At 40.6% G+C, this 56099-nt stretch overlaps 3 protein-coding genes across 5 annotated transcripts; all 3 read right to left on the minus strand.

The window, feature by feature from the left end:
- Nucleotides 1–3857: 3857 nt before the first annotated feature.
- On the minus strand, nt 3858–12163 carry LOC119734479 (telomere length and silencing protein 1 homolog). The gene is made up of 10 exons (XM_038208006.1): nt 12010–12163; nt 10987–11046; nt 9648–9699; nt 8875–8945; nt 7825–7908; nt 6964–7050; nt 6521–6649; nt 5578–5711; nt 5037–5138; nt 3858–4198 (listed from the first exon to the last, which is right to left on the minus strand). The coding sequence occupies exons 1-10, from the start codon at nt 12093–12095 to the stop codon at nt 4098–4100; spliced, it is 906 nt and encodes a 301-aa protein (XP_038063934.1). The 5' UTR covers nt 12096–12163; the 3' UTR covers nt 3858–4097.
- Nucleotides 12164–14415: 2252 nt separating this feature from the next.
- On the minus strand, nt 14416–51740 carry LOC119734389 (patatin-like phospholipase domain-containing protein 7). Of its 3 annotated transcripts, XM_038207887.1 has the most exons (30): nt 51626–51740; nt 48858–48945; nt 48002–48090; nt 47571–47662; nt 47184–47333; nt 46231–46390; nt 45737–45817; nt 44456–44584; nt 43997–44077; nt 42514–42661; nt 41495–41566; nt 40728–40793; nt 38518–38669; nt 35497–35724; nt 35145–35222; nt 29064–29269; nt 28501–28632; nt 27633–27806; nt 26553–26698; nt 25850–25966; nt 24768–24946; nt 23229–23596; nt 22318–22538; nt 21270–21392; nt 20444–20560; nt 18998–19146; nt 18232–18344; nt 17461–17617; nt 16251–16335; nt 14416–15748 (listed from the first exon to the last, which is right to left on the minus strand). In XM_038207887.1, exons 1-30 carry the CDS (start codon nt 51704–51706, stop codon nt 15474–15476), a joined length of 4257 nt encoding a protein of 1418 aa, XP_038063815.1. In that variant the 5' UTR covers nt 51707–51740; the 3' UTR covers nt 14416–15473. The 3 variants fall into 3 exon arrangements, with proteins under 3 accessions (XP_038063815.1, XP_038063813.1, XP_038063814.1); XM_038207885.1 differs by lacking the exon at nt 51626–51740 and having other exon boundaries at nt 48858–49481; XM_038207886.1 differs by lacking the exons at nt 40728–40793; nt 51626–51740 and having other exon boundaries at nt 48858–49479.
- Nucleotides 51741–52759: 1019 nt separating this feature from the next.
- LOC119734390 (tRNA-splicing endonuclease subunit Sen15-like) lies at nt 52760–55478 on the minus strand. Its single transcript, XM_038207888.1, has 4 exons — nt 55322–55478; nt 54320–54401; nt 53957–54092; nt 52760–53566 (listed from the first exon to the last, which is right to left on the minus strand). Exons 1-4 carry the CDS (start codon nt 55433–55435, stop codon nt 53227–53229), a joined length of 672 nt encoding a protein of 223 aa, XP_038063816.1. The 5' UTR covers nt 55436–55478; the 3' UTR covers nt 52760–53226.
- Between the last annotated feature and the right edge of the window lie 621 nt (nt 55479–56099).

Consider the following 56099-nt stretch of genomic DNA (forward strand, 5'->3'; position numbering starts at 1 on the left):
AGTGCCAGCCGTGTCCTCTTTAGCTGTACCTCTCTGACTGACTGACTGACTGACTCCCCCTTGTGCTTAGATGTCCCACCCGAGTGATTTTTCCAACTTTCACTCGGGAGGTAACACACTGAGTGTACAGTGTTCAAACGTCGGTGAAGGGCAAAACCTAATTTGCTTAGATGTAGTTGTAGACTAGTGAAGAGATCCAGACAGTGCTACGCAGTTGGTAATTTAAATGAGAAACATCCCATCAAACTTATTTAAGCTTATTTACCAGCCGAGATTATTGCTGTGCAAGCACAGTGTGGTAATGGACCGATCCAGTAAGCACCGCCCCATGGTATTCTGACCAATCACAGTCGTGATTTATGTCCGACATGCGTGCACAAAAGTCCGACATGCGTGCACGCGCGTATGATGCGCGCGGCAGGAAAATGCAGTGTGGCATTGGAGAGGAGCACGTGTTAATTTGCTCACGCGCGCAGTGGGTGGGGCTTACTGGATCGGTCCATTCATAATGCCTACGAGGGAGTTTTATAAGCCCTGCATGATTATTTTGTTTACAGTTCAATAAAACATCGACAGAGGGTGCTCTGGAATATTAAATCAAGGGCAGAAGCAGACCAGCGCATTTCAGTTGGGTAATTGATTCATCCAGGGACATATTAGTCGAGTCTGCAAGTCCCTGCAGGTTTATAACAAGTTATCCAGTCCCAATTCAACTCATAAGCTATTCAAATGAGCTTTGACAAAGGCGTTCTTTAGTACATCCACTGTGACTTGTGACTGGACTTGTGACTGGACTTGTGACTGGACTTGTGATTTACTTGTGATGGACTTGTGACTTGACTTGTGACTGGACTTGTGATTTACTTGTGATTTACTTGTGACTAGACTTGCGACAGATTTGACTATATTCCTGGATTCATCATAATAGTTTACTCGGGAGTATACAGTGTTAATAAAAAAATGCGTTGGTGAAGGGCAAAACCCAATATTGAATTTACATCACCCTGACGTAAATTCCATCTTATGAATAATTCTTTGTAATACTGGTATCATCATTATCATGTTGCCCGCAGGCGGGATCCCCTGCGGCGTCTCCAATCTTCCCTATCCTTTATGCAGGCAGCCAACTCTGTTGTGGTCTCCGTCCCGGCATCTCTCCTCAGGACACCGACATAGCTCGTCCTCTGTCTTCCCCTCAGCTTCACCCCATGAGTCGGTTCCCACAGCACCAGACGGCTTGCAGGTAGCTCAGGTTGTCTGCAGCAGTGCCCTAGCATGCCCATCCGTTTATATGCGATCTTTTGTGACATCCGAGGTATCATGGTTTAAACTTCAAAACTTAAAGATATTTATTGTACACTGTCTTTATGTTTGGATCACATTAATAAAAGAAATGGAAAAGGAAAAATTAACGTTTGTGAAATATATTCGATGCCTGTACTTTTTAAAAAATCCAAAAATCAAAAGCATGTTCAAAGGCTATTAAACTCTTTCCATTTGGTAAGCAGACAGTACTGGACAGCTAGGGAATGGAATTATCAGGTCAACATGGTTTAATTAAAGGGCACCACACCACACTTTGATAACAACCTTTGCCAATAAGCCAGTTCGGTATTTCAACTGCGAAAGCCCACAATGACGTGGGTCCCGAGTCATTCGGGATAATCGAAGCGTATGAACGCGCAGGGAGACGGGCACACGATGCTTGCATGTTAAAGCCGGAGTCCATCATTTGCAGCTATCCAAAAAAGTAACTGGCGTAATTATTGTTGAAAAACATACTGGTTGAAAGATAGTAAGGGTACTAAACTCCCTGTGAAATGATTCTTTCTGGCAAGCTCTCATTTTGAAGAAATCAACGAAAGAAGGCATTTCCAACGGTGCGTCTTAAGAAGCACCGTAGGAAAAATTAAATTAGTAGTTCATTTTGTTATTCGGCGCGGCGCGTGCAAGCATTGGCACGACGCACAGGCGCGCAGTTGCTATAATTCGACATCGCGTAAAGCTGCAATTCAGGCGCAATTCAAAACATGATTTAGCAACTTTGATTTGAAATTGAGATCCTAGAATGCTGTTTTTCTCGGAATATACAGCTGAAGCTGAGCTGAAACTTCAGCAGGTTAGTTGTTCAGTATCCTTCATTAGATTTTGAGCACTTTTGTTGCTTCAAACGAACAAAATGCACAAACTACAAATGATGGACTATGTCCTTAATTACAAGCAGAATAGGCATTCGCGTAACATCGCGTATCATCACGTCATCGATTTTATCCCGAATGACCTTTGACATGGACTACTTCATCGAGATACCAAACCGGCTTATTAAAGCCCCTGTTCACCTAAAAAAAATATTTCATACTGTAACTAATATGGATTGGAAGACTGGCCAAGTTAATTTTTTACTTGATCTGCTTGTGGCTGCCTGGGGAAATGCTTCGGTGAGGAAATTGGGCAAAAGCTTCCGCTCCATTTATTGCCAATGTGAGCACATATTGCTTCATTGTCACTACCGTTTAGCTAGTCACACTTAATTTGTGGCAATCATTGGATGTGGATTAATTGGATGTGAGATAACTTCCGCCATATCTCAAGTGTCCGCAGGATGAAAGCAGGTCTATCAGACAGGGGTAATCTGTAAAACTGCCGGTAAATCAGACAGTCATGCATTGACAGCACTTTGTCTAATAAAGCACATGTACATTGCAATTTGTAATGTTTGAAATATCAGGTTTGTTGAGTTGAGAAACGTTCTCCTGAATACAGCCAACACTACTTCAAAATCTGAGCTGTCTATTCTTGGCAGAACTATTCATACTTATTGAGAGAATCATGATTTCAAACTGATCATGATCTAAAACTGATCATGATTTGAAACTGTTGTCATTTACGGCACCCAAATTATCTGATCGACACATCTTTTAAGTATTCTAAAACAGTGCCTCCTGTGGTTTATTTTTTGTTCAATTCTGTCAAACTTTTGTACAAAACTGAATTACGTAGACATGGGGTGAGTTGGTTTTGCAGAGACTACTGGCGTGAGTTACTAAAACTTTACTTCGATTCCATTCCTCCAAAATCATTACTCCTTTTCATATACTACTTTTGCAAAATTGCATTTAAAAGAAACTGGCGTTTAATAGGTCTCTCTCAAAGACGACCATCTCTGTAGGAGAACTGCAACTGCGTATTTCACGCAATCAAGCACGCATTGCGCAGTGTTGAAAATGTTCCAAACATGTGCGCCTGTTGCTTGAAATGTGTTCAAAATACAATACAACGGATGCGCGTTATGCAAGTTGCCGATGCACGTGGCTGGTCTGTAGGAAATGACGTCTTTGAGAGAGACCTATTGAATGATAATAGGACCATATCCACCACACACAGTTTGGTTCCAGATCTGATATACTTTTGGGTACACACATCTACATCTACTTCACCCCAGCATGGGATCTCATGGCATAAAACAAGGTCCAGATAGCTTGGCTACGGTGCTCACACAAACACAGTCACCTTAACTTGCTCCAGATGTTGGGATGAAGATCTTGATGTCTTCTTAGTCACACATTTACACAAATGCACTTCCATTGCGCAACAATCTTGCTCAGATGTCTTTCTGTCCACTGATGACAACAGAGTGCAGAATGGACCATTCCAGAATCGACCACAGGCCAAATGTGGGGCAGAAGCCAACCTTTTGTTTGCAGACATTTCTCGAAGTGCTTGCGAGAGATCTTGACCAAGCTGCCGCGGTCATCCAATCAAAAGTCCCGATGTAATCGGTCAATGCGCACTGTTCGATTGACAGGCGGGAAGGCTACATAAATGGATGTCTGCAGCAAGATATTAGTTTGTTCTGTCAGTGTGGACTATGCAGTACGCGATCCGTCAAACAAGTCGCTCGAGATGAAACTGCCTGAAGTTGGGGCTATACAGTTGTTTCTATACAGTGATTAAAATAAAATTATGTGCCCCAATTGCCAACTGCCATATGTGAAGTCCAGGCTTGGCAGTACACAACAGTCATGTTCAAATATATAGTCGTGTTCAAACGGCAACGGACAGACAGACAGATCAACCGACCAACACACTGATCACCTTCAGTATCTCCTGAGCTGCTTCTTGAAGCGTTCGTAGTGGTAATCATCTGTGGCTTTCTCCAGGTTGTTCCTCTTCAGCTTTCTGGGTGGTGACTGGGTTGCTGCTTGACGGAAAAGCAGAAGAAATTCTTAATTAACAAAATGAAAAATGATAATAGATATTAAACGCCTGTAATTATGTCTGCGTTGCGCAGGCATGTAGGCTCGGCCCGTGTAACTGCTGGCAGGAAGCTTGCAGTTATCAAAAGGTTCGTTTCAGTGATTTCATTTGTTTTTTGCATAGTAACTTACAATCCTTTATCTTTTCACTTATTAGCACGATATAACAAAACAATTGTTGACTGCTGTGATGTGGGATATGCCGTTATTAACCCCTCCGGGTACACGGCACCTGCGGCGCCCCGCGGGTGTTAAAAATGCCGTATCCCGCATCACGGCTGTAAACTATTGTTAAATTAATTTGCTATGAGAAAACAGGGCTTAGCACTTGTATTACAAGCAATTTACATCACGTGACACAGACTGCCACATTGCCTTCGCAAGGTAGGTTTGTTGGTGCTCAGCAAGTCTGTCTGTTGAGCTGATCTTCCAAATGACCCAGATATGGGCTCCGTGCGCCAACAAAAGAGGGCGCATTTTTACCTCTTTTGAGAGCTTTGTGGACAGGACACATAGCGTGTGCGTACTGTACTGGTTTGTGCGCAAAGTACGCACGACTTCCTGAATGTGCAAAAGTTATAGCCACCGCGTCTTTGCGTGAGTGCAAGGCATTGTCGGTGCGCGAATACTTTCGAATTCAACTTGCGATGGTCTCCGAGACTAATCCCTGCCCCCAATAACTTTGGATCATTCGAACTTGGGGTACTTGTGCACAGAGCCCATAGAGATAGAGAATTGCAGTTATCAAATTGCAATTCCCAACAGGCATTCTCAACTTACTTTGCACTGGTCCATCGGCATCTCCAACGACCACTGGTCGGGGCTTAGGTTCCTCCACCTTGACAACTCTCTGCTTGGGCGGGTTCAACTCCTCGTGCATGTCTGGAAACGAAGGTGATTTATATCAAGTAATGCAAAGATGAATATAGGTATCATTTAAAGGTCACCTTTATATTAATCTTGGAAAAGTTGCGAGGAAATGAGAGACATTCAAAGGTGCCGGTTTGGGTGGAGAAGAGAAAAGTTAATTTTGTTTGGGATGAAAAGGCCATGCTGGTTAAAAAAAAATACACTTGCTTAGTACTTTGAACCAGAAGATAAGTTAAGTGATGTAACTCACGATTATCCTGTTTTTAGGGTGGGTGACATAATGACGACTTTAGTATTTCTTGTTATGCAAAAAAATCTGTACACATTCAAGATGCAAATGCAATTTGAATTTTTCAACACAAACAAGCTGTCACCAAAGTCCAACTTTGTGACAGCATAATTGGCATGATAAATTAACAGGATTTCTATCCTGTTTGCAATTATTGCTTACATCTAGCATGCTGGACGTAGTTGACGGCCATGTTGGTGGGCACGAAGGAGGTGACGTCTTTCTTCTTGCTTCTCCTCTCCTCAATGTGCTGCTGCTTGGCATCTTCTGTCGCTTCGATATTGGCAATCTTGGAGCTACGAATGAACAGGAATATAAATTGACAAAAATACACGAAAGAATGTTGCATCCCGATGCCATTTTTCATCATTATCTCAATGAAGGTCAGTCATTGCAAAAAATGTTGAAAAAACTTGAATCTCAGCCTGAGAAACATTTCCAATTTTGTTAGAAAATATTTCGAAAATGCAGTCGACTCTCCATAGATTTTGTACACAACCAAAGAAGTGGCGTCTGGATACTAGATTCTTTCCAAAATATAGTGTCCCATCTGTAGATATTGATATTAAAGACACACAAGGCTCTTTTTTATATATTGTGATTCCTGCTATAATGCAATCTACACATATTAAAATAATACCATAAAGGTATACTTCTGATCTTTCCAACAAAATTAAGTTTTTTTTCCATCCTAGCCAATTTTTAAATATGAAGGTTGTATTAAAAAACATAAAAATGTGTTATATTTTATTTTGGCATCGGGTTGTTTTTAATGTGTTTTTTTTTGGGGGGGGGGGGGGGGGATTGGGGGTTGGGGAGCATCTGGTTGCTTAAGTGCACACAGATCAAGCCTGCAAATAGACTGGTTTTATCGATTGTAAAAGGGGGCCGGAACCAGTCTACCAGGTGAGAATTGAACTATTGTCAGGTTGGAAACAATTTGAAATAAGTCTCAATTAATATGAAACTTGTAAAGTAATCATACCATAAGTTTTGTATTGCTAGAAAAATAGCAATTTAAAATGAAAATCTATTTTCTAGGTGAAGCTCGTAAATAGCACAGACGGTCCAAATTTGAAATGGTTTCAAACCGACTATAACTTACTCGATTCCCAAATCCACCTCCGGTATTCCCGACAGCATTTGATTGGACAGCATTTCCTCGGATTTCTTCTTGGATTCAACTTTCAGATGGTCCGGCAACTCATACAGCTTATCCTCTGCAGTCTTCAATCTAATGGTGAAAAAAAAATTTCATTGTCAAGGAAACATTAACACAAGGAAACACAGTAATATTTTCTGGTACTACTTTTCAAAAGAATTTTTTTTTTTATATATTTTTCATTAAAATAACACTACCGGCCCTAAAATATTTGTTGATTAATTTTTGTAAAAGTAGATGATATAAGTTTGGAAATCAAAGTAAAAAAATGATTTACATCCCAAAAAACAACAAAAACATCATCATAAAAACAATTGTAAAAGATCTGTTTTAGCAAATTAACCCGCAAAGAATTTCAGAGTAACAGAAGAGTCAGTATTACTTACTTTTCCCCTTTCTTTTTTCCTTCATCAGATTCATCATCGCCGCCTCGCCCTTTCTTCTTGGCAAGCTCAATTTCGATGTACTTCATCCTGCAATTAATGAAGGATGCATTGGGAAGGAATAAATTTGATTGACGAATGGAGCAGGACTTCGCAAAAAGCCTAATTCAATTTAGCCCACCAGGAAATAGAGTGAAGGGGTTCGAGAGCAAAATATTTGTCTTGTGAAGACAATTAAGCTACAAATCACCGAGAAGAAATAATGGTGAATTGAAATCGTGTTCAGAATTCATTTACAGACCATCACTGTACTGTGACAGCTAAAAGTACATATTATGACAGATCAAAATTGATCGTGCTATATATTTATTTATTTATCTTTTTGTATGAGTATGTTTTGTGTCAAATTTTCTTCATCACACTGCATTATTTGAAGCCGAGGGCCAAGTTCGCGCAAGGACTATAGTTGACCAATGGTAAACTAACGTTTGCCCGAACTCAACGTTTGCTGCGTAGTCAACGGTGGTTGACTACGCTAGTCGACTATTTGGAACCAGCCTACTGGGGTTGGTTGCTTCGCTGGTAACCAATAGCCGTGCGCATTCATAACACTAGCAGAGAGCCAGGATCCAGAAGTTTTGCGATGACATTTTGACCAGCGTTTGACTAGAGACGTTCGCACGTTGCTATCAGTGCGCAGGCGTAAGGTACGTCACAAATCAACCACTAGTCGACCAATGGTCCTTGCCCGAACTTGGCCCAATGTGTTGAGCTTGACAAAGTTTCATACATTACGCAGCATTTTAGTACATTTTTGGGTACCGGTAGGTGTGACAATGTTTTAAAATTGAGTAGGTGGCTCACATTTCGGCATCTTCATCCCGCCTGTTGGTCTCCGCTGCGAACGTGTTCTCCATGTTCAGAACATCTCGTGAATCTTCATCTGATCTGAAACGTAGATATTGGAAATTGGTAAAAATGATCAATGTCTAGTTCTATATTATACACAGATAATACAGTTTGCATAATGTCACAGAATCTAAAGTGATTTTTTTCAAGATATATTTAACGGTTAACAAAAGCAACAAGAATTAAAACCCTCCCTCTCTGGCGGACAAATTCAGCTACGCCATCGCAGCAGTCAAAATCAATCACGTGACTGATTAAGAATTCCCTTCTTAACCCTAACTCCCATGAGTGATTTACTAGGAACCTTCCTCACTCCTGCAAATTCCAACACCACTATGGGAAACTCTACACCCAATCTGTTGGACTGTGCCTGACCCCATGTAAAACATAATCTGTTTATCAGTTCAGTGCTCACTCCAACAGATTCCAACAAACTCTATTGTTGGGGTTTGCTGGACAGGGTTCGTTAGGATTAATGTGATATAGCCATCCTTTGACTAGATGTGATTGATAGGACAGCTGTACCTACCAGTTACCTCTTTTTTCTGTTGACGGATTTTGACTAGTCACAGTGTTTACACAAATGTCATCTGACTTTTTTCGCTAGTCTGCATACAAATGCATGGCAGGGGAAGTGCAAGACATTTTTGACTGTCTGTTACTGATCAAACAATAGGACGGTTACAAATAATAAAACAAATTTTGAATTACACTGACATTGATCTATATCTTGTATTTCTGGTATGCCTTTACAATTCTAAAATATTTATAACAAGTCCAATAAACTGCATGAGTTATGGGCATAATAGTACAGTCAGTGTCTAGCTCTTCGTCAGTAGTGAGCATTGAACAGCCTGTATTATGACCAGTTCATACTGCATTCAAAAGCAAAAGCGAAGTGAACTTCATGACGTCAACAATTAAAGTTTCATGGTGACGCTCACCGTTACCCTAACGAATTGGCTTGACACTGAAATTCAAGTGGAGTTTGAACTGTGTTATTACCTGTCACGATTTCTGTCTTTAATCTCTTTTAGAGAGATCATTCCCCCGGTCCGAAGCTTGAAGGGATCATTCTGTAGATGAAGGCAAACACAAAAGTGATTCAATGAAAGAGTAAGGCATTTCGGAGTTTCGTTTGAGCAATTAATTGTGGGACAGATTTTGGATGAACAAACTCACGTGATGCTGACAGCTAGACCTCTACTGGACTAGGATTGCATGACATGTTTTGTATCCAAAACAGTATGATCGTTTACCAAACATACAGGCTTCAAATTGGGTCCCTGTGGACCCTTGAGTGGCTGATAAGTTTGATCCTTGAGCCACATCTTCGGCCGCATACATGACAGGAAAGTCCTGAGGTAACTGGACGTCTTTGGAGCTGGGTTCTTTCTCGCTCTTTTCTTAGGGCCGTTTGCGCTTTTCCTCCTGCTCTCGTGCTGGTTCAAAGTGTTCTATCCTTCTTCCAGGAAGGTCGTTTCAGTGCAAGTGTCTCCCAGGTGTTGACATCAATGTTACATTTCTTGAGGCTCCCCTTCATGGTGTCGTTAAAGCGTTTCCTCTGTCCTCCTCTTGAACGGAGCCCCTCTCGAAGCTGACCAAAGAGCACTTGTTTTTGGGAGGCAAAAGATCAACATCCTGAGTATGTGGCCCCTCCATCTCAGTTGGTTACATGCGCGAGCGAAACCCCGATTGGTTTATTACACTCCCTGCATAAGTGCAGAGCACACTAACATTGTATTTCATGTTACAAATAGCATCCAAGCAGTACTCACGTCAATCTCCTCTTCTTTGCTGAATTTTTTCCCAATTGCAAGGCTGGCCGAACTGAAAGCAAAAAAATTGAACATGACGAAACGACGTTGGTCTGTTTGTTTTTCTGAATTAATTTCACTCTAGCTGGTAATCGTGTTGTTTAGGACACCACTTACGTTTTACAAGTTCTGTTCATAAATCAAAACCCTGCCCTCTTTCCACAAAATTAGCCAAGCTGATATTCAACATGGTATCTTAGCAAACTATTTAGATGATTCCAAAGACAAAAAGTGATTTTTCCTGCTTGTATCATAGCCAAATGTTTAGGTATTAAGTCCCAAAACATAAAAGTGTCTTTTTGTTCTCTTATAGGGAACGGGGTCCTTAACTACACGATTACCCTCTAGTCTATAGCTTAACTGAAATACTAGAATATACCTCCAGTGCTACAAAATGCTGTACACAAACTGTACGGCTAGTTGTTACTGACCTAGTGCTCCATGTTTTTAAACTTCACACACTGACGCAGCCCGAAACAATAACTGGAGTGCTTCTCACAAAAAAAAAAGTCACATACAGTCAGTGCGACAGTCCCGAATCATCGACAGTTCTGGATCACTTGATTAAATACAAATTAATTCAACTGTAAGGCCAAAAAAAAAATAAGTCGGTCTCTGGTCAGCGCGCGCGTCGATTTTAATCATGCGCGTCGAACTTTTTTTTTTCAAAAATGTTCCGCGGTAGCTCCAACAGCGCCCTCTATTTCCGCACCTCCTCATTTTTTTTTTACCAAAGAGCACCAAGGAATGGGAAATTGCACCAAGGCAAATGATCGAAAGCACCAAGGCAAATTATGGAGGACACCAATGTACATGAGGACACCAAAAAAGCAAAATAGTACCCACCTTGTCTGTACAATCCAAGCTTGAAGAAAAAAAAAAAAAGAAAAAAAAAAAAAAAAAAAGCCGCGTGGCCGCGTCAATTCCGGAACTTTGGTCTGACCAGAGACCGAATATTTTTTTTTTTTGGCCTAACCCAACTTTTTTTTTCAAGATTTCGCAACTGTAAAAAGTGATTCACAACTGTCAGGTTCATCCTGTACAAGTTACCATGAATCATTTCCCTTTTAAGTCGAGTCTATGTGAAGATATTTGGTTTTAACTTGAAGAAGAGGAATTTTACTAAGAAATGATGTCACTCGGACACAGAAACTCCAAACATGGACGGGTGTACAACGGTTTGTATAAAAAGTGATCCGGAACTGTCGCACTGACTGTAGGACCATTTGCATTTATTCCAAATGGAATATTATCAAAAACAAGTTAGACATTATTATTACGAATTGCCAAATTGTTTCACCTGACACCATGTTGGCGTTGTCTGAATTTTTGTGCTTCTCTTGTCTCCTCCAATATGGCTCTGAAAGTGAAAGAAAAGAATAAGAAGCTTTTCAGTTAGCGACAGTTAGCCGAATGCGTCTCACAATCATGACAATGTCTAGCATGTCTAGTCATACTATTTTTCGTAGTTATATCAATATTAATTAATATCTTGTGGCTTTTTGTGCACAATCAGTAACATTAACAAGTCACATTTTCACATAGCTAGGCCTAATTTTCTTAAAATAAATCCATTACCCTTGATTTAATTGAGCCATTATAAGTTACCTTCCGAACAATTAAAAGAGGTTTATTTATAAAAAAAAAAGTGGGAAGACTTCTACACATGGACATCACTGAAATTTTTCCCTGCAGTGACCAACAAGTACTATCAGCAATATTCACCCGCGATAAAATATCCTAAAACATTAGTTTTAAAAGTCAAATTTAGCAGGGAAAATACAATGTATAATTGAAAATTTGAAGCATTATGATTTACTGAATACTGAGAAAACACTTGGAATTTTTCAGACCAGTCTCATACTCATACTCATCATGCTCATAGGGTTTGTGCACAGGGTGTCAAGTGATGTCCAGGTACGGAGAATTTGTCTTTCTACAAAATCAAACCTGCTGATATTAAAGAGGCGTCATTGCCAAATGTTCAATTGTGTCAATAAATATCAGAATGTCACTTTTGAGTGTCATTTAGTCAGCTGTTTTGGTGAGTCTTTTTTAACCTTATATAGGAAAGGGGTCCTAAAAGTAAGGATTACCCGGAGAAAGTCCTTCAAAAAAGGGTTTCTTTGTTTGAGGGTATCAAAATCAAAGAGGAAAAACATATTCAATTCCACAATATCGTAACTAGTCAATGCGTTTCAGTGTGTGATTGTCGTGTTTTTAATAGGCTTAATATTCAAACAAGATGTCCTGCTAAACCGTTTGTTTTGAAAGTCTACCATTTTAGTACCAAACCAGATAAATCCTCTACAAGAAAACAGACCTGACTTCTTCGGTTTCTTCTGCCTCTTCGTCTTCTGAGGAGGATTCCTTTCGTCGACGAAATTGCTTTTTCTTGAACGTCGCCATTTTCCCCAAAATGTTCACTGTCGTCTGCAATTTCGTTGGTACCCCGCGACATTTGAGCGTATTGACTATTGAAAGTACATGTATTAGCCGTCGGTTACCGGCGGAAACCCCCCCCCCCCTAAAGTTTAGGGATAGGCCTACTTTTTTAATACAGAAATAACAGAAGTGCCGAAAAGTGTACCAACAAATTCAGACAATTCTCAAAACAACTTAAAATCAGGTCCTAAAATTAGTTATTCAGCCGGCTTGTTTTTTTTCCCAGCATTCTCTCACAGGATTAAAAATAGGAGTGGACAGGGTACGCTGGAGGGGGGGGGGGGGGTAACTGTTTTTAGGATCAAAGTTTTTTAGAAATATATAATACATCCTTCTTTTCCTGATCCGATCTCCCGTAGATAACCAATTAATCCTCACATTTGTAGGGCCGTTTTTTTCAACGACCGAGCTTATTTTCTTTTTTGAAACTGCCAAAATATGTTGCTTTTTCACAATGATTCTGAAAACAATAAAACGAGTCGATGTAGACATTAGTGTCAATTAAACTCAGCAATCACTCTTTATTTAATTGCAAGGTCATTCAAGATAACAGCTACCAACGTAAAATTACAAGTGGATTATATAAACACCACTTCCGAAAATTTATATATTTTTTTCTTTCGTTCTGCAAATCAAACTCATTCAAACATGAAAGTGTCACACACACACACTCCAATTAAATGGGACCCATAAGCTGCACAAAACAAGAACAATCAAAAACGTCCCTAAAAATTTAATTTTGACAAATCCGAGGCAAATTTGGCGATAAATGAACTGTAATATTTCAGTTCTTTCCAAATAAGAAAAATAAATAATCTAACATTCAATAAAATCTAAAAATAAAGAAAAGCTTGTGATTTCATTAATGTTCACATTTAATTAATATGATATTTAATGAACTGGCTTTTCTTGTATTAACCACTGGCGACTTTATTGTATATCATATATTTTTGTTTCCATGACAACACATCTGTAATAGTAACATGCTCATCTGGGCAAGTTTTGATTAATAAAGGATTTTAAAAAGTCAATTTAAAAATCCCTACCCTATTCTTTTTTCATGGTGATTGCAGAATTTGTTCAAAAGTTCATCATTCAGACCAAATTTCAGATTCAAGTTAAAGGTGGTAAGCAACATTTGCAAACATCAAAAACCAAACTACCAAATTATTATGAAATACCTTAGTTGACTGTAAGTGAACAACAGTCTCAAGCATCCTGTAAAATCATGGCTCCTGGTGTGCTGTCATTTTCAAAAAATGTGGTATTTTTGTATCATTCAACGATGGTCAGCTGAACACCGTTGGAAACAAACTGACTTTTTTTTCAAATACTGCCCCCACTTTACCAAATTTAGTTTGTCCCCATTTTGTTTGCAATCAGTTACACATCCGTGAACAGGTTCAAGCCAGCCCGACCTGTCAATTCCCCGACGTCTATAAATTGCTCCGTTTCGTCTGAAGTAGGGTCAGAGAACGAGAGAACAAGACCACAAGAACAGCATATATTTCTTTGTTCTTCCAACATCCATGAACACAAAACTTTAAACAGGTCAGTGTTACAATATTTGCTGTAAAATAATAAACCCCCAAATTCATCCATAAAATTGTATATTATCTTTAAATATAACAGTTTAGAGAACCATTTTGGTACATTTTTTAGGACACTTCTTCACCAGAAATTAACCCTGTTTAAGGAACGATTACTCCTGAGCAATATTTAACTTTCCAATCCTAACGTATGCCAGTCTAAACTTAACTTTTGCACCCTTTTTGTTTGAGCAGTGGACAGTTTTGAGATAATTTATATGTTTACATACAGTATATATCTCTGATTTACACACACAAGATGTAAATAATAAGACACAACACCGCACAAGTCATTACACTGTTTTTGGGGACAAAAACTTTTCACGGCAAACATAACATTTAGTTGCATTGTTCGGCATAGCAGAAATTAACAACACACTGTTAAGAATTTGACTAATGCCCAAATTCCATACGAAATAATACAGGAGTTACAAGGGAAGAAATTATATGAAAATATATCTGCGTCAGGCAACTTAAGTCCATCAAACGACCAAATCAAAGGACAGGTTTTTTTTCTATAGGAATACTCACCAAAATAACAATATTAGTGTCAAACTGAAAAGAAAACCAACCTTCAGATGGATTAGTTTTGCCAGTCTAATTTCCAAGCAAACAGCAGTAACCAATAAAATCCACCATCCCCCAAAAATAATCTTGTAGTTTTACTAAAACAAATCTTAAGAATGCCCCTTCACCCCAACCAAACCTCAAATCCTGTTATCATTTAGGCCAAGTAAAAAAAAAAAACAGTTTCTTGTCTCCACCTGCTTCTTTTTTCCTGCCAGCTTCCTCTTTTTTGTTGTTGCAATTCATACATTTGAAATGTATATTATGCAAACATATTGACGTTTTATTTGTTTCCCAACAAAATTGTAGCTATGTAGAAAGGGTTAAAGCTACTTTGGACGCAATTTTGTATTTGCAAAAAGAGTTGAGAAAATGGAAGAATCTATCCCCATCTTGGAAAATCCACCATCTTGGGGTAAAAGGGAGGCAAAAAAACCCCGTCCGCTTCATTTTTTCAAAATCCCGGACGAGAAACCGTTCTATTTTGTTACTCGGTCTTATCAACAACTAAAAATTCCTGTACATGTCTGGCTTATGTAGAGAACCGTTCTGGGCCCAATTACACAAACCTGCTTTTCAACACAAAATACTGCTTCGTAAATTTGTCTGCTCAGCGCTAATCAAGCAGGGAACCAACCACAAGCAATGCTAACTGACATAGCAATTTGGTTGGTAACCACTTTTGAGTAAGCAAATGTTTTTTGTGCTTAGAATGCTTAGTTGCGGGATCTCCGCATGCGCATAAGCCAAATTCCTCAAGTCAAGTCCGTCACAAATCCAGTCACATAAAAATCGCAAGTCCAGTCACAAGTAACAGTGGATGAACAATAACAAAGGAATGCCTTTGTCAAAGCTCATTTGAATAGCTTGGGAGTTGAATTGGGACTGGAGGACTTGTGATGGACTTGTGATGAACTCGACTACATCCCTGACTGTAACCCTGTTTTTGGACTGACGTTTCAGAGTTGTGCTGAACCTTATCATTGCAACGATCAGAATTGGAACAATTAGGAGCGACTACTAAAGATCTACTGTTGTAATCGTTCAAAAGGGCTTCAAAATCCAGTCAATGAAAAATGAAACATGACTGTCTCCCGTCCGAAATCAAATATTATTTAGGTCCATTCTGGTCATTTTAAATACATGTTGGATTGGCGAGGCTCTGACCGCAGTCTGTCAAGCAATTTCAATTCTCATCTTCGTATTCATCTTCTTCTACTTCATCGTCGACAGCTGCCGTTTCGTTGAAGCCCACCTTGCGTTGCCGCACCCCGTCGCTCAGGATGCTCTGGACCTGCGGCATTGGAGGCGAGACGTCCGACTCTGATTCCTCCACCTCGATCTCCTCGCTGGACAGGCTCTGGCGGTGGGGGTCGGACACGCCGCCGGCCGGGGGAAGGTCGCTTCCCACGCGGCTCTCCAGACGCCAGAGCGTGGCCGAGTCCGTGTGGTCGACTTCATCTGACGGAGCATGACAAATAAAATCATCAGAAAGAGCAAAAGATGACCAATTTGGGTTTTAAAAAACCAGAATCGCCACCCACAAGGCCAAGGACCAATCAAGGTGATGGCTACAAGCAAGAAATAAAGAAGCAAATTGAAGAGAGAGAATCTGTTGATATTTTACTTGACCTATGATACGTAAATAAGCAGGGGAGAGCAAGATCTTGGCAAGGAGTTTCACAGGGAAGCAGTACTCGGGGAGAAACCTAATGAGTATTTCACCGTATCAGCCCTTGAGCAGAAACAGTCGATGAATGAGAGGACGCAGCATATTTAGTAGAGCAGGACGAGTTCAAAACGACTAAATTTTGGAATACTTAATGGTCCTTTGACTATTAATTTTGGAATACTTAATGGTCCTTTGACTATTCTGATGGACCATTCCAGATGTGGCTACAAACCCCACCCTTCTGTCTCCTGTATGCCACACGGCCTTAATTTACTTCAAATCAAAACCTACCTTGGTTAAACGGCACCCACTGTGGTGTGTTCAGCCTGGACACTATTGCAGCCAAGTCAGTGAAGCGTGGTATCTGACCAACGGTCTGTGGTAAGAAATCAAACGAACGATGTTGCAAATTCAACAACAAACTACCGAGAGACGAATTCTTAAGATAATATGAACTTTAGTGGCTACCATATCTACCTCGGGGGGGAATCTAAAACGAAACATGCGGTGAATAAAGGCTGAACCACATGCACGAGGTACCCCGTAAAACATAATACATAAGACTGTGAGGTACACCTTGAGCTACTGAATATTTAATTTTGCAGTCTCCCCTAAACTGGGCCCAATTTCATAGCGCAGCTAAGCACACGATTTTCGAATAACAGAGCCTGTCTATTTCATAGACTGTAAGCATTCAGCACAGCAAAAGGTACGCTTACCTCAGAGCAAAAAGTTGCTTAAAGCCCGGTTCATACTTCACACGAAAGCGAAAGCGAAGTGAAATTCGTGACGTCAACAATACGTTCGGAGCGCGTCCACCATTGTTGACGACATGAATTTCGCTTTGCACTTGCTTTCGCGTGAAGTATGAAACGGGCTTAAATCAGTGATGTAATAGACATCTCCATGCACGGGCAACCGTTAGCACATTCACGTCATGAAATAGTGCTTAAGGTTATCACAATTTTCTAATTGGTAAGCACCACTTTTGTGCTTACTGTTAAGCAGCGCCATGCAATTGAGCCCTGATGTGTTCTTCAACAGATCTTAGATATTCTGCACATTGGCAGGTCCCCCGTACCTGACCTGAAGCCCATTAGCACGGAGCTAGGCACAGACAAAATACAAGCTACCAACCAATCATGCATTTTTAACTGGTTCTCTCCTGTTTTTCTGCTAAGCTCACAAATTTGTTAAGCAAGACTTTCTGCTAAGCATCTGCAATCGGCACCTGCAGCAGCTGGGCCCAATTTCACGGGGCTGCTAAGCACAAAAATTTGCTCAGCACAAAAAGTCTGGCTTATAAAAGCATGTTACCATACCAGCCAAAACTCCACGTGATGTATATTGCTCGTGATTAGTATTCTGCTGTTGTTTGCTTAGCATGAAAATCACATGGAGTTTTGGCTGGTAACCTGCTTTTATAAGCCAGACTCTTTTTGTGCTAAGCAAATTTTTGTGCTTAGCAGCATCGTGAAATTGGCCCCTATCTTCTACCCACCTGTGGTTGGTCCGTCCTCCTCCTCTGGTTGTCTCGCTTCTCCTTGAAGAGCTCGTCCAGGTATTTACTCTTCTTCCAGCCTTCAAAGACCGTCTGGCCGTGGTGGTAGCCGATGTCGCACAGGTCTTGGTACTTGTGGAAGTGCATGGTCTTGTATCTGGGTTGGAAAAAAGAATTAGAGAAAGAAAAGTTAGACAGTCAAGTAAGAATTAACATCCATTCTTGGTCATGCTTTATCATGCCGTAGGAACTGAAGTAGTTGACGGTATGTTGGAAGTGCTGGCTGGGAAAAGACTAACAAAGTTCACTGAAGGAGAACTCACAACTTGGAGCATTTGAAATATTCAACAAAGAGTCTTGCCTGTTTTAAATTTGGTGTATGCACTGTTCTCACTGGGAATGGCCTACGGGACAATGCATGCTTCGCAATTGCAATGGTTTCCTATATTTAAAACAGCAAGTTCACGCTGGAAACATGCTGGGCACCATTCTTGTTCCAAATTGAAATGCATTTGAAAAAAGGGGTTTTCAGACAATATCTGTATGCCAAACAAAATCCTTTTTGTATAAAATAATTGTTCACATTAGCTGGGTTTTTTTCAACAAGCCCCAATAACAATTTGTGTGATGTTTGCTTTTGGCAAAATTGGTTCCACCTTCAGCCATAATGTGCACGCAACTGTCAAAAGTTGCAAACCATGCAAAATATGCGGACTGCCCGTTTGATTTTTCGATACATTCCGACTGTTTTATGGGCCCGAGAGTCCCTACCTGTTGATGGGTGGTCTGATGTACTGGCAGTAGCTACTATTCTTGACCTCCTCTAGTTGCTTCATGCAGGACACGTAGGCCAGGCGGCTCTGGATCTCACTCATGTCCAACACCTGCAAGACCCACAAACACAGTACAACAAACACAGTGACTCAAGCAGGATTCGAACCTGTGATCTCCGGAAAACCGTACTGGTGCTCTCCCAACTGAGCTATCCAATCCCTTTTCTTGACAGTCTCCAAGTAAGTCAGTGGTCAGAGGCTCATAGTGAGTAGGGTGCTCTTGAGGCTTAGAAGGAGGATTAGAACTAAGCCGTATGCCGACACATTTGTCCCTTCAGCTGTTCAGATTTTTAATGAGCAGTTGGAACGATGATTACTATTATACAATTGCAGACCAACACAGGATTTTAATTGTACCCACATAGAATGTTTACATGCTTTTTAAGGTTCTGTGCAGTATTTTATCTTTACTGAATTTTAATAACATATTTTTATATCTTTCTTCTTAGTGAAGTACATGTATTGTGTTTTTTGTGTAATATTTATTTGTAATTTTTAACGTTTTTTTCATTAACTTGTTTAATGTAAAAGGCCAATGGAATTTCCCGTCACGGATAATAAAGACAAATTGAATTGAATTGAATTGTAGGTTCCAATTTAGCAGGTATCTTTGTCAAATGTTTCAATGAATGAAAGTAATATTAGTGGACTATTCCTGTCGGTTAATGCAATAGGTGGCCAAATCCGTAACAGCGGTCACTTACCCTAACATGGCTGGCCCAGGGGTTCCAGCGTTTCCATAGCAGCCACCACCCTGAGAGGTCGTCGCCGTAGTTGGTCAGCTGTGTGTTGTCCTCGCTGCCGACGTCCACTGCGATGACCGTCTGAGCTCCCATGGATCGCATGACGTCGGCTGCACCAAACAGTGTCATACAATAGAAAAGAAAACAGGACAAGAAAATGATATTTTGCAATGACTCTGCAGTGCTAACGGGCTGTGTGCGCAAACAAGAGAGGGCGCTTTTGACCAATTTCGAGAGCGCTGTGGACGGGACACACCACCTGCGCGTGCACACAAGTGTGTATTTGCCTGCAATCGGGGACCCCTATATATTGTCCCTCTTTTGTTTGTACTTTAACTTTTTAGGAAGACCTCCCATATGTTTTGTACACGATCGGAAATTGGGGACCTTCGGGATTTGGGACCCTATTGTTAATGTTTTCTATTGTTCAAAGTCCCCCATTGAATGCAGAAACAACCTCGTTCACCACAGAGGCACGGTGTAAGCACGACTAATTTTATTCTGAAGGTGCAGAAAGCCATAGAATCTCAGATTAAGCATGAGGCGTCGTTGGCAATTCGTTTGAATATCTCTCCCAGTGGTCTCCCCCCCCAAACTCTCCTTGTCTTGCTGTTGAGGGAGTCCTTGTGCACAGAGACCACACTAACTCAATTTTTTTTACTGTTAAATGCAAATGATCTTTACACACTAAAAAATTTCATATAACTACAATGCAATATATCAGCTTTTGAAAGGGTCCCTCTGTTTCGAGAGTAAACTAAAAGTCTCCACGTATTCGGGGCATGCCTCATAGGTACTCTCTTCTACTATTAGGTTCTCCCTATGGGTTCTGTGCGCCAACAAAAGAGGGCGTGTTTTTTTTTACCACTTTTGAGAGCCCCTTGGACGGGACACCGCATGTGCATACTGTTCTGGTTCGCACGCGAAGTACTCACAACTTATTTATCCTAAATGTGCACAAAGCTAAGCCGTAGCATCTCTGTGCATGAGCGTCAGGCATTGTCGGCGCGCGAATACGCTCGAATTTAACTTGCGATGGTCTCCCAGACTAATCCCCGTACCCAAGAACTTTGGATCATTCGAAATACGCAGTGGATGGGCCGGGAACCAGTCTAGGTCTCCCCCAACTCTCCTTTTCTGGCCGTTGAATGGGTACTTGTACACGGAGCCCATAGACATTGCAAACAAACTACCAGTTTCGTGGCGAGTCCATCACAAGTCCATCACAAATCCGGTCACAAGTCAACTCATAAATCCTGTCACAAGTAACTGGGGTTGAACAATAAGAAAGAGTTCCTTCGTCACAGCTCACTTGAATAGCTTGTGACTTGAGCAAGGATTGACTGACTTGCGATGGACTTGAAATGGACTCCACTGCAACACTGCACGCTACTATTTCGTACACACCTGGTACATTGTTGACGTATCCTCCGTCTAACAACAGATGTCCGTCTTTAGGGTCGCAGAGCGGAGGGAGGTAACCGGAGAGGGTCATACTGGCCCTGGTATACCTCCAAACAGAACCTGTCATGTTCACAGAAATAACAGATCATTTACATCATTGAAATATTCTGTGGATAACGAAGCCACAGCTTCAAACAGCGCACCTAAAAATAACAAGAACCCAGGAGGGGGTTGACCCTGACCAACAATGGCGACAGATTACTAGTGCAATTCTCGTCCGTAATTTGGTGGTATCTTAAATATGAACGCAGGAGGGATTCGAACACTACCCCTCTCTAGTGTTTCAATGCTACTTATGGACTATTCTCTTGGTAGAGTTGGTTATGTGGATTGTGTTACCAACATGGAGCAAGTTCGGTGCGAGGAATTTGATACGCTATAGTTTGGCTTACATAACTCGAACGCAGGATGGTTGGGCTACTCTAGTCGAATAATTTGGGACCAAGCCACAGGGCACGGTTGCATCACTGGTTACCAATAGCCCTGCGCATCATTAAGCATAGCAGGGAGCCAGTGCCAAGTATTGTGTTGACATATTCACCAGCGTTTGACTAGACGCATTCGCCACCGCCAACAGCATGCAGACATAAGATACACCATGACTCAACAACTGGTGGACTTGTGGCCCTTGCCTGATCTTGCTCTTAGTCAAAGTAGACGACCCCAAAATCCCCCAGCCGGGTGGGTTTTGAACCCTCCCCCACTTAAATGGCTTACTGTCACTACGTACAATAAAATCTTCAAACCCTGACCAACTTGAGAGTCTTACCACTCGTATGGACTCTCATCTTAGAGTCAGTGATGTCGGTTGAGATGTTGAAGTAGGGGATCCACAAGTCCTCAATCAGCTTGTCCTGGAAGGCATCCCGTATGCTCTTGTTGAAAGCCCGGCCTGAGTGGTCAGAAGAGAGTAGGTCAATTTTAAGTATAAATGGCGCATCCCCAAATAAATAATAAAAAAAATATTTATGGAGATATATGATTAAGGTTGATGTATTCTTTGACTTGGTTGCTTTGCTTTCATATATATTGTCGTGTCCGTGCAACAAGGTCGTATCTCCTAAAATGGGCCATACGCGAAACGCGAGTTTCAGAATGTCAAAAGGTCGTATCTCACTTAAAATAACCTGGATGTACACACAAAGTCAATGGATGTCAAGATACGACCTTGTTGCATGGAGCGTATTTGCGCAAAGATACAACTTTGTTGCAGAATGGAGTTACGACCTTGTTGCACTGATGCGACGATATTACGTGATCGTTTTGTAACAAACTCAAGTCTGTGTGAGAATTGCTTCCCAGTTCCAACAATCTTACCAGAAAATTTCTTTTAGAGGTTTTTCTTCCTTTAACCTTTTACAAGATTTTTTTTATGACTATTGAGATCTTAGACAAAATGTATGTTGGAGTCCCGGGTTTGAATACTGACAGGAACCGGGGATCAATTGAAGTCCAAACTTTCTTCTAGTTTTGGACTCATATCTACTTCAAGCCTACTTTTCTGTAAATGCCTACGATCTGGACCTAAACTCAACTTCAACATTAACAGGTTCATAATTAGTTTGTCAAAGACTGAAGTCATTAAAATAGTTCTTCTGTACAATTATTCCTCTAAGAGCGATGGCGTAAATGAACAATTTCCAGGAGAAATTTTTTTGTAGAAATACATGTGAAATATAATTAGTATCTTAGAACTTGAAAAAAAAAACCACATTAAAATGATAATCCAAAAAACAGTAGTCCGGATGAAATTTTGGGAGACGTTTATTTGTGTATCGCTCCCAATCTTGTTTGTTTTAACCATCAAGCAATCTTACCCGTAAACATAGCAGTGAATGGGTACGTCAGATCGGTGATCTTGGGCCACAGCGTGCCCATGTCCTTGCACCACTTGAACGCTCGGCTGGCGACACCCTCCACTTTGCCTTCCTCACAATAGAGGGCGCCAGTGAAGGCTCCGATGCTGGTCCCGCCCACCACGTCGATGGGGATGCCGGCTTCTTCCATGGCTTGCATGATGCCTACTTGAGACATACCTCTGCAGAGAGGAAAAAAAAGGGAAAAGAGCTAAAAAAATCTTGTGCACAGCCACCATACTTGAGGAAAGTTAAAAACAGTGATTTTGTTAATACTTTACAGCTTATAGCCCTTTTAATGAAGATCAAAACAACTCATTCTTCCCTCGGATCAATGGGCCCAAATGATTTTCAAAAGACCAGCAGCTATATTTTTAACAGCTATTTCAAGCAAAATAATCATCTCACAGGTACTAAATTTACTTCCGGGTAGAGAAGCAATGAGTGAGCAAGTGAATTGCCCAGGGCACACAAACCACTACCTCCCCCTCCCCCTCTCCCTCCCCAAACCCTTGGCTGGATTCGAACCCACAACCTGCAGAACTACCCACAGATCCTGAATATGATGCTCCAGACGAGCCACAGCACTCCACTTTAAGGAGAATATCAATTCCAATTAAAATAAAGTTTCCATCCCCTACTAGAAAGAAACCCACTCCTGTCATACGTTACCCCATCACCTTTTTGGGAAAACCACATCCAATCTTACCTTTCCTCATCCCTGTAGCGAAAACCACTCCCACCATACCTTGTCTCATCCAATTTTGGCAGAAGCCCCTCCCATTTTACATTGCCCAGCCCACTTTGAGTAAACCAATTCCCCCATACACTTGCCCCGCCTTTTTTAATGACCAAACCCAATCCAAGTTTACCTTGCTCCACCCCCTCCAAGGACGAGCCCAAACGAGGTTCCCGTCAGGAACCTCGCTAGCCGGGAGAAGTCTGAGGTGCGGATGGGAGCCTTCTCAAACAACCTCTCGTAGGTCTCTCGGATTTTAGCCGGCGAGCGCTTGCTGAACATCCTCTTTGGGCAGCGGATGTGGTGGTGGGAGACACACCAGCCCCGGGCGTTCAGCCACTCGGCGGTGCGCTCGGGAGGCGCGTAGACGCCGTCCTTCTCCTTGTGGAGGAGGATGAGCTCTTTCTGGGCACGGACCGCGGAGCTCTCAATCTGCTTCTCGATGTTGCCGACCTGGGTTGGGTCATGGTCGGCAATGCCAACTATCAAGATGCAGTCAGCCTGTGGAGTTGCAAAAAGGTGACGTTTTGATATCATTCTACCAAAGTGTGAGGTCTCAATTCAACTTTGATGAAGTTGTTTATCAAGTCATAATCATGTCATCACAAGTAAACCACATGTCAATCAAGTTAAAGTCATCCAGTCTCAGGTCAAATTATCATTTGACCTGTGATAGGCTCAATTACAACTCCAAAATTTAAATGGAGTTTTCTTCATCTTACTTCAGTAGCGATTGAGGAAGCAATTTGAAATTTGAAAAAAATAAGACTAGTCTTGCATATGACATATTAAGGAGGGTGGAACATGACATGGTCTGGTGCCATGGCCACATATGGTGATGTATACAAGAAATACACAGAAATCAAACTAGGTACCAGATGCTTCAAATGACATTCTCACTTAAGTAGTAGCAAAGCATGGTTCTGAGTTAAGTAAAGCTTGCGCGATGCCCCTGGCGATCTGCCAGTTTGTATACATGTACATGTACAAGCAGTTATTAAGGACAATTTTCAGTGACGGCCTTGATTGTCCACCCGGCAGGTACCAGTTCTCACTTAAATGGGGAGTTTGGGTTAAATGGAGAGTTTGGGTGAGACACAGGACTAACATATGTTAGCGTCATTAGTGATACTGAGCTGAGCTCTCCAGAGACCTCGTTAATATCCATATTGGAAAGGATTTGTTTGACATCGGCCTTCTCTCCACAGACCACCTTTCAAGTAAAACTTGTGCAATCCCCCTGGCAATCTGCCAGTTTGTATACATGTACAGGTACAGGCAGTTATTAAGGACAGTTTTCAGTGACGGCCTTGATTGTCCACCCGGCAGGTACCAGTTCTCAGTTGAATGGGGAGTTTGAATTGAATGGAGAGTTTGGGTGAGACACCGGACTAACATATGTTAGCGTCATTAGTGATACTGAGCTGAGCTCTCCAGAGACCTCGTAAATATCCATATTGGAAAGGATTTGTTTGACATCGGCCTGCTCTCCACAGACCACCTTTCAAGTTTGGCTGCGATTGGTGACTGAACTTAACAGTGAAATGCAACACACACACGGACACACAGAAGGAATACGCGATCGCAATATCCCCTGTCTAACTTGAAAGCCAGGGGATAAAAATGTTTTTCAACACCAGCCGAGTACAGTAATTTCAGACTTTAAGCCTACCTGTCTGATGCATCGTTGCGTCCACGTGGTCATGCGTTTGTCAGCTTGATACAGGACGATACGATGTAAATCCTCCTGTTGGCCCAGCCAGTCTGTCAGCCGGTACTCATGCATGCTATCCAGGGCTGAGCCCCCGAGGGTTTGGAGGATGTGCTCCTTGGTCAGTCGAAGGACGGAACCTGGCCAGAATGGAAAATACACTTCTTGTACTTGTTGTTATCGTGGGTTTCAACAATCGTTCGTCTTCAAAACTTATCAGACGTTTACAGTTTTACACTGTGCAAAGTGATTTACTCTCAAAGAACACAGACCATTATCATGTTGCGGACATCTTGATTTTCTTCCCATGCAAATCAACGTAACCAAAGCGAGGCTGGAAGGAAAAAAAGTCTGGTTCTTTTTTTTTGTACAAAAAACCATTATCATTCAGTACTGTTATTGGATTCATGGAACAAGACTGAAACAGTGGAAGCATGCTAAAGGTTTATACCTTTAGCATGCTTCCACTGTTTCAGTCTTGTTCCAAGAATCCAATAACAGTACTGGAGATTTATTTTATTTATTATTAAATGGTTGTATGAAGAATTAGAAAAGTTGAGTCTCGGAACCATACTTTTGACTTGAGATATATTTACTTCACAAGATATCTGCAAAATTCTCCAGATTTTTGTTTTCCAAAATCCTCGGTGCAAAGTTTCGGAGCACATAAAGCTCAATTTTTACATTTTAGAGCTGTCAATTTATTTATGGAACATACTGAAAGGCTCTTCAATTCTGCACAAGGGATTCGTAAGCAACGATCTACACATTTTATTTATTAATTCAAGATTTTAAAAACATGGCTGACTGAACAAGATTTATTAGTGTATTTATTAGCACAGGAACTATATTCTTACATACCAATTTCTGAAGTTTTCTTATAGTAAGTTAAGATCCAAAAAAAATTAATTTTGTCAGAATATCAATTTCACCTGAGAAGGCGTTGGATGATGTTCTTGATCAACCAACCAACCAACCAACCAGTTGTGGTAGAATTTTTCCAGAAATTAAAAGGAAAGAATACAGACTACAAAATGTCTCACCAATTGCGTTGAGTGAATGCATGAGCTCCAGTGTGAAGTTGGAGACAGGGACGTCATCTGAGATGGCCACAATGGCCACAGTGGACAGGTTCTCAACGGGGGCTGACGCATGCATGTCTGGGAAATAAAGGTCAAAGGTCAAAGGTTAGATGTTATATGTCAGAAAACCGGTCAACGTGTCAAAATATCTTGAATGCTGAACAACCAACTGTTTTAATGTTTGCTGTACTCTTGGCTTACAATTTATATTACTGGCTTTAGAGTAAAATGCAAAACATAATGTTTTTTATTAAAGTGCTTTTTTTGTGAGAAAACAGCAGTCATTCACATTGCCCTCCAGTGATCAAAGATGCATTCCCAATGCTATTTTCGACCTTCAACTCAAAAAAATTGACTTGTTTTTTTTTTTCAATTGCTATTTTTCTAGCGATATAAAGTTATTCACTTTTGGGTGAGCCATCGAATGAAAAAAATCCAACGACATTTAGTTCTTAAATTATTGGCTGACAGACGTGGGGCTGCAAATCAGATTAAGTAGTTTTTCTTAAAAACAAAACATACACATTGACAACTTTTTCAGGAGAAAACAATTCATTTTTTGAAGAGCACAGTGTTTGCAACTTTCAGAGTGCATTTTCTGGAAAAAAACTCTTTTTTTTAAAAACCAAACATGAGGTAAGGACATTAAATTTCAACCTCTTACCTGAGATTGCATGTGACCCGACCTTCTCCTGGACCTGACCCAGTAACCTTTGACCCAGGATCTCAATCAGTCTGGAGACGGTCTGTGGGTACTTGCGCTTGATCAGATCCAGCATGCCCGATGGCAGCTTGGCAAGCTCTGTGTCTCTGATGACAGCATATAATTTACAAAACAAATATGAATTTTTGTACTGCAAACAAATAAGTTCGTAAGAATGCTGAGGACATTTAAGGGGCAATTTAGAATTGAATCATAAGCTCGCATTAAAGTTTATTTGGATACCAGAAACCAATTTCATTTTAATAAATCAGTTCACATCCGATGAAGTGTGTACACACAAAGGTTTTGCAGTATTCGGAACGGATAATGAATGCGACCTGCTCGCAGCGAGCAAGGCCAGAAATATTAGGGTGTGCTACCCGTAGATGACGGCCTGAACCCGTCCGGCATCGAGGTTCATGAAAAACAATCCCACGCCTGGGTCCGGTCACTGTCAAAATAATCCTGACGCGAACTGGTTAGACAAAAACGAGGATATTCCAGATATATTTCAATTATGCCTCTGAAACTAAAAAAAAATACTTTCCTCTTTCTTTTCATGACTTAAAAGCAAAATGGAAGTATTGAAGTTTGCAGTGTACTAGGATATTTTATGGTACAAAAGACTTTTTTGAAAAAGAAAACCAGATTTATGGACTAAATTGGGGCCAGATCGACAGGATGCACACCCTGTGAAACACTGTAATTAGCTAAAATACGTATCACAAACCAAAACAAAAATACAATATACTGGCAAAAAGTCCAGTATTACATAATGCTTCACACTTGTTCTTCACTGTATTTTCTTGTCTTTGATTAGGAAAGTAAATTGCTACCCTAACATTTTTGCATGGTAGCTCTGTAAAACTCCTACATATTCTCAAGATATATAGAGATTGGTCAAAGTTTCCCAACTGACTAGTCATGTTCAAGTTGCAGCACTGAATTCTTGATTTGTATAACACAGAGACCAAAGCCAGTACTGTGAAGCCACAAGGTTGCTCATGTGAAAGGAGGCTTGATACCAGACTACCCACTGACCTGATGGCATGGACGGTAGTACTCCGGTCAGTCCTGGTCAGTACTTCCACCACGCCGACGATCTCACCGCGGCCGTGCTCACCCATGAGTTCCTTCTTGCCGCAGGGGAGTGTTAGGACAGACCGAAGGCGGCCATTCAGGACAATGTAGACGCAGTCCGACTTCTCCCCTTGCCTAGGGGTTTCAAATGGAAGATGAATTAAACACGCAGTATTGTTAGGAATTAGCAAAAAAATTCACAGGGGAGAGGTGATAATTAATGGTTTAGTAAAAATACTTTCTTGAGTATACGCACTTGATTGGCCAGATACCTTTTGTCACTATTACACGTCTACCATTCTCCTAACATTTTTTTTCTAATTCAAAGCTCACAATTTTGATTGAACTCGACCTTGTGTTAGGCAACCCTGGTAAGGCAAACAATATGATTTATAAAATCCACTTTTTTTTTTAAAGATGGGCCTTCAAAAGGATTTTATTGAATATTCTTAACTTTTAAGCTGAGGTTTTATCGCTGGTGGTGTTTGAAGACAATTGTGACAACGATTCTTGAAATTGCATTTTCTGACGAAAGAGGTTTTAGGGTCATTGTGTTTAAATGGTGATGTTCTTTGATATTATTTTTTCATCTAAAATTACCTTATGAAATTGGCTTGCTGGTCATTGTTATGTTTGGTGCAACATATTTTTTTATATATGAATATAATTTTTGGGCTTTGGTTTTCCGCTTTTTTTGACTGACCCTGTATCATTTTGGAAAGCTGTCAGATTTTGAAAGCTACAAGCTTTTGCTGAAGCTGGCTGTCTGCAACCACTATGTAAAGTGGTTTTCAACTGATGACCGGTTTGACTTTCAATGTTTCCTCACCTGTAAACTGCCTTCCCAGCTTCCAGACCCATCCAGTCCAGCGCAAAATCCGTCTGGCGGACAAACGGCGAGAGTTTCTTGACCACGTATTGACCGATGCGCAGCACTACCTGAGGGCATAGCCTCATAATACTGGCAAGGAGGAAAACAGGATCAAATTTTTCATTGGTTACTCAGGCGAGATAATAAAATGAAAAATTTGCAACACAAATTAACACCAAAAACTAAATAAGGAGTGGCTGCAGTGGTGGCGTTTTGAAGGCGCATGAATGCAGACACACGATGCTTGCGTGTAAATTACCAGCAGAATGGGCGTGTGTGTAACACTGCATAACATTACGTCAGTGATGTTATCCTGAATGACATCAGGTCATTGAAATTCCTAACTGGCTTATTGTTCAGAATCTATTTTATGGAAAAAATAAAACTAGAAATCAAAATTTCGCTCTTAATACGCTCTTGTTTCTTTGCATCTCTGAAATACCAGTCTGAAACAGGTGCGACACTCACCAACGAGAACTCAAATCGAGCCTTGTGCTGATGAGTATCGCTTCCACACTCACCTGTAAAAGCTAGTCTTACTGATGGCGACCACGAAGCAGTCCTGTCTAGCACGGACCGTGAAGAAGGATGGTTCCCCAGTCAATACGGCCAGCTCACCCACAAACTCCCCCGGCCGGGCTACAAAGATGACCTGCTCCTCGTCCGTGTCCACAATGGTCTGGATCATGGCCAGACTGCCGGTCACTACAAACAAGAGACTGGCTTCCTGTGGGATGAACAGAGAGACTTGTAACACTTGAAGGAAACGGCAAACAAGATACCCTAACCCCTAGTCCTGGTTCATTAGCAGTGCAATGTTTCAGCACGCACCGATTATTGGACTGTGCAGTGTTTCACGAAAGCAGCTGCCTTTAATTAACACACACACGCCGACAGGTCCCAAAGGACGTCTTGGGAATTTCATATTTCTGCTCGGGAAATTCCAAGAAAAACATTTAATGTTTAAGGTTTTTTATTATATTTTAAATGTTATTTCAACTATTTTGGCATCTTTACACATATTTTTACTTTTACCATTTGTTAATGTACAGATTTCAAGCACACACACTGGAATTTGTATCCTTGTGGAGTCCAATTTCTTTGTTCTCGTGTATTAAAATTTTGAGTTTGAAAATCTAGTTTCAAAATGCTCCTATTTTAACCAGAATAAATTTCCTGGGCTGAAAATCAGACTTAATATCCCTTACATAACATACTCCAATTTGCCACGGATCTACAAACCTTGGAAATTTGTGAGTAAAATCCATATATCTATTTCGTGATAACCTTGTGGAGACGTATTCACCTATAGAAATTGCCCTGTGGAGACGTACACAATCTTTAGTTCCTAATTATACACGTCTCCACAGGGTACTGTGTATCAGATGACAGATTTTTAAACACACATTTTTTTTTTACATAGATAAACTGTTGCCTGCGAGAATAGGATATATCCTAATTTATATCCTTTTGGGGAAGGAGGGGTTAACTTGGGCTGATAAAAAAACCCACATATTGTGCTGAATATTTGGTACCACGCATTCTGCTTATGAATCAATTTTTTTTTCAATAGGTCTGACCCAGAAACTGGGTAGAAACTGTTCATGTGCACGTGTACTGTACATGTACTGTACATGTACGGCACGTGACTAGCTAGGCGGCAATGATCGGTCTTTGTGTCTGGTTTCGCGCAGCAGTGTGGCCCAATTCACATCACTGCACAAACTGCATGGCATGGGTCCCGACTATGAAAGGTCATCACCCACGCGTAACGTTCTCATCGACTTTTCCAAGAGGAGTCAAATTATTCATTGTTGCTCCGGATTAGGCTGTATTTTGTTGGCATTTGTGACATTGAGAAATATTGGTGCCTAACAATACTGTATATAACAATGAGAGGTTTCTTTGCTCTATTTTTCTGCACTATGCTGGCTGGCTTTTCTGCAAAAGGAGAGTTGGTGATTCCAAAATGGGGAACTAGTGGAACCATACGTGCTCACATTAACGATACCGCAACACTGACCTGTGTGCACACCGGCGAAAATTCTGCCGTGACAACACTGCATTGGAACACACCGCCAACAAATGAGATCGAGTTCAGCGAAAAGCAAACTGTGAGTGGCATAAAGCGTACTTTAAAGTACACCTTGCAAGAGCCAGCCGAACAGCTTTTTACTTGTTCAGCTGAAGGGCCACACGGTGTTGAGGAAGAAAATGCCACGTGCAAAGTTGTCATCTGCCCAAGAGAGATTTTGGAGTGTACCCGGATAACCAAATCGACGACTGAAGTTGGCCTGTACGACTTCTCATGTGTGTTTGCTACCGTTTGCTATGCGACATTAAGATGCATGGCTGATGGTGTTTTCATTTCGAAATTCGGAATGGAAAGGCTGGGGAGCCTGTATCGGAGCAATTACACAGGCATCGATTTAAATGGAGCTACACAAGTACTGTGCCAACTCTTCCATCCTGACATAGACCCCACACTCCGAACCAAAACTGTGCTCCATGTAGATGAAGCAACTGAAGCTCCGCCTCAATCCCCAACCACACTGCCCAACTCAACATCTTTGATGCCATCTGCCAGTCCAGAGGGGGAAAGTCAGCTCAACAAATCTACTACAGATCTACCAACATCAACGGCAAAAGCACCAACCTGTCCAACAGAGAAACCTGGGCTATACATCTTACTTGGTACGCTCATTGGAATTGGCATAACAATTGCAATTCTGGCAATTCTTTACAAGATGAACTTTATCACTATCAGTAGGACAAAACCAAATCATCAAGAGACATCACTGCATAATACTGTACCTAGTATCGCTTCAACTGTTTCTGACTGCCAAATTTCCATACACGGAAGCAAACTTGTGATTTCAGAGCAAGAATTCACGCTGTGAATTCGCTAAAATTGAACATGGTTCAACTCTAAAGAATTTGGCAGCAGATGTTTCATGATGTCAAGTTTGCTTCGCCTTCGCGTGGAGTATGAAAAAACCAAAGAAGACGAAGAAAAGAAACATATCTTCCTGTGTTTGTCCCGTATACCTTTCTGTGTTCATCCTCTTTAGTATTTTTGAGGTTTTTGGTTTCAAAAGATTTGTGGTGCATGCCTTTGAGAGGAATCCTTCATTTTCACAAAGTGCTTTTTTGATTATATTTGAACTAAAGAATTCAAATGAACAACAAAACAAAGTGAATTATTAATCAAATATTTAAGTAATTGTTGTGGGCCTGGAGGTTAGTTTTCGTAAGAAAACCACAAAGGCTATCACATTTTGTGCTATTTTTACGTTGTTTCTTGCCAGAAAAATTGTGTGCTAATTTTATGTCATTTATTGCCAGAAAACTAACAATTTTTGCAAATTACACTGGTCCAAATATGAAATCTATTCAAAGTTCAAAAGCGGAATTAACAATTGAGCCCAATTGTGCTATTTTTATGTTGTTTCTTGCCAGAAAAATTGTGTGCTAATTTCATGTCGTTTATTGCCAGAAAACTAACAATTTTTGCAAATTACACTGGTCCAAATATGAAATCTATTCAAAGTTCAAAAGCGGAATTAACAATTGAGCCCAACAGTGTTCTGGAATGAAATTAATGTATATTTCCATGGAATAGGCTTCATTCACAATTCGGCCATATTAAATTGAAAGCAAGTTAAAATCTTCAATGTTGGAACTTGCGAATACAAATGAGAGCAATGACATAAAATTAATTACAAATTAATGTCAGTCTGCTTTGATGAATAATTTTAAAATTTGTGTTAAACACACCCTAATGGTTTAAGCCACATTAAAAAAAAAAATTAGAAAGTGAGGCTTGGAATGAATAAGTAGTCTGGCACCATCCCGTTCATCAGTTTACAATTTATAAAATACACTCAGGGAACACGGTCCAAAATGGCTTCCTCATGAATATTAAGGTCTATTTGACAGATACAAGTGTTGAAGTAACTGTAGGGTGCTGTGGTCCAATGGTTACAGTGTTCGACTCATGTGCCGTGGTACATGGGTACGAACCCTGATGGGAAACATGGTGTTTGTGTTCTTGGGCAAGACACTTCACTACAATTGCCTCTCTCCATCCAGGAGTATAAATGGGTACCTGAGAAGGTAGCAACCAGATTGCACTGATCTTGAGCTTCCACAGAAAAATGGTCTAATGGCTTGATGAAAAGAGGGTAACAACTGTTAAGCGCTTTGAGACCTTTGGCATAAAGCGCTACATGCACATAAGCACCACTAATTATCTGCATTTTACTGGGTTTTTTTTTTAACACAACATATACCCGCATGCAAAACTTTACGTATGCAAAACTTAATGTAAATTGTTCATAAATATAGGTTTTTGTGTTATTTTTATGACAACAATTCAGATACTTATGGCATATAGTACTTATATAACTTATAGTGTGGCCTTGCAATATACAGCATAGTTTCCATATCGACATAAGAAACACAGAGAGCAACGCAAACAAGACCCCAACTGCAACGCAGACATATGGAAACATTTCATCCACAAATGTCAACGACAACCCAGACAAAACGCAAATTATCCCGGTTCATCTTTGCTGACGGTTCCGTGTACTGTCTGCACAGTCTGAATAAGATTACCGGCGATATGGAAACAAAATTAAGTTCTAATTACCGTGAAAAAGGAACTTCCATTTTGCAGTGCAGTTGAGTCATGCATTAGGACGAATATTTCAATATTACTGTGATCAACGACCCACCACTCAGATGACAGGGATTTATTCAGGCGTTGAATAAAAGACACACTCAAGTGTGCATGAAGCTTTTGGCTTGAAGTGCAACCAGTTATTATTGTAATAATCTGTGCTATAATATTTAAAAAAAAAAAAAAAAAAATTATATTGAATTTTATTGTATTGTTTACCACCTATGCCAGTACATTGTATAAAGATCTTTACTCCTGTACTTTTGTTCTAATTTGGTACTTTAACGGAAAAGGAAATAGTGGCGTGGGCCCAACAAATAAATAATTCATCTAAATGGGGCGAGCAGATTAACACAATTGAAGCGAGCAGTTTAACTTATGCAAATTTGACTGAACAATCGTCAAATTTCAGGGTGACAGAGCAACCAGAATTGACAGCGTGGAATGCTTGGCCCAATATAAATTGGATCGATGAATTTTCGGGTTGTGCCTTTTTCCCTCAGCATCAGAACAGAACAGACCATGACTTTCACGAGTGTGTCAATTAACTGCTGTATTTGGGGACAAACTTATGACTTTTGTGCCAGTGAGTATTGCACAAATCCCATCGCCATTATGAACTTTGACCCCAGTAGAGGCATAGCACCACATCCCGCGCTATCCTTTGTGCATGTACTACACGTACTTCAGTCTGCTGTCCGACGGTTTTGGGGTTTCGCTCTGCGATCTTGACAGTAACTTGGACTTTTGCAGTGCTATATTGCTGCCTGGTCCGGTCTGGAGACGTCGTCCCACATTGGGACTTGAATCCAAGTCACCGGATCCTGAAGTCATTTCATGGGTGTGGCCTGACAAGCATGAACTCATTGAGAATGGCCATGTTAATCACTTAAGGCATGTAACAGGCAAACCCGTTAGAGAAGCCCCCCTTTCCTCCTCCTGCTGCTCATCACCTGGAGTTATCACGGAACACCGAGACACCAAACAAGAACGGAACTAACATTTTATAGGAAAGGGGGCTCCTCTAACGGGTTTGCTTTTAGTGCTGCTTGCCCCGCCAACTGTTATCATTTGAAACATACCAGTAACCGAAAGTATTTATTTATTTCGTTGCACCTGCATTTCTTAATACATTGTGTTGTTTGTTTAAATATAATTATGTGTTCATATATTCAATGTGGAAACTTTTTTGTCCTTATTCATGTCCGCTTTGTTTTGGTTCCTTTTCTGGGGAGTACAATTTATGTTCGGGACTGGACTTACTCTTTGGCTTAGGGGATCGTAACACGAGGCCTATTCAATGGAGAAAAAGTGAGGGAGGTGACATTGAAATACCACACCAAACAGTACAAAACCAAACAAAACCAACCAAATCAGTAAATAAAACAACATTCATCTGGATTTATTTCAGTCCACATTCCCACACTTTTAAATTCCCGAAATTACATATATGCGATATTATATTAGTGTAGAATCAATCCTTTCAAAGATGACACTTCGATGTCGCGTTATAGAGCAAGGATTTATACTACATATGCGTACCTCTACTGTCCCTTTTACAACATAAGATACAGGGTTTTTTTTGGCGAAAAACAAGGCTTCCAGACTCCATGTCGTACAGGCATCGCGCAGTCTTGAGAAAATGATCCTATGTGATATGACGCACAGGAGATAACGCAAGCGCTAAATAGGGCGTGCAGTCTTCGAAAGACGCACGCAGCATGCTCCGAGCAGTCCATCAGCGTGTTTTTTCGTATTTTACAAGTCCAGGGTTGGTAAGTGAAGGAATGCACATGCACTCGGCCCATCATCTGTTATGCTTTACTTTGAGAGGAAAGGAGGGGAACCTGTCGTGAGGCTACTTCGGCAAGGTTTTCACAACACAATGGGGAATATCGGCAACAGTTTCTGTATACTTTACCTGATCTCCTTCCCGTATGACCACACTGCCTGCTTGGATGTGAGCGATATTTGCATGCTCGTCCAGAATGCTGCCATCCTGTCACAGAAAAAAAATTTAAAAGCATCAAATTGTGTTATGGCAAAGAACTGTTATTTTACATAAGAACCATGATTTTAAACCAAAATGGCTTTATTTTCCAGGGGGTGTAGGCACCAAACCAGAAACTGCTAATGAATGAAATTAATCTTCACTGGGAGTGAATATTTTATTTGACCTTAAGTTATTAATATTACAGTCATTACGGATTCCAATAAGCCCCTGAGGTTTTCAGAAGAAAAAAAAGAGGAGAAAATAGTTGGTTGCTCCTTACCTCCAGTCCAAGAATCCTGACCAGGTCCTTCCTGGCCATCTCCTGGATCTCCTCATCCGAGTAGACAGTGTTGTCTCCCGAGACGTGCCGCTTCTTGTCTCTGGGGCTCGTGGTGTAACCCTCGGCGATGGTGACCCGTTTCTGGACCTTGGGGCTGGCCGAGGCTAAGCCCTTGACCTCTGAGCCGCTGTCTGTACCCGAGGGTCCTGGAAGGTCGTCTTGGGCAGACTAAGGGGGATGGAAGTTATGAAGATAAACATTGAATTTTCAGAAAATAAAATTTTTAGAAATTAAAACTTCCCTCAGGAATTCAATATCATACCATGACCAATGTTGCATAGTTTTGTTGCTGTTTGCTACCACTGTCTTTGCATTACCTTTCAGGCTGTAATGGCGCCCTCATGAGCTCAGTATCTGTCAAATGACATGAGGGGTAGCAACAATTTGGACACAACATGGTAATTTTTACATACAAAAATGCACATGTATAAAAAGGCTTTAGAAAATACAATTAATATTGCTTGATGGCTCCAAAAAATGCTTAAACTATCTACCATTTAAAAAAAAAAAAAAAATTTGTCCAAAAGCAAACAAATTGCAACTTTTCAAGGAGTTACAGCTTAACCAGTTCGGGCTGGATGACGTGTACACCAGCGAAGGTTTTGGGGTATTCAGAATGGATGAGGGATAAACACGCAGGGAGCAAGGCCAGAAATATTTGTCAGCAACCCGCTTGCAGCAAGCGAGGCCGGAAATATGAGTGTGCTGCCCGAGGGTGATGGCTTCAACCCGCCTGGCTTGAGGTCAAGTGAAAATTAATCCCGCTCCACGTTCCGTTCTTGTCAAAATAATCCCGGCGTGAACTGGTTAAAGAGTACGGTAGATCTGAGCTCACCAAAGGATAACAAAGCCACATGTGACTGTTTCATGCTTATCAAGCGGCACTTACGGTACATCACTGATATAAAACAAAGGAAAAGCAATAAAGAAAAACAAAAATAACAAGCAAGGTGACATGTATACAAGGGTTAGACATTGTACCTCCAGTTGATGGCTACATGCACATTTCACCAAAAATGCATTTTTTTCTGTTAAAAAAATGGTATGTTGGCTTTTAGCAAGGGTAAAACTGAAACTTAACTATGAGAAATTAACAAAAACAACATGAACTAATTAGGGGCTAATTTAATGGAACTGCCCTCATTAAATTCAAAAGAAAACCAGTCACAAGTAATGTGGGTCGTTCTAAAGATTTGAGGTCCATGTTTCCAGTCCCTGTTACATCTGACATTTTATGATTCTGATGCACTCCTTAATGCAGTCGTCCTCCAAGAGTGATTATGAATAGCAAACTACCTACCAAATGAATAAAACAACTGTTTGAAGTCATTCTTAGTGCCACCTGAATGGCAACTTAAAACGTACCAAGGTAACGGGGACAGGGAAAATTTGGACCCTAAATTTAGGGGCTCCGTGCACAAGTACCCCCTCAACGGTAAGGAAGGGAGAGTTAGGGGAGACCACTTGGAGAGACATTTGAACCCATTGCCGATGACGCCTCACACACACGCAGAGATGCTATGGCTTTGTGCACATTCAGATTAGAATCAGTCGTGCATACTTCGCGCTATATCAGCACGAACAAGAACGAAAGTGGTGGAAAAGCTCTTGTGTGCGCAAGGAGCCCATAGAACGACCCAGTTACATTATAGGCCAAGTTCGTGCAAGGACTATAGTTGACCAATGGTTAACTAACGTTTGACCGAACTCTGTCTTGTCGACGGTGGTTGACTACGCTAGTCGACTATTTGGAACCAGCCTACTGGGGTTGGTTGCTTCGCTGGTAACCAATAGCCACGCGCATTCATAACGCTAGCAGAGAGCCAGGATCCAGAAGTTTTGCGATGACATTTTGACCAGCGTTTGACTAGAGACGTTCACACGTTGCTATTAGTGCGCAGGCGTAAGGTACGTCACAAATCAACCACTAGTCGACTAATAGTCCTTGCCCGAACTTGGCCTTAGCTGATAACCTATTTTTGCTCGGCAAATATGTTTAGTTCTAAGCACAATTCTACACTCATCAGCTCCTAGCATGCCTAGCAATTGGCTCTAGTATGGATTGGTCAATCACTACACATGAACTACACAGAGATAAACATGGGCTAGAACAGATGAGAAACTAAATGAAGGATGCATGCTGCTTCGACTACTCGTTGGACTGCAACGTGTTGAATTGTCACCTTGCTGTCTGAGGATGACATCAGGCATCCCTTAGGGGGAAAGAAGACAGCATCGCAGCCAGGGGACGTCAAGAAATCAGGTCCCTGGTCCTCACTGGAGGAGCGGGCTAAGTCAGACCGCTTGCCTGAGCTCTGGTGGTAGAGTTTTTTCCAGGGGAAGGTGGTGTTAACACAGGGAGAATACCTTATTATTATTCAGCGATTGACCGTGATAACACAGGAAAATCTTTAGACTTATTTCCAGTGGGGTACCTTGGTAGAAAAGAGGAAGGAAAATCCTGGAGTGACAGTCTGGGGGAAACCCACACAATCAGGAAGGGACTGAGAAAGCCCAATCCACATATGGGCCCCAGGCGGGAATCGAACACGGGCCACAGCGGTGGAAGGCGAGGAGAGTACCGCTACGCCAACCTGATGACTCATCGACAGTTCACTATGTGGCAAGAAAACAGTTACATGTAGCCTTACGGTGGAACTTTCAACACTGGCATGACTTGTGGAATGTAGTGAGAGTTGGAATCAAAAATCAAGCAGTCAAACAATTGAATGGCTAAAACTGAAACTGCTTTTAATTGCATGACACTCAGGACAAAAACAACACATATGTGATAAGCATAGATTTGTAGCCCTCTTTTTTCATGCGTAAAAGCCATGAATTATTCTGTGCCAAATTCTACAAGACATCAAGCCCAATGTAACAATACGTAACCTATCATGCATCATACACAATACTGTATTGGGCCTGAACAGGAAGAAATTAGGCTCTTAGTGCTCATACCATTTTGTAAGCTTTGTTGTCCTCCAGTCCTTGGACGCGGGCCCGTCCGGCCGCCGCTTGGAAGTCTGAGGCGCTCATGAGAAGCCGTCCCGTGGTGTCCACCTCTAGCGACGTGGGTTTGGGCTTCTTCTGTCCCGACGGCAAATTCAGGCCTGAAGATGTAGAAGATAAATGATCTGTGATAAAGAGGAGGCAATTCTGTGTAACAGCTACAGCACAGAAACCTGCTAAGAACAGAAAGTATTCACTTCACACGCAAACAAACAAAATGATTTTCCAGGCAAAATCCGAGTTGCTCACTTTTTGTGATTACTGGTCTGGCCTTCCACCATAACTGAGACACTCTAAAGCTTGCTCTGGTATTTCACACAATGTATTTAATAACTTGTTCAGCGCTAAACAGAACACACGCATGATGAGCGTTCAGGCATGGAAGCAACTCATTAATGGCTAAACACAACCATCACCCTAATTTCAAAAATCCGATTGGTGTAAAGTGCTTGTGATTGATTCTTATTTTTTTTAAAACTTGGTACCAAAACTTGCTGAGCTACTTTTCCTTGTACGTAGCTTAACAAAACTGAGCCCCGTTGCTATGGCAATGGATAGCATTATGGATGCTAAAAATGTACAGCGTTTCATTAGCAATGCCTGCACACCAGTTGTACGGCGAAAATGTATTGCTTAGGTTAATTTTTCTCAGCAAAATAACATATCAAGCAAATAAACTTAGTACTTCTCGAACCTTATCTCCTTTTGCTAGGATCCTTTCCAACTCTGGTGATAGTATGAGGCAAATCTGAAAAATGTTCTGACTTTCTGAAACATGCCTTAATACAAAACGAGAAGAACCACACTTTGCAAGGGGCCACTGAAAAAAAAAGTTTTCAAAATTGTGTGCAGGACGGATGTTTTGTCAAAAGGAAAATGTGACGGTGCACGTGGGGAAGAAGGGTGTTGAGTTTCTACAATTGACCAAAAGGGGAAGGTGGGTGTTCATATTTAACTGGTTCACACACAATTCTTTCAGTTACATTTGAAATTCATGCATACCAGTGAAAGTGGGGTTTACCCTAACAACAACAGCAAAGTGCAATAGGCTGGTTCCGAGACAACCTCCATTCTAGCTAGAGTTCACAATAAACAAGAGCGGGAACTAGTCTAGACCAATGCTAACACAAATATCGACTGCTATGACTCGTATAACGACATTTTCTAAACTTGCATAAAAAACACAGCATCTCAAAAACAGGAATTTTTTAAAGGTTATTTCTCAGTCAGGGTGGCTAATTGGAAATAAGGCAGCTATTAAGCACCTGTTGTTCACATTTATACCACGAAAGTTCATATTTTTTTAGTTGAAAGTCGTTAGATACAAATAACAACTTGCACACAGTGCAATATTTAGCAACACACTGCAATCATATTGTACTGTGTTATTTTACCCAAATTGCATACCAAAAAGCAAGAGAATAACGTCCGATCAACTTATTTAGTTAAGAGGAAAGCCAAGACTGAAAGTATACATAAACCAAGGTTTGCCCAGTTTCTGCCCCCCCCCCCCAAAAAAATAAGTTAATCTGATCGCTGATTTCTATGACAACAATGAACAACACACTTTTCATATTTTTAACCAAAGTTAGCTCAGAGGCACATGTGAGTATAAACCACTTGCCCATGAAGCAAAAGGAGGCTCACAGCAATGATCATTGACCAATGACCAATCAGTGAATTTTAAATCCTCCAATCACGTCACTCAAAAGCTAGCCAATGACCAATCACGGCAGCATCCTCATATACCGCAAGCTAGGCTACAACAAATTGAAACCGGGGTGGAACGCTGTCACAACTACACAGTGGCGCACCCAGGATTTGGTTGGGGGGGGGGGCTCAATTTTTTTTTCAAAAAATGGTGCCCAAAATGTTTGGCTGCAGAAAAAAATTGGAGTTTTTTTCGGAGGGCGGACTATTTTGACGTTGGTGGCGCCACTTACACCCCTATTATACTACTCGAAAATAGGCCACATACATATCACCAAGGTAAAATCGTGGGACTAAAAAAAAAAATTACCAAAAAACAAAGCAAACTGCAACTACACAGCAACAGCTCTTGTTTCCCACTGTTTCCACAGACTGACTAATAAGGTGGGAGAGCGTTTGTAACTTTGTTTGAACATAAGGTTGGGGTTCTATATTTGCACACAACTCACTGATAACAGCCAGCGAATGAGATCGCGGTCGGCCTGTGAGAGGGTTGATACGTCCCACGACGCTCGCTTAGGATCAATGAAGATTGGGTTAAGCAAAAAATACACTGAGGAAACCAATGATCTACATATAATAGCAGATACTTACAGGCGCATAGAGCAGTTCAAGGTCAATATACAACATTTGCAAAGATCAAAAAAACAATCCTACCAAATTATTATGAAATACCTTACTGGACTGTTCAAGTGAAATATAGTCTCAAGCATCCTGTGAATTCATGGCACCTGGTGTGCTGTCATTTCCAAGAAAAGTGGAATTTTTGTATCAATTTCCAAAGATGGTCGGTCGACCATCATTGGAAAATAAAGGGACTTTCTTTTCAAATACTGCCCCCAATGTCCCTGATTATGGTGGTATGCCTAACCCCATGTCAAGCATAATCAGTTTACTAGTACAGTACTCATTCTAACAGATTGAAACAAACTCCGGTGTTCGAGTTTGACTGGATGGGGATTGTTAGGGTTAGTGGATCTGTGTATTGTTCTCAATAAACGTTCCAGTAGGCATCCCATGGGCATACACATGGTTACTTCTTTTGACAATGGTAAGCCCTGTATCCCCAACTTAGAATGGTTCCTCATGAAGATGGAGATTTCATATTGGTTTGATTTGTTACATTTAATCACTAAAATTACTAATACGGCCAGAAACCGATAGGATAACGTAAATTAAAGGCTACGGCTAAACATGGCAAAGTTGAAATACTTACTAGAAGCAGTGGAGCTGGACCTGTTTCTGGACTCTTGATCGCTGTCTGATGCACTGGCAGTGCCGGACCGCTCTAACGACAAAAATGAAAACCAAAATGAGAAAAGAATTGTTACAGACAGAATGACATTCCAGTCTTGATGTCCTTCACTTAAATTTCAAGAAAAAGCGGACTAGGTGTAATTGTTCCAGCACCACCATGTGACCAAATCTAAGGGACGTTTTATGTACACGCCAACTTCATGCAACTTCCAAGAACAGGTTACCAGCCAAGGCGTCATGTAATGAAAATTGCTTTTAACTGGTACTCTGCCAAATTTTGCTAAGCAGTGTTTTCTGCTGGGTCGCTCTATAAAATCAGTCCTTGGTTGCAATCACTATTGTTGCTGTCCCCTAACGTGGTGTGGCCCCTAACGTGGCACACTTCAATTTTTTGCCTCCAGTGCCTTGCTAGAGCAAACGATTTACTATAAATTTTACATTATGTGAAATTTCATCAAGCTTTAAACATTCCCCTTAAAAACCTTGAGTTTACTACCTGTTCGAAAGTTAATAGAGAAATTTAACTTTTGCTTGATTTTTTTAGCAATTTTATTTTGATGTCTGCTTAATAGTGAACCCTTTTAAAATGCGATCAAAAATAAGAAAGCATTTTTCTGACAAGCATGCACGATATGTGATTGGAGATAATAATGGTTTGTGAGAATTGGTCAACTTTAAAGAAATTCTTTAATGTTCTCTTGGGAATTTCCCGAGATTGGTCTATGTGCGCCACGTTAGGGAACACTCGGCCGATTTTGTGCTCAATTTCCGGATGCCACTGTGTTTTAAGTTTCGGACTACATCTCATGACACTAAAATCGTTCACGAGGAATCTGCAGAATGCATTATTACAGTAACAGTAACATTATTTAACCGAACGAATTTGAAGCTTTTCAACAAAGAGGTTTGGCAACACTGCATGAGGAAATTCCATACTACAACTTTTGACTTTTGCCCTTTGACCAATGAGCACCTTACCTCTTTTCTCGCTGTCCATATGGGTAACCTTGGTGACAGCCTCCTCACTGGAGTTAGATCCTAGCGAGGCGGTACTGGGTTTCTTAACGGGGCTGCAGGTCCTTCGGTTCAGCACGTGGATGTTCAGATTGGGATCACTGATGTCCCCCTGGAAAAGTATCAGCCAACAAAAAGAGTTCAGACGCTGGAATAAGGCTGAAAATCCATGTGTCCATCATGCGTTACGCAAAGTGCGCACTGCGTGATCCGTAAAAATCAGTTGTTTGGTAAGCAAGGTGCATACGTCCATGTATCTGTATTTGCGCATTGCGTTATCCGTACTGCGTTATCAGTTGAAATTGTATATGCTTCAGGTAGTGATTGAAATGGATGACGCATCCAATACGCATGGGATTTGTTGCCTACAATGTAATGAAATAATAAAGTGGTGGGTAAAAAAAGATAAATATTAATGGATGGCCTAAAAAGGAAGCAGTTTGTATGTGAATGTTATTAAACAAACCAGGGCCTGCCTTGCTTTTAAGTTTTAAACTACCCATTAATGAAACGTTGAATATTCATACCCTGTTTTTTCATTGAGAAGTTAAATTTTGTCAATGTTTATTTCGTAAAAGGTGTAGTTTGCCAAAGCTAATCCAAATTTTATTGGGACTTGATTTTTCCACTCGCAAAACTGCTGCGTATTTGTATTTGAGTTTTGGATACGTAACAGATAAACGCACAACACAATACACAATACGCACAAAGAAAATGGACTTATGGATTTGGGGCCTAAGGCTGTGTCTGATCCTGGTTTCCAGAGCTACGGCTAGGTCTATTGTCAGCTTGTTTTTCATGTAGTCCTAATGGGGGAAGACCTAGCCACTAGCTCTAGACAAGAGATGTGGATGTGGCCCGAGCATTTATTCTGTTTCAATTCGAAAATCTCACATTTGGGGGGAAAGCCATCAGTGGAAATATCCACTCACACTGGTGGATGCAAATTTGAAAATAATTTTTGAATTACAGAAATGTTTTTGCAAAATTTACTTTGAAAAAGAAAATAAAAAATCTGGTTCAATTCTTGGTCAGCTGTATTGTTAATTACAATTTCGTCGTGCCAATGCAACAAGGCCTATCGCCTAAAATGGCATGAACGCAAAACGTGAGTTTTAGAATGTCAAAAGGTCGTATCTCGATTAAAATAACCCGGATGTACACGCAAAGTCAATGGACGTCAAGATACGACCTTGCTGCACGGATCGTATTCGCGCGAGATACGTCTTTGTTGCAGAATCGAGTTACGACTTTGTTGCACTGACGCGATGATTTGGAAATATGAAATAACCAATTTTCTTCTTAATATCGTGATTATTAATTTTTTTTGTAATTTCCTCTTTGAATGTCAATTTTCTGATGCTATTTAAAAAGATTTTTTCAGATACTTTATTAGAGTTAGAACACAGGAGGAATTAGAAAAATTAAGAATGAAATTAAGATTTACCATGTTGATGAGTTCACTGCTGAGACCAAGTAGATTGTGAAGTGTCTGGAAAGTCACTCGCTGCAGTCTCACCACCATCATCTGGCAAAATGATTAATTCAAACAAATTTCAAATTTCAGATTATTTATTTGAAATCAATCACACTGTCCACATCCATATTAGATATCATACTTTTGAAAGCTAAATGTGCAAAACAAACACCAAAATATGACAACTTGGTTGTTTTTGTACATGTTGTTATTGTTATTGGTATCTTGTAACTGCCAAACAAGATGTTGCAGCAGAGACTCAAATGATGGCCAGATATCAGTTATGGATATTAAGAGACCATTCACAAAAACTGTCCAAATGAATTTTGAACCGCAAGTGCATTCTCGATGAATCAGACAGGTCAAAATTTACTGCGCCGGTTTATTTTTGTCTCAGCTGTTGTTGTTGTTGTTTGTTGTTGTACCTACCTGTACCACTCTGACAAGACTCTCCGGATACCGCTCAAACACCGACTGGAACGCTCTGACCGGCAGCCGCAAGACCATGGTGTCCTCTGTAGCCTTGGCCGACACTGTCTTGTATGGGTTAGGGTGGCCCTGCATTAACATGAACCAAATTACTTTATCATTCTTGAATTGAGGTAGATTCACTGCAAAAGTTAAAAGAGTTAAACAGCCAGGAAGGTTGGTTTTCAAACCAACACAATGGCTCCGTGCGCAAACAAGAGAGGGCGCTGTTTGACCACTTTGAGCTGTCCAGTGGGGGGACACACCGCGTGTGCGTAACAGGTTGGCGTGCGTATGGCGCGAAGCATGCACTACTAATACTAGTCTGAGTGTACGTAAAGCCATAGCGTCTTTGTGTTAGCATCAGATGTTGTCGGCAACGCATTCGATGTCTCACCAATTGGTCTTCCCCAACTCTCCCCTTTTTACCGTTGAGGGGGTACTTGCACACGAAGCAAATATGGACCGTCACTGAGAAAAGTCTCATGAAAGGTAAACGGAAATTATTGACAGACTTGATGATGGCATAAGTTTTTATATATTAGCATTTAGGCTGAGCAGTGGTTTTTTTTTACAGGACTTAGAACTCTTTTTGTTATTAGGATTTTTTTTTAGGCAAAAAAGAACTATTAAGAAGGATACTCTGGATTTCTTGTCCAGGAATTGGGAGTGCGATTAAAGCTATAGTCCATCATTTGCAGCAATCCGAAAAGTAACTGGCGTAATTATTGTTGAAAAACAAACTTGGTTGAAAGATAGTGAGGGAACTAAACTCCCTGTGAAATTATTCTTTCTGGGAAGCTGTCATTTTGAAGTAATCAACGAAAGAAGGCATTTCCAACGGTGATTCTTAAGAAGCACCGTAGGAAAATTTAAATTAGTAGTTCGTTTGTTATTCAGCGCAGCGCGCACAAGTATTGGAACGACGCACACGCACGCGCGGTTGTTATAATTCGTCGGATCAGTGCGCTACGTCGCGTATAGCTGCAATTCAAAACAATTCAAAACATGATTCAGTAACTTTTGATTTGAAATTGAGATCTTAGAATGCTGTTTTTCTCGGAATGTACAGCTGAAACTTAGCTGAAACTTCATCAGGTTAGTTGTTCAGTATCCTTCATTAGATTTTGAACTCTTTTGTTGCTTCAAACGAACAAAATGCACAAATTACAAATGATGGACTATAGCTTTAAGCTTACATTGAATCAAGATCAGTGAAAGTTGGGTAATGAAGGTACTCACAGTAATGACATCCAGTACACTGAGAAGACTATGGACGCTGTCTCCCTGTAAGACTTTTTTGACCTCAAACTCATGGCCATCCTAAACAAAAAACAAGATGGATGTATCAAGAGTTGTTGAAAACTGGAAAATATTTGTCATTATCTGAAATTAATCATTATAGTTACTAGTCTTGATATTTGCCTCAAAGAACCAAAAATATCCATCAAAATCAATCAGACTATGTTGGGTTTGATGGATTCAATTAATTAATTCCCGAATTAATCAGTTAAGATCTGAATTAAGACTATGTGAATGGTTTCTGGAGTCAAGACTAGCAAAGTCTAACAGCACAACTGGCTGTTAGGTTATGATGGAATGAGCACAGGTCCAAAAACGTCCAAGGTAAGAATTTGATGGATTCCAATAGGAAAATGACTTTCCCTTCATAAGAATTTGATGGAATGGGTTTGCTGCACAGCACTAAAACCTGGGGGATGGGTGTGGAAACATACCGGCTCTGTAATGAAGACACACAGCCTGCCGGACTGGACAACAAAGATGCTATCGTCGGGCTGGCCTCTGCGGAAGAGGAACGCCCCGGCAGGAACAAACTTGGTCTCTACGGAACGGCAGAGCTCCAGAAAGAGTGGCTGCTCAAAATGCCCAAATACCCTGCAAACAATACGACCAAAAAGGTCAAGATAAGGAAGTGTCTCCAAGCTAGCCTGGTATGTTTGTGTTCATTCTTGAATACTCTACTGTGAGGTTCTACGATCTTGATTTGGCGGGAAATTACAAAATGCGTAAATATCCAGATGTCTACATATGCAACAATTAAAAAAAAAAAAGGTATTGCAATCATCTGGGTGCTTTCCCAACGTATGCAATATGCTGATTTTTACTTCTTGGAAGTCTGATATAAGTAATCATATGGAATATGACACATTCCAAATTGGGAACAAGCACTGTTAGTTGATGAAACAGCTGTAGCAATTTCAAGCATCCCAAGTTGGAAATAGTCAGAGTTTCCAGACTGTTCCCATTTGAGAACAGTGTGAATTGCTTTCAAGAACCAGTGGTACTTCAAGTAGAGGGAGAGTTCCAAACATTGTGTTTTGAAATGGTCTCCCAGTTAAAACTGCATCAAATGTATGGAGTATTTTGGAGGAAGAAGATACCTGTTGGTCAGTCGGACTGTTTGTCCCTTTTTGTCTGCCAGCTTACCTAATAATTTCAACATCTACAGTACTTCCATTGGAATGTAAAGCTCTAAGAGGTGCTTGCCTCTATGTAGAGTCAACATTTGTCTGTCCATCATTCAAGCAGTTTTTCATTTATTCATTCATTCAGTTGAGCCATCTGTCGGTCAGTTGTGCTACCTGTCTGTCTTCCTGTAAATACTCAGGAGGTATTTACACCACTCAGTCTGCCAGTCAGTCAGTCTGTGCATTTGTCTGGTTCTTACCTGATATTTTTCAGCATGTAGAGTACCTCCGGCGGTATATGAAGCTCCGGAGGTAGTTGCATCTCATTAGGGTCAGCCTCCAGGATAGCCGGTGGAGGTTCCTTGACCTGGAGCACTGGCTGCATGCTTCCATCGTCCGTCTGCAAAATGCTGCAGTCAGAGGTCAAAAATAATCATCCGTTAACCCTGCACTGCTAGTGAAGCCAGGTATCTTCCTGAATCTTACTAAATCAGTCATATAATTTAAACTTTCAAGTGTATCCAGCCCAACATACGATGGTTCAGTGAAGGATCTTGGGGTTATTACTATCGACATGACAGAGTCAGTGTCTGCTTTGATTGTAAAATGTAACGCAAGTGACAGCTTAAGCTGCAACTTGGACTTACTTTTTCAAGCTTCTGGCCAAGTTGATGTAATCCCGTCTTTTCCGGACTTGCCGACGGGCAGAGTGAATCTGGGAGCCAGATATTGAACGGACCTGTGACAAAATGTAAACATCTATCAAATATTGTACATCTATCAATATTGTTTGAAGTATATGTACTTTAAATGTAATCTGGTTTGCAGCTAGAAATTCAAAACAAAATGAGGAAACCCCAAACCACACAAGACTTTGTCTTGTATTTTTTTTTTTCTAATGGAATTCATGAGAAGTAAAAAACGAGGAAATCAGCAGATCCGAGGAAAAGTTGCATGCCTGAATTGGATTTTTTAAAAATCTGATCAAGAAATGAAAATGTAACTAACATGACTAAGATAACATAATGACTTTAATCAGACACAACTTCTCTGAAGTATCAAGGAAATTCCCACATACCTTTCTAAGCATCTTACGGCCATAGAACATAAATTTCTCCCTCTTTCTGAAGCGAGGTTTCGGGCCAGCTGCCTGAGCTGTATTAGTTACTGAGTACAACAAAATAATCAATGACTGAAAATTATAATTGATTAAAATTTCATCAAATTTTATAAAAACGTGATTCAAATTGAAAAAAAAATGCTAACACCTCCCCCTTATTCAACTCCACCATTTGAAAGTAAAAAAGCTATAATTACATTTATTATTGCCAATATTGAAAAAAAATCACTTTACAGCAGTTATCAATGAATATTATTGATAAAAATATACAACCAGGTTATTAAAAACCCAGCATACAAACAATACAAACACTTGTCAAAACTGCTCTGGCAGAAAATTTTCCTTCAAAATTAATTATAGCCAGCTTTCGATAAAATGTAAGCTGCAAGTAAGACGGTAAGTTTTTCAGGACAACACATAAAAACATTACAAATCCTTCAAGTTACTTAGACAAGAATATTTTTAATTCAACGCCTACATTTTCATATTCACCAATCGATTAACCCTAACCGAACTCAACCCATCAAAGTTCAACAGCAGGTTTTGTTGAAATCTGTTGGGATAGGTACAGTACCCCTAAACTGATGGTCTTTTACACTAGGGCTGGCATACCTCCAGAAACTAAGTCCAGTGTGTGTGTACAATTTCCCATGTGGGTGTTGGAATTTGCCTGAATGGGTATGGTTCCTAGTAAATTAGGCTGGGGAGTTACGGTTAATAAAGGCATCAAATATGACAAACACTTAAACTGGACCAAAATGCCCACTGGAACACAAAAATCAGAAGAAACGGAATTGCACTGATGTTTACTTACATTTCATTTTTCGCCTGTGCCGTATGATAGCACAAATCAAGATGGCCGCCACCAGCACGACAACGATCAACCCAGCCGTCATGACCGTCTGTTCGTACAAGGACAACAACATGGTGACATACAAATACCATGATAGGAGCTTGTAAAAAGCATGCAGGAGGAGCAAGAACACCCCTAGATACAGGCAGAACAGTCCGGACCTGGGCCAGATGCGGACGTGGTTTACATAGCCCGTGCCAGACATATCCCCCTCCGCATTATTACTGCTGCTAGAATTTAGTCAGAAGTATCAAGATTAATGCTTTGGATTTAACACTACAATCACGATCAGAGTCTTGTGCGCACAGCACAGCATGATCAGACGGTACTGAATGCACCGTGGACATGAGTCATTCCAATCCTGAATTATTCAGTCTCTGTGCCCACAAGGGAAATTGTCCAAGGTTCCTCGAATGCTAATGAGATGTGAATGATACCTGCGTGAAAATTGGATGCAATTACCTGCATCATTGCTTGCTCGTGTGCGGGCAGAGGGGATGGGCCTAAGATAAACCTATTTTGTTGAAACAAATGGGAGTGGATACTGGATGCACTGCTCAATGACTGACATGAGGGTCAACAAATTCTGGGGACCATTTTTAGTTTGATATATATATGTTGAAAGAGTGTTGCATCCTGACGCCACTTTTTTTTCATCATATATTTATCTCAATGAAGGTCAGTTATTGCAAAAATATTGAAAAAACTTGAATCTGGGACTGAGAAACATTTCCAATTTTGCTAGAAAATACTTTGAAATGCACTCGACTCCATAGCATAGACTTTGTAAACAGCCAAAGAAATGACGTCTGGATAAATACTGCACTCTTTCCGTAAATTTTAGAATCAGCGTAAATATTCTGACACCTTTTGTCATTGATAAAAGCTGGTGACATGATTAAAACAAATAGCAATTTCCATCTCTTTTTTTTCAGGCAATGTCATGAATTTTAACATATGAAGAATAATTAATGTCATGCCATGCCATGGTTAATTAGCAAACTCTGGAAACAAATCATAAGGCCAAGGGCCGCCCTAACATTTTTTTGGATAATTTTACCATTGGGATAAATGTTGCAACCTGACGCCACTTTTTTCTTTAAATATCATCTCGATGAAGGTCATTCAAATTGCAAAAATCTGGGACTGAGAAATATTTCCAATTTCGTTAGAAAATACTGAAAAAAATGTCTTGACTCTCCATAGACTTTGTACACAATCGCGGAAGTGGCATCAGGTTGCAACATTTTTTCCTTACCATTTACCGAGTTCTTTTTCAATCATCATGTTATCATGATCATCATGTTTATAATTTGGGCAGTCTAGTTTCATCTGTGTCATGTCTTAGTCCGAGTAACTTGGACCCAACTTATCGCCTTTTTAAAAATTTGGACATGGTCTGGCGATAGTAGGGTCCAAGCCCATTCCGAGACCTAGACAACACAGTCACTGACAGTCCCAAAAACCAACATTTTCCAACAAAAAACATCAGATTTCACCTTCAAAACGGCCTCCAAATTACTAGATATGCCACCTGAGGTACAAGTAGACATCGATAATTAAGATGGTTGTACTGAAGTTTACTTACGATCCGGAAAAAAGGTGAAATTTTCCGTTCATTTCGGAGAGCTCCCCTCGCGATCTTGAACACGTTAAATTTGCGATCGTGTTTAAAGTTTGAACGACGCGATTTCTTCTACATGCCCAGCGTACATTCGATGGTCCCCGTATCCCGAGTGCGATTCCGTTACCGAGCGCGCGCGATGCATCGATTATGATAATGAGTAGACTGGGTCACGTTTGTAAACACATGTGCATTTCAAACGATAATAGGGAGTCGGGAACTAGCGCAGCTTTTATAGCGGGTACCAGTTCAAGCTGGTTCCCGATTCCCTTTTACAGTTCAAAATGCACATGTATGTGTTTACAAACGTGATCATTATCATAATCGATGCATCGCGCGCGCTCGGTAACGGAATCGCACTCGGGATACGGGGACCATCGAATGTACGCTGGGCATGTAGAAGAAATCGCGTCGTTCAAACTTTAAACACGATCGCAAATTTAACGTGTTCAAGATCGCGAGGGGAGCTCTCCGAAATGAACGGAAAATTTCACTTTTTTTCCGGATCGTAAGTAAACTTCAGTACAACCATCTTAATTATCGATGTCTACTTGTACCTCAGGTGGCATATCTAGTAATTTGGAGGCCGTTTTGAAGGTGAAATCTGATGTTTTTTGTTGGAAAATGTTGGTTTTTGGGACTGTCAGTGACTGTGTTGTCTAGGTCTCGGAATGGGCTTGGACCCTACTATCGCCAGACCATGTCCAAATTTTTAAAAAGGCGATAAGTTGGGTCCAAGTTACTCGGACTAGTCATGTCTGTAATAATCAAATCTACATTTTATACATTCATGACATTACACGATTAAACTAAAAATACATTATTCAGTACGGGCAGTCATCTTATCACACTTTTTAATTTGTTTATGCTTTTGCGTTCGCGTAGTAGGCCTACTACTACTAGTACTTAGGCGGACTAATGACAGTAATGTATGCAAATGTTATGCGGGAAAACACTGGTAGTTTTGGTCAACTTGTTTTACTTTTTATGGAAAGATGGCGAACTTTGAGCCTCGTTTTTTAACACATCGCAAATAAGTAATAATACATTTCGGCAAAAATTATATTCCTTAACATTTACTGATGTGAAAAAGCTTGATTCTTACCCTTGCCTGGCCATCACTTAGGCTAAATAATGCGGGCAAAAATGCCCCCACATCCAGGCCTACCACCAAAGATTCCCCCATCTTGTATTTTGTTGACGTATTTATGATGAATAGCGCCCTCTCTCGGTTGATTGTTTATATTTTTTATGTACGTGTGTGACGTCATTTCTGTGGGCGGAGACGGGGTGTGGTCATTGTCAAGACGATATCATGGGGGGGGGGTGGCGCCCGAAATAAAATTGAGATTTTTTTTCTCTCTCATATCACACACCGTAAGCAAGGGTGCCATGTTTACAAGCTATAGTCCCTCTATTTAAAATACAACATTTGTAACCATCAAAAACAAAAGCAGCAAATTATTTTGAAATATCTTTCTTGGACTGTACTGTTCAAGTTAACAATACTCTCACGCATGTTGTAAAATAATGGCACCTAGGCTGATGTGCTATCATTTTCAAGGAAAATTGAATTTTTGTATCAATTTCCAACACTGGTCAGCCGACCATCATTGGAAGAAAAACTGTACAGTCGACTCTCGTTAGTACAAACTCTGTTAATACAAAATTCTGGTTATAACAAACATAAAGGCTTGGTCCCGAATGTGCATTTATGTGCCCAATGAATGGGACTGATGTTCCTTTTAATACAAAATTCTGATATAACAAACAATTTGGCTAGGTCCGAACGAGTTTGTTATAACGAGACTCGACTGTATTTTCAAATTCTGTCCCCAATTTACCAAATTCAGTTCAGTTCACATTTTGTTTGAAATCGGTCACACATCCGTGAATGGGTGCAAGCCAGATCTGACACGTCAATCAATTGCTCCATTTCGTCTGAAGTAGGGTCAGGAAACCAGAAAAGAACAGCATGGTTTTCCTTGGTTTTTCCAGCATCTATGGATACAAATCTTTACACAGGTCATATGTCAGTGTAACAATATTTGCTATAACCCCCAAGTCCATCCCTAAATGTTGTATATTACTTTTAAATGTGTTCAGAAATACTTTATCTATTTGTGAACACTGTGGGAAATACAATGAATTGAACTGAACTGAAAAGGATTTGAACTTCTAATTCATGAGCAGATACTTTCAAAAGGAAATGGATGAAATTAATTCTCACTGAAAAATATTGAAGGTAACCTTTATGAGTTTCAACCAATACATATGGTCCCAATTTATTTCTTTTCTTTATGTTGCTAATTTCTTTAAAAACTTTGTTTAATAACTGCTGTTTACTCTTAGGCTGTAATATCTGTACAAGAAATTTAAATAATAATTATCATATATAAAGATGTAGGCAAGCTTTGCTGTAAAGCTACAAAGGAATTGCCTATTAATTTGCAAATAAGCAGTGAGAAGAACCAGAATTATGCAAAATATACCACTGTAACCCCACCCCCTTCTTTGCTCCCTTCACAAATGCCCTTCCTTCTCTTTCATACTGCATCAATCAGGCTTCATACTAAAGCTAAAGCTCCTCCTCCATCAAGTCATCCTTCACCTCATTTGCATATTCAGCGCAGTAACCCCACCCCCTTCTTTGCTCCCTTCACATATGCCCTTCCCCCTTCCATACTGCATCATTCAAGCTTCATACTAAAGCTCCTCCTCCATAAAGTCATCCCTCTCCTCATTTGCATATTCAGTGACAGTTTCTTGCACCCCTGTAGGCCCGCCCCTTTTCTGACGTTTCCTTGATTGTTTAACAGGGTGTCTGCTTGGTTCAAGTTCGTCAGCATCATCCTTTGGGGGATCTGAAGGCGGAACCAGACCGTCACTGATCTGATAATACACAATGGTGGAGCCAGACTCTGTGATGGCTAGTATCAGCGATGTAGGCGTATCTTCTTCGGAAGTTACCTCCGCTTCATCTTGGGAGGAGGGGCTTGTTGAAGGAAGCCCAGGTAAACAGATGTGCTGTAGAAATTGTTTTAATCTATGCCAGAAATGAGGGGAAAAAACATATTTCAAACATAATTTACCAATTTTCAAAAGCGGCAATCAAAAACGCCAGTTGATAAAGACATTGTGATTGTGTTGCAAGCTCCTGACACAAAAGAGGTACGTCTTCTATTAACTTGATATAATAATGGAACTGGAAACGGAGTTTCATGCTCAATAAAAAAGTTATTTCCCCCTTTTTTTTAACTGCCGCCACTTATAACGCATGATAACAAAGTTTTGCACCTTTCTGGATCATGAAAGTTATTTGTTCCATTGTAAATAATATTTCATACATTTTCAGTAATTGTCCTTTTTGTATTAAAAATTTAGAATTGAATGGGAAAGGAGGAAAACTATGCAGTGGGATACAATGTTAACAAACCTCTTTGGACTCAAATGTGTTTCTGTTGAGATGGGCAGCACAGCTCGCTTATCTGCCTTCCTCTTGGGCTTTCCGGTTATGAAAGCTAGTTGGAGCTCTCTACATGGGTGGATTTCAACATTCCACCAATCTTTGGCTGTGAACAGATCACAAAATGCCAAATGTAGATTTCAATAGGCCATGGCACAGATATGACAAAATATGTAAATATTCACACATGGATCATGTCACTTAAATTTAGCATTAAAATGGCAAACTATGTTTTGAAATAGTCTAGTAAATGGTCGAGAAATTGAAAAATTAACGAATGAAAATTAAAAACAAAAATTCAGCTTTCACACAATGTTAAATAGCATAGCCTACCTTCACACAAATTTAGATAAACTATCAAGGTGATGAAAATCTGCTCATCATTCTCCAATTTCCACGACTTCATCTCAACGTACTGAAAAGAAACAAAGTTAAGCGAAGGAACTTTACTTATAATCCCAAACTGAAAAAAAGGGGAAGGAACTACTTTACATGGGAGGAAAGAATGTTCCTTCCTCCATGACCATGGTGCAACTTAAGTACTTGGTAGCCCCGTAAATGTGGTCGAAATACTGGACTACCTCTGTATTTCAGTCCAGCATTTCACTTTAGCCACATTATTTTATGGGGCTAAGACTAAGTACTTGGCAGCCACGTGCAACCATGTATTGTATTTTCAGCGGACTCGACTCGTGTACGTACGTACGGACGGACATGACGGAAAATCAAGCGAGGATTTAATCGATAATTTACCTTTAAAGGGAATATACAACATTTGCAAACATCAAAAAATAAAACTACCAAGTTTTTACGAAATACCTTACTAGGATGTTGGTAAATGACAGTCTAAAGCATCCTGTAAAATTATGGCACCTGGTGTGAAGTCATTTTCAAGAAAATGGTATTTTGGTATACATTTCCAACGGTGGTCGACCGATCACCGTTGGAAAAACCTAACTATTTTTCAACTACTCCTCCAATTTTACACTTTTTTCAGTCCAAATTTTGTTTGCTATTGGTTACATGTTCACGATCGGGTGCAGACAAGCTAGACTGGTTCCCTTACCTTACAATTTTCCGGCATCTATAAATTGATCCATTTTATCTTTAGTGGAGTCAAGGAACCAGACTACTTGAACATTTTTGTTTTTCTTGGTTTTTCCAGCATTTTCGAACACAAAACTTCAAACATGTCAGTGTAACAATATTTGATCTATTATACTAACCCCTCAAATAGTTCATTTCTGAAAATTACAGCAAAAGCCAATGATGTACATTCCCTTTAAAAAAAACGACTAAAGTAAGAACTTCAGTGGTTTAAATGCCAGAAAATACCTTTGGGTGCTCTGTGAGCCAATTGTACCGATTTGCTTTCGGTTGCAAGTGCTCATTTTCGTCGAAATTCTCTCCACCGCTTGAGCTGCTTTCTTTCTCCGTGGGCGCAGCCATCTTGCCAATTAATTATGACGTCATACATTATCATCCCCATCCACCAATCATAATCGTCAAGCCACCTGATTTACATATGGTTGTAAACATAAACATTACAGCATGTGACCGAAATAGAAGGCAGGTTACGGGAATATTGCAGGTTTCGGAAAGTCGTTGTGCAATATTAAATTATCACACAAGCCTTTAAAAACAGCTTCACTTGCAAAAAAACATCAGTAGCTGGTCTACCCGAATTGTGGAGTGGAAGTTGCTGTTGTTATTTTGTGAAGACAAAGTTAACGGGAAAATGGTAGCTGAAGGTGATTCTGTCATGGTTGCCGCCGAGCTTCCGAATGCAGCAGAGTGCGGGGCTCGAAAGAAAGAGGCTTGCTCGGCCAACAAAGAATTCATTTCAAATGGAGGAAAACCATTGCAAGGTTCGCTTCCAAAGACCTCCTCAGAGGACAGTAACACGTCAGAGACTCACCAAAAGGACAAAAAGAAAGGCTTCAGGAAAGCTCCAGAGCTGCAGAAATTTACCTTGGCAAGTTTCCCAACGTCAAAAATTTGCATCCGTCGCTGCGAACTCTGCGGCGATTGTTTCACCTGCTTTTGCCGTGATTTCGCCATAGTATCCGAGGAAACAGGCCCGTGCTGCTCTTGGCACACGGGCTGGGAAAAG

This window comes from Patiria miniata, unplaced genomic scaffold (genome assembly GCF_015706575.1).
Source record: "Patiria miniata isolate m_02_andy unplaced genomic scaffold, ASM1570657v1 HiC_scaffold_27, whole genome shotgun sequence".
NCBI lineage: Eukaryota > Metazoa > Echinodermata > Asteroidea > Valvatida > Asterinidae > Patiria > Patiria miniata.

What these genes read in the sequence shown, in the direction of transcription:
- LOC119734479 (XM_038208006.1), bottom strand. Translation starts at nt 12,095, where the DNA reads ATGGCGACGTTCAAGAAAAAGCAATTTCGTCGACGAAAGGAATCCTCC. An exon ending in AAAGACAGAAATCGTGACAG is followed by an intron (nt 7,909 to 8,874) that starts GTAATAACACAG and finishes TCTACGTTTCAG; the next exon opens with ATCAGATGAAGATTCACGAG. An exon ending in CGGGATGAAGATGCCGAAAT is followed by an intron (nt 7,051 to 7,824) that starts GTGAGCCACCTA and finishes CATTAATTGCAG; the next exon opens with GATGAAGTACATCGAAATTG.
- LOC119734389 (XM_038207885.1), bottom strand. Translation starts at nt 49,101, where the DNA reads ATGTCTGGCACGGGCTATGTAAACCACGTCCGCATCTGGCCCAGGTCC. An exon ending in CTTGGAGGGGGTGGAGCAAG is followed by an intron (nt 22,539 to 23,228) that starts GTAAACTTGGAT and finishes TCCTCTCTGCAG; the next exon opens with AGGTATGTCTCAAGTAGGCA. An exon ending in GATGAGAGTCCATACGAGTG is followed by an intron (nt 20,561 to 21,269) that starts GTAAGACTCTCA and finishes TGAACATGACAG; the next exon opens with GTTCTGTTTGGAGGTATACC.
- LOC119734390 (XM_038207888.1), bottom strand. Translation starts at nt 55,435, where the DNA reads ATGGCTGCGCCCACGGAGAAAGAAAGCAGCTCAAGCGGTGGAGAGAAT. An exon ending in TTATCTAAATTTGTGTGAAG is followed by an intron (nt 54,093 to 54,319) that starts GTAGGCTATGCT and finishes ATCTGTTCACAG; the next exon opens with CCAAAGATTGGTGGAATGTT. An exon ending in ACACATTTGAGTCCAAAGAG is followed by an intron (nt 53,567 to 53,956) that starts GTTTGTTAACAT and finishes TTTCTGGCATAG; the next exon opens with ATTAAAACAATTTCTACAGC.